The sequence below is a fragment of the Poecilia reticulata genome, chromosome 9 (genome assembly GCF_904066995.2).
Source record: "Poecilia reticulata chromosome 9, P_reticulata-male-v2, whole genome shotgun sequence".
Taxonomy (NCBI): domain Eukaryota; kingdom Metazoa; phylum Chordata; class Actinopteri; order Cyprinodontiformes; family Poeciliidae; genus Poecilia; species Poecilia reticulata.
The window spans coordinates 9,553,096-9,624,749 of record NC_088838.1 but is presented as its reverse complement, the minus strand read 5'-3'; the positions used below and the strand labels follow the sequence as shown (position 1 = coordinate 9,624,749).

Sequence of the window (71,654 nt, the reverse complement as noted above, 5' to 3'; positions counted from 1 at the left end):
CACACATATTGGTACCTGAAAGACGCACAGTAATACTTCAAAGCTATGAATTTATTACTGCGGTAAAGTAATCCTATAGTGAAAATGTTGAAACCCTCTCACCCCCCAAAAAAACAACCTTTGTTTGGCTGAAGATTAATCACTTAATTGTCAGAATCATTAATAAAATAATCAACTATTGACATTATGTTTAGTTGCAACACTAAAAAATACAGGAAGTACAAGAAAGACTGAGCTTTTTCCACAACAAACACTTCTGGTAAGTCTGTTGTAAAATGAACATGTGGAAAAACAAATTATGCCCAGTGTTAAGTCTGATGGTGGATCTGTGATGCTGTGAGACACTTTCCTTTGCAAAAGCCTCAGCAAAGTGCATGTTATCCTTAAGCCACATTAAAGTGCAAATATATTTGATTTAATTACTGGATTACAAAAACATATTCTCTAACGTGATTTGTTTTCTCAGGCCAGTTTAAAGGCTGTTCTTTTTCCCCCCCAGTATTTTTCCTTGTGAGATTATGCTAAACAAGCATCCAAATCTAACCCTCTGCATTTGGCTCTCTTGAATTAAAGTAATTTGCACTTCTTATACAAGAACTAGAAATCTAACAGGAATGTTCATGTCTAAGATTAACCTGTCAGCCTCCAGGCTCAGTTTCTGCACACGCTCTTCCAGAAGTTTCTCACTGCGCTGCAGCTGGTAGATCCCGATGTCTACGTCACCAAACGGAGACACACGATCCTGTCCCGGCTGGCAAAACTTCACAATCTGGAAAACAGAAGAAATCAGGTATGTCTTCATGTATCGTACAAAGCGCTTGTGTTGTATTCTAAAACTCATTAGTTGCCTTTGATTAGAGCTGCACAACATATGAAAAACAATGTTCTGTTACCGCATATTATGAAGAAGTGTTAGCTAATTATTGAATGCTACTCATTCAGATTGCTTATTTTTTATTATGTATCTGGTGTCACTTGTTGTAAAGAGCTCCTGAGGGTAAACAGTTCATTTTAAATCATTAAGAAACTGTAACTAATTGGTTTAGCAGAGTAACAATAAAACCTCTTTGTTCAGACAGAAACATTGACTATCTGTGTTCTGCTACTGACCTAAAACAGAAAGATAATAATCACATCACTGTGGTGGCTTTCTTGAACCATGTTTTCCTAACATCGTGCAGCCCCAACGGTGATTATATTCCGCTTTACCTTCTCTCCCTCGTGCAAGGAAACTATGACCTGCTTGTCCTTCTGCAGCTGCAGCAGAGCCATGCACAGGGTGCTTTCATCAGCGCAGATGTTGGAGGAGAAAGTGCACAGCTCTTGAAATGAGACGACGGAGCAGCTTGAAAAGTCACTGCTTCGGTAGACCTTTAGCAGTTCCGCGGCTTTCTCCTGAAAAAGAAGAAGAACGAAGTTGCATCACCACATCTTGCGCCGAAATTGGAAACCATCCAGTGCAGATGCATCTTAAAACAAATCCGACTGTGTAGTAGATGCAGTACCCTTATGAAAGTTTTCACAACCCTTTTTTTGAAAAAAAAAAAAAACAAACAAAAAAAACCTCAATTTTATTAGCGATTTATGCAAGAGATCAACACACGACAAAAATGTCATGCATTTGTATCTAGCACATTTACTCTGATAACCCAAATAAAATCCAATGGGAGATGGGGACTGACTACACATGCATGCCACACCTTTCAGAGTTCCACTTTCGGTTTGTGGTTGTAATGCATCAAATTAAGCAGAAGTTAAAGCGTTATGCAAAGGACTGCATCTTCTAGCTGAAATAAAACCTATGGAAACAACAAGGGCATGGCAAACCTTTACTAGCTCGATAACAACGAAAGACTCCTCCAGAGGAACTCTGTTGCTGCCCAGAAGCGTGGAGAAGGTCCACTTGAGTGGCTTCACCAGCAGCATCCCCACACTCCAGGAAACCCACCCACAGTCCACGCTGGCGGCGAACTCAGACTCTCTTTGGATCTTCCCACACCTGACCAAGAGGAACACACAGAGAGAGAGAGAGACAGAGAGAGAGAGAGAGAGACAGAGAGAGAGAGAGAGAGAGAGAGAGAGAGAGAGAGAGAGAGAGTTAACATGACTGACAATAATACTGACAAGCACCGACACGCCCACAGTTACCTGGCCATGGTCTGGATGACAGTCGAAAGGCCCAGCGGTGTTTTCTCTTTCCTTTGGAAGGTCTTATTGAGGTCCTGCAGGTTGACAATCACGGAGCCGCGCCGTCTGCAGCTCCGCATTATGAGAGCTGTCCAGAAGTCCATCTTACTGTCCCAGTCCGTGGTGTTCACATCCCGGTTCTCCTTGAACTCGGAGAACATAAAGTTCATCCGCTCGTCGTCGTTCCACTCAGGTGGCAGGCTCATTTCCGAAGTGGTAGACATTTTGTAAAGCCCACACTGAAAAGGTTCTGGTTCGTCACTGTAACTTGGTTGCGAGGATAGCTAGATTTAACACTGGCAACGGTGAACTCGAGAGGGAAGGCTAATATTAGTAGCTATTGCTAGATAGCATGTCGGTTCACACATCTTTTGACGAAGAAAATTACGGCTCCGGTGTATAAAATCAACTGTCAGAGTTTCACTTCGCCACGGTGTTGTAAACTCAAGCTAACGCGGAGCTAGCTTTTACATATCAACAAAAAATGATTGTGTGTGTTTATTATTCACACCAAGACGGGGAAGCGGCGGCTTTCCCTCTGCTCTTGACACCAGGCTACCGCCCACCCAGAGACGCGCTGTAGAGTAAAGAAAACGCACCCAGCATTTTGCTCAGGAACTTAACAGTTGCAACATTTATACGCATACAAGAGGAATAGTGACTGTAAACACAGAGGCCTGAAAACTGGAAGCATCGAGCTACCACCCCACCAAAAGAATAAGATGGAGCTACATATTATTATGTATTATTTCAGACTTAATAATATGAAAAGTTTATATTGTTTTTGTGACAGTTTACAATTTGAACAAGAGGTGTGTAGAAACTATAGTTATATTCACTTGAGAAACTGTTTGGAGAAGATGTTGCAAAGTCGTTTTCCTACACCATACGTTTAATTTTTTCTTACATAATGTTATTATGAGTTATCTCTACTATTTATTTCTGGATACTCTATCAACTGAGTAACTTCACCGAATGAAGAACAAACATCTTTTAGTCAAAAACGTACCAGACAGAGAGACACACCAGTTTATGTTTGAATAAAACATCTTGTTTGTACCCAAGATTCATTGTTCTAATATTGTTTTATGTCTTTTGTACCTATTGTGCCATTTGGAGGTCAAGAAGATACAGTGAAGATATTATTTTCAATTGGAAGTACTTTGCCCTGGTCTACAGAGGCGTTTTATAGTGAAAAAGAAAATTGGTGTTTCTGCTTGAATTTGTTATCCGGCCGGTAATTATCTTACTTATGTGTATTTATTTTGCACATTAATCTTTAAAATACCAGAAATTGCACATAATTGATATTTTTATCTACCTGATGAATTTTTTAAATATCAAAATTGATGTTCTGATCAATTACTCAATACTCAAATAACCTTAGTTTCTTGAACTGCTACTTTTTACTTTTACTTGAGTAATAATATGCTGAATCAGGGACCTTATAACTTGAGTACAGTTTCTGGGTATTTTCCCCATTCTACCACAACATGGCACTGTTTTCTTTTGATGCTATTCCATAACAAATATTCATTAATCAAATACAAATACTTTAGTAATTCAGAAATACTAAAGTAATACCAGAAGGCAATTGAATGTTCTTGTAACTCATACAATTTTCTTCAATGAATTGTACATATTAATGGCCATGGGCAGGATCGATCTCCTGTAGCATTCTGTATTAGAGCAGTCTGAAAGAGGCCTCTGACTGAAGGCACTGCCACGCAATTATTTGACCTTTTTTTCTAGAATTCAGTTGCATTATAAGCAACAGACCTAGGATTATTTATTTATTTAAATTATAATATTTTATCTTTCTAAAAGGCCCAAAAAGAATACCATTCCTATATACAAATTAAAATTAAAAACATAATTTAAATTCAAACATTGATCCCAAAGGGAAATTAAATGCGGTTGCAACTCATACTAATTCAAATTCTTCAGAGTTATATAGATAACTTCCTTCTTGCCCTGGATGATAACAGGAAAGATTTCGTGTGGCAGTTTGTGTTACAGTGAATTTGAAGAAGCTTCTGACTGAAAAGGGAGAAACAATCATTTCTACCATAACATGCAAAATACATTTTGAATTCTACATTATGTTACGATTATACCAAGAAACATTAAATGTATCTAACTTTTTTTTTTATTTGTGTTCTCATTATTGTATCTTACTAATCCTTGATCATGGCAGAACAAGTCCAGCTACAGTACAGACTGTCTCCTTACCCTCTGCACAAAATCTTAATCAGAACTGCTGCATTATGGGCTCCTCTCACTCTTTACGTGAAATTTTGGAACAGCAGCATTGAAGGCAGCAGTACAAACTATTAAAATGCCGAGTGGCTGCTAAGATTTTCCACTTTGCTGAAATTCTTACACCAATCTCATTTTATTGTGGACATTGCATTGGCATTACAATGAATGGTGACAACATGTTGATTTGATTTGAACAAGCATTTAGTCAAAAACAAATTTATGCTGATGATGTATATACATATGGGTATGAAACAAAGTGTTTTACGTGTTTTAGGGTTAGCTTGTTTTATACAGAGTGTCGTGCAAAAGGGTTTTTAGTTCACCATATAGAGTACAAAACATAGTTTTCCTCTCAGTTATTCAACTTCCAGTGTGATCTTTCAAACAATTCTGAAAATGTACATGCATGTTATTTAGATATTAGTTAAATACAACACAAAGAATAAAAACAATGATCTTGCCATCATTTCTTTAAATAGAACAGTGATTCAACAGTTGCACAACTCTAATGTTGACATAACTCAATTAGATTTTAAACAATAGTGCAAAAGATCATAAACAATCAGGCAATTAGTTGACTTACTCAAAACCTCTGAGGAAACAGCAGACTTTCAGTTACATGGCTTCGACATTTTTGCAGTCTTATTGGCACATTTTAAATTGAAGGTAGGTGAACACCTCCTGTTGCTTATTTGGCACTGAGATCCACCACCAGGTGCTGGTAGGCCAGGGTGTTGCCTTTGAAGCTGGCGGCCAGCAGAATATCCTTGTTGTCAACAGACACCAGGCTGAAGCCCCTCGGGGCCCTCATGTTGAGCTCCTGGAAGGGCTGGAAGCGCTGGGTGAGGTCGTCCCACAGGTACACTCTGGAGAAGGAGAAGTCACTGCCCAGGATGAGGTACTGGCGAGGCCCCACCGTGAAGGGATACACCGCCATCGACCCCCGAGAGGGCAGAGTCTGGATCTCCACAAAGCGCTGCCCCTCCCAGCGCAGGATCTTGGAGTCGCCAATGAAGCGCGTGAGGCAGAGGTAGAGGACTTTCCTCACCCAGAAGTGCTTGACCATCTGCACGTCCGCCAGCTCCGTGATTATGGAATGGAAAGCGAACTGCTTCTGGTTCCGGTTCCACTGGTAGACCACGGGCGGCTGAGAGGCGCTGGACAGGATGAGGTGAGGTTTCCCGCCAACGTCTATGAACTCCACGTGAGTGTCCCGGTGCCAGGGATGGAGGGACTGATGGGAGTAGAAGCCATTGCTGTTCCAGCGATAGATGCTGGTGGAGCCCGCCTTGGAGCTGTCTGCCACAACGAAGTACCACTCATCGTCCAGCAGGAAGGTGTCCACAAAGTTTGGTTTCCTCACCCGGTTGGTATCGATGTCTTGGATCTTTATAAAGCGCTGCGGTCCCTCTTCCCATCTGCGTTCACACAAAGGTTGTCAAGGTATTTCCCAAAATTCAGAGCTAATATTAGGTCTAATGGAAAAACAATGAGGCTGCACAGTGGTGCAATTGGTAGAGCCGTTGCCTTGCAGCAAGAAGGTTGTGGGTTCAATTCCCGGCCCTGGTCTTTCTGCATGGAGTTTGCATGTTCTCCCTGTGCATGCGTGGGTTTTCTCTGGGTACTCCGGTTTCCTCCCACAGTCCAAAAACATGACTGTCAGGTTGATTGGCCTCTCCAAATTGTCCCTAGGTGTGAGTGTGTGTGTGCATGGTTGTTTGTCCTGTTTGTCTCTGTGTTGCCCTGCGACAGACTGGTGACCTGTCCAGGGTGACCCCACCTCTCGCCCGGTACGTTAGCTGGAGATAGGCACCAGCAAACCTCTCGACCCCACTGAGGGACAAGGGTGTAAGAAAATGGATGGATGGATGGAAAAACAATTAATATCTGCTCCACTGTTTTTCCAAAGATATCAATATAACAGTTTTCACAAGAGGGCCTTTCTTCAAATTCTGCCTCAATCCATCCATTTACTATAGCTGCGTAATCCCTATGTGGTCATTGGACTGGGATCTATCCTCATCAGTCATTGGGTGAGAGGTGTGTATGCCAAGCTAACTCACACTAACACTGAGACAAAAGGGGGAAACAACAATACACACACTCACAAACCTTTAAATAGCTGACTTCTAGCAAAGAGTTTGAATTGAACTTGAACTTCTCGACAAATTTAATCACATTACAACCACAAACTTCAATTTATAGTACTGGAATTGAATGGAATAAACTTGTGCAAAGTAGATTAAAAAAAGTATACGTGATTTAACATTTTTTTAAAAAGGAAACCATTATATATTTGCCACTGAGCTGTTCCTTTCAGTTGCAGTCACTAGCTAAATATGAAGTTGAACTGCAGGCCTTACTTGTATATGTGAGATCCACCAAAAAGCTGAGCCACAACCATGTAAAGAGTGTTGTTTATCACAACAGGTTTGCAGTACACGGCTGAGCGAGCTGCAGGAGAAAGAGGGAAGCCGAAGGAATAAGGCTTTCATTATTTACAGAGTACAATGTATCGGTTTTTATTGTCACAACCAAAAACTTACAAGTGATGTTGTGAAACCTTCTGAAGATCATCTCCACATGATCCCATATGTACAGGGTACAGAATCCAGAGTCGGGCTGAGCAAAGGCCACAAACTGATCTCCACTGAACTCATAGGACTCCACTGACACAGAGTGGAAAGGGAAGGTTTCATACACAGCGAAGTCTGTTGGATGAGAAATCAGAGTGAGAACACCAATAAAACTACACCATGACCTTCAGCGAACTGATGCAGACAGATTGACTAAAAAAACAAAAAAACCTGCTGTGATGCAGTTGAAGTCTCGTGGAGTGAGATCTCGGATTCTGCGACCCTGAAACTCAAAGGGGCTGGCGCAGTAGATGGCCGGAACCGAAGTGTTGGTCTTCTCCATCCAGTCGACCAGCCACTTGATCTTACAGTCGCAGCGGAACGAGTTCCCACGCAGGTCTCTGAATCATAAAGATGAAAAAAAAAAACATATCTATATATCTTTTTAGATTTCAGACATAAATCATCTGAACAGCCCTTTTTTCAGTGATCGTCCTGACCTTCAACAGCTACTCATACACTCCAGCTGTAAAATGTTAAACTTCAGAGAAACTGAGCTACTGACCGTTCTGCTTAAAGAGTTCAGGATAACATGGCAAACTCACAAATCTGTGAGGATGTCCAGATGTTTGAAGAGATCTCTGGGCAGCTGCTGCAGGTTGTTGTTTGAGAGGGATCTGCAAAATGAGAGTTCTCCGTAATTTGGATCAACACTGATCATCTGTCGTGTTCAAATGCATAGGTATACATCAGAGATGCAAAGAAAATCAACTGGCAACAAGAAAATGAAAAGACTCTCAGCTAAGTGCTAACATGTTGCACAAACGACAACAGTCTTGGGTGTGGATGCTGTTACTGAAGGAGGAACGTCCTGAATTGGCTATTTTCACTATGAGCAAGGTGTGAAACATAAAGTTAGAGGAAGGGCAGAGAATTAAGAACATAGTATTTTCTATGAAGAGTCAAGGTATATCTGTGGTTTACTCTAAATGCAAGACAGAGCAAGACTTTCAGCAGACAACAAGAAGGCTGAGAATATTACATAAATTACCTCTTTTTATCTCTAAGAACCTTTCAGCCTGGATTTGGTTATGTTAGCAGTCTTTTGAAAATCTTAATATTAAGCAGAGGTTCTACATTTTCTGCTGGGAAAATACACTGATGTTTCTTAGTAATGTTAATCATGCTAACCTTCCTATTTGCTAAATGCTAACAAAAGATGCTAAAGATGGTTCAAATGTAAACTCTAAATCACTTAGTCTTTAAATTAGATGATTAAATCTTATTTCAAAGTAACTCCTTTCTGGTTGCTGACTCTCATGCAGGTCTCAGTGGAGAGTTTCACTCTCTCACTCTGCCCAGACAAATATCACTCTAAACGCGGAAAGTGGCTGTATGACACTGGAGCATTGTTTTTCACTGCCCTCCTTCTGAATAGTCATTCTAAACTCAGTCACAGTCTCTCTTTTGGTGTGCAGCTTTCCTCACCTATAGGAAATAAACATACATTGTACATACTATGCACATTGCCTTCGCTAAGTAATATAGTGTAATAATTTTCGCTTGATGGCTGTTTTGCACATGGAAAGTTTTAAGTTCTTTAACTTGAGATTGAGGTCAAAATGTTTTGTCATGTCTTAAATTTCTGATATCAACCTTGGCGGCGCTATCAGTCTTTTAACCCTGGTATGTGGAAATGGGGTCCAACCGACCCCACACACGTAAAACTTGTATCATTTGCCATAGTCCTCTACGTTTGCCTCAGTCCTCGCACGCACAAGGGTTAAACGTATCCATAAAGCATCAACTGTACCAAATGTACTGCTGTGACAGACAAAACTTTCTTAAATAGAGATAAATTACGAAACTTTGCAATATTCAAAGCTTTCAAAGAAACAATGATCAGAAATCGGTCACAAATATTTGGCCAGTGCATCTCTAAAGTAAATAGCTTAGGTTTAGACATTTCAAAGTAAAAGATTAGTCTCCACACCCTAAAATACTCACAGATGAGTGAGAGACTTGAGTCCTCTGAAGGTGTACTTGGACATGTCCTGGATGTCATTATTCTCAATGAATCTGTGATGGGAACAAATCAATCGCATTAAGATAACATTCTGTTGCAGAAAGTCACCCTTGTTGGCCAGGTGTTCAGTACAGCAAAAATCTGTCAGAAACAAGTAAAGGATTTCAGCTACATTGCTTCTGCTTTAAAAATCTGATTTAGAGTCAAATATTAATACTGAGTCTACTTTTGACAGATGAGAATCTCACTTCAAGTCTAAAATGACATACAAAGTCATTCAAGTTCTGCAAATGGATTGTCAGCATCACTCGATCCTGTCCTGTCCTTGCTTTGTCCATAAGGGCCAAACTCTCTGGAGGTGTCTGGAAATGACTCTATGACTTTATTAGCATCCTTAGCAGGCAGGACGTCGTGAGGATGAGGTCTGCAAGCTGGGCTGCAGTCAAGCCCACTCAGCCAGCAGCCTGCCCACTCCAAGCCATCAACTAACGACTTTCTAAAGCACATCAATTCACTGGATGGCATATTCAGCTTTTTTTTTTTCACACTGCAGAGGCTAAGTGCTAGCTGTCAGAGAAGGATTTATTTTTAATTTCACTTCTGGCTCTCTGCTTTTTAGCACTGCAGAGCTTCTCCGCTCAGATCTGACTGTGGATGTTAAATTTACCGTCCGTGGTAGAGATACAGCGATGAACTCTGCAGAAAATAAAAGCACTGCAGGACTCCACGGCAATAACACAAAATCGGTCTGTGCAACCTTATGTAACTTTCACAGTATAGATATGGTCTAAATATAGAGCAGAGTTGTTAACTAAAATACAACGCAAGAATGGCGTACACTGAAATTACTCTGCATTTTAGCTCAGGAACGCCTGGCCTTTGTTTGACCACTTCGGCCAGTAATAACGTTTGATCAAGATACCGCAATTTGCCAAGGTCAACCAGGAGAATTTACTGAATATATCCCTGGCGGTTTGCACATAAATGCCACTCTGGGCAAGCACCCAAGTAATTACAATACAGTAAATTAGCTGAGTGTTTGGAGCTGGATGAAATATAGTGTGGGTCCATAAAAAGTAAGTCTATCTATTCAGCAGCAAACATGGAGTACCAGCTTCAATGTTTGGAAGCAATTAAAAAAGGAAAATGCCAAGCCACCACAACTGACGGTGAAGTCATACCTCTGTAAACTGCCCCTATTTCTGATGCCACCCTGGGAAACCACCCATATAGTCAATATAAAATATATTAAGTATAAAGGAAATGTAATGTCGCTATTAATGCTTCATATTTGAAAGTCGACAGTGATAGTCGGACATTTGCTAACGATGAAAAACACTATGCAGTCAGTGACAAACTCACAAGTACTGCAGGTGAGACAGGCCAGCAAAAGCGTCGTCGGCAATCATGGTGAAGGTGTTGGAGTTCAAGAGCCTGTTGAAAGTAGAACATCCAATAAAATTTACTGCACTTTTTAAAAGTATTCGGAACCCTTGAGCTTTTTAACATTGTCACAATCTGACTGCAAAACATTTTATCTTATGTAACAGACCAACATAAAGTAGTGTACAAATTTATAACTGTGTACAAATATGAAGTGGAAAACAGATTAAGGTTAATCAAATTAGATGGGGAGTGACTGCAAACCAAGTTGATTCTCTGTTGTAGTACAAATGTTTGTAAAAATAATAATAATAATGTTACTTTTCCAAGTTCATTTGTAAAAAACAAATGAAGAAAAACTTTGAAAGAGCTGAAAATCATGCATCATTCTCTTCTTAACTATCCATCATGCTGGTCTATGATTTTAAATGATAATAGAATCCATTTAAGTTTGGACTTGTAAAACGACACAAAGTGGAAAAAGCATGACTAATTTTTGATGCATTCAGGATCTCCCACAAACACACAGATCTGCACGCCGCCGCATATAAACACACACTCCTGATTGCATCTGAGGAGACAAGCGCGCCTTTGTGTGGCGAAGCTGCTCTGAAGGGAGTCAGTCATTGGCAAAGACACTGATACTGAGCCACTTTACCCTTATTACTGCTATGTCACCACTGCTTTCAATAAGCATTCATCTGGAGTAGAGTGGCTCAAGTCGCCTCATTGTTGCTGCTCAACAACATCGTGTCTGTCTCGACGCATACCTGTGACACGAAGGCGCTTTTGAACAACAGGCCTGGTTAAACTGATTGTGTGGTGTCTGTTTGTGTGACGGTGTCGTGTTCTGCGGCTCACAGGAACTGCAGCAGGTGAAGGTGCGAGAAAGCGCCCTCTGGGATCGTCGTGAAGGCTGCGTTCACCATCGTCCTGTTCAGACAGAAAACCGTCATCAGATCCCATCCAGATGGGCTTTAGGTGAGCAATAATAAAACATCACAGCAGGAATATAATAGGGGGAAACATCTTCCTCTCACTGGCAGCCCAGTCATTTTCATTCCATCTAAGGCAGGAGTCTACATTTTTGCCCCCAGTCCCGTTAAATAACTTGACATAATGTAATGTTTGTTACTGGCTTTACAACTGGTGACTGTTTTTATGTTTTCATGATGTGAAGTACTTTGAACTGCATTGATGCTGGAATGTGCTGTACGAGCACATTCCAGCACTTGATTAAACTTGATTGATTGATTAAATAAAACTGATTTAGAGCCACTAATGTTACCTGATCTTAAAAACAGAAAAACTTGTGCCTCTTGGCAAATATTTAATATAGGAAATTAGTTGTCATTATTCCACAAAACACCATTAAGCTTATATTTTTAAGTTTTGAAATAAAGAAAAACATAATACTTTTGCTAAAAGAAACTGGATGCATTTATAGACTGTTGGTTGTCGTGGAAAATTATGAAAAAAAAAGAAGCAATTTCCTTCCAACCAGATGACAAGAAAAAATGTTCTAAAAATGCCTTTTAATGTTATTAGTAAGTATTAGTTACATTTAAAAAAAAAAAAGTTATTAGGAGCCATTGTCCAGGGTCCAATGAGCCACTCATAGGACTCCAGAGCCGCAGGTTACAGACCCCTGATCTACAGCCTCAACTTGGAAAACCTGCCAGTGTAAATTTCAAAGCAACTTTTCCAAAGTAGGACGCACTTTTCCCATCACCACTTTCTCCCCTGTTATTAAACCAGGACATCCTCGGCCTGCGCTGTTCCATCCAATCCACAGGTGTTTGAGGCTAAGATGCCCCACATCCCTATCAGCAAAACTGTGCGTCTTCATCATTTTTGCGTTTTAATTCGCTGAAAGCGTCTCTGTGCGCTCTCTGAGACTGGATCTCTCAGAGGAAATAAGTCTCCTGCAGGGAGCGTGGGAATCTATTGTTAGTATTCCTCTCTGGATCGTTCTCCCTCATCTATATTTGGAACATTAAAGGGAAAAAAAATCATCTTTTTTTTTTTTACTTTTTTTTTATGACAATTGTTATTATCACGGTTTTGCTGGCAAACACTCTACAGCGTGAGAGTCAGCTTTGTGCACTTTATGTGTCATCAAAACATAACCGAGACGTCCACGCATCATTACAAAACTGTGGGTGACATCAGTGATGTAGCCTTCTGTACCAGCCTACATGCTGCCGAGGCTGGTCGTTAAAGGATTGTGGACTCACAGAGAGATGATTCCAGGGGGGAAGCTCTTGGGGATGGCCTTGGTGTCCACGCAGAAGGCGCTGTCTTTGGTGCAGGAGCAGGTCGGAGGGCAGCGAGGCACCTTCGGGGCTTTCTTGGTGTACGATTCCCCCGGCAGGCAGAGGCACAGACACACCACCGACATGAACATCAGCCTCAGCCATCTCGAGCCGAGCTCCGGCAGCATCCCGGCGCTGGGAAAACGAGGCTGGGTGTGTGAGCTTCTTGAAGTCGGTGGAGAGGCGACACACACGCGCACACACACAGAGCCTTCCTAGCTGTCTGCCTGCCTGTCTGTGTGCAGTTCTGTGAAAACTGAGCGCAGAGAGACGGTGTGAGAGGGAGAGGAGGAGATGGAGGAGGAGGAGAGGAGGAGGAAGGGTACTTTTGTATCTCTTCGGTGGGTGTGGGTGCTCTGCAGCTTCCCCTGGTTTTGCTTCTGCATCACTGCCACAGTGCACTCTGACAGGGTGATGAGCCAGGCTGCTCTCTCTCCTCACCAGGACCTGAACGTAATCAATTATTCACTTTTACACATGCAGAAAGAGGGTGCAAACCTCAGAGATTCTGCACCTCTGTGCACATCTTGATTGAAACCTAAGGCTGCAGAGGAAATAAATGTGCGGCGTGTCATGTGCTCACTGTGTGGGAGTGTTGGCATTTTCTCAAATGTTGACTGTGGTCCATTTGAAGGGATCCATGCTCTTACTTTGATGATTAATTAAGGTACCTTTAACCTGTCATGGGCCCTAAGTTATGGAACGACTTGCCTTTGCAGGTCAGAGAGGCCCCTTCACTGTCCACTTTTAAAGCTCGTCTTAAAACCCATCTATTTTACTTAGCTTTCAACTCCAGCGGGATCTAGTTTTAAATTGTATGTTTGTTTGTTTTTAAACTGTAAGAGTTTAGTTTTTTTAGTTTTTATGTTTTTATTATTGTTGTGTTGTGTTTTACTGTACAGCACTTTGTACCAGCTGTGGTTGTTTTAAAGTGCTTTATAAATAAAGTTGGATTGGAATATAATTTTAATTTTTTATTTTTTTAATATAAATCTTGAAATTCTACAGTATTTTTATTTTATTATCAATAATTAATGTGTACATTTAAGTTGTATTTCTTTGGTCAAATTTGAAAAAGAGTCAGACCACTCTTTTTTTCCCATATCATTTTGAAAATAATGGCCTAAAAGGGATTTTATTTATTTTTGCCAAAAGTGATTTTATTTATTTTTTCCCCTTAAATTATCTTTTTGGCAAAAAAAAAAAGGAAAAAAAAGACACTGGTCATTATTTTAGGATGATATTTTGCTTCTTAGCAGCCAAATTTCAGGAGACCTGGAAGTGTCTTCATCTCTGCTGCCTGCACTGTTTTGACTTAAAAACAGTTGTTGTTTTTTTTACATATATTTTATTGTAATACATTTCTTTACTCTTTTTTTCTTGATTTTGTGGTTGTGGCATTATCTTTTCTAACTGATTCAGAAGAGTAGCGCTCGTTTACAACTACTCCAGTTCTGACCAGCATTCTTACATCAGGATGTTCCTTTAGCAATTCACTAGGGTACATTACTTCATATTAGTGAAGTATTGTATTTTGTTTTTACTACTTTATCAGTTGTGAGGTTTTAGCTACACTTTATTAATGTAGCTGTTAAAATGTTACGATGATAAAGGGCTAAACATGCAGCCTAGAGCTCGCATTTGTAGATTCAACACAATCTTCTGTTAGTAAAAGCAGAAGACATAAAAAAAAATGTTAAATGCTGTGAAAGAAAACATTTTCTCAAATGATTGTCTTTATCCTCATAAAAGAACAGCTGCGTTCCCTGAAGTGCTGTTTCTTCCTGGTCAGGCTTTCTTTCCTAGCCAAAACATGCACTGCATTGTGTAAATTTTCCTCGGTTTCCCTGTTCCTCCATTAGAATACAAGATCCAAGTTTTTCTTTTTCTTTTTGTTTACTTCCACAGAGCTCACCTGACATAATTTTTCCAGCACTATCACATTATAATGTGATACCTATCTTGTATAAATGTGATAATTATCTTGAATAAACGTGATAATTTCATGTCCAGGAGGTGGTGGTAGTGTGCTTTTTGTGCAGGCATTAAAAAGGGTAGGACAGTGGCTAACAGGAGTTTGCCAAGTTTTCCTTCATGCTTGGTCTAAAACATGGAGAGGTACTGATGCTGGTTTGCATTGTGGTTGAAACTATTAATAGTATGCACACTCTGAGCTTGATCCTAAACAGAATGGGACTCCACAGAAGGAAACGTCAGTCCGATCCTCTAGATAGATGTTGTGGCTTTCCATAATCGGAAGCCAACTTCAACTTCATTTCAGACATTCAGTTAGGAACACCGCCACGTCTAGAGTAGCACCCCGGGTGGTCTTCTTCTGCTGCTGTTGCCCATCTGTTTCAAGAGGTGATGTCTTGACACAATTTTCTCCACTCGTTGGTTGTCATATAACAGGCTGTTGTTTGAGCTTTTGTATTTTGTTGATCCAGTCAACCCATTCTCATCTGACCTCTGACATGGACAGGGCATTTCTTTTATCCACACAGCTGCTGCAAACTGGGTATTTTTTCTCTTTTTTTCAAACAGATCCTTGTTCAGTTGTTCAGCAGTTTCTGAAATACTCAGATTAGGCCCCTTTCTTTGCCATTTTGAGCCTCAATTAGATTTTAAGCAGTTCATCTCCACCTGGCATTGAATTGCTGCCATATGACTGGATAATTCTTTATTTGTGTGAACAAGCATTTGATCAGGTGTACCTAATAAAGTTGTGTCCTCTGTAGGAGAATTGAAACACTTTTTGGGGTCCACCGCTGGTCTGGTTGTCCCAAGAAGAGGCAGTTTGTCTCTGACTTGGGCCGGCTCTGGTGATGTCATTAGAGCTGAGTGTTTTGTCCTTATACTTCCAGTTGATAAGAGGAACGGAACTGGGTTTGACGTCAGACGCAAAATTACAGCATCCTGGTTAAGAAGTCGGAGTTTCAACATGGTGCGACCCATAAGTAAACGTAAATTTAAGCTGTACTTTCCGTAAGCAAACACTACTTTTATTTTATGTTTTCAGTTTAGAGTTGCAGGCGCTACATGTAACATTTGGGTTTAGACGCACTTTTTCATAAATGTCTTGTAGAATAAATGTTTCGACCACATTTCACTACTGTTGATGCGAGTAGCGGCCATATTGAAATCCGAAGTCCACCTTGTGTCTGGGTTAGAGTTGCTCATAGTTTCCCAGCGGAAAATCCGACTTCGAAGGTCGCGTCAGTTGATTTTCACGACCGAGAAGTCCGAATTTCCCAGTTCCAAGAACAACCGGACGCAGCATTTGACGCAGCACGCGAGTGTCAAGCATGAAAAGTCTTGGCGACAGAAGACAGGTGCATAAAGCATTCTGAATGCCGACACCAGAGGGCGCTGTTGCCTCTAAAATGAAGTCGGCGAGGGAATCGACTGAATTGTACAAGGAGCAAGTGAGCGGTGCCAGGCATTACCAGTGTTCCCGCACAACGACTCTGTTGTGAGCAGCAGAGGAACCCTGCAACGTGCTGTCTCTGCTGCTCTCATAGGAACAACATGTGTCCTGAAACATCTGATCCAAACCAACTGGGCTTTGTTTACTAAAACCCAACAGAGACAGAATACTTATCATTCAAGCCAACTTGCTAGACAGTTTTGTCCTTCCTCAAACAAGCTTTTCCTCTCACATCAACACCTTTACATATTTAAATGAGAATACGCTTATTGTGTTGTGGGTGGTATCCCTGTGTGTCTCATTCATGCATCAGTTTCCTGTTTTCATTGTCTTTTAATGGTTCATTTTCTCTTTGTCCTCCAGTGCGGCGTGCTCGTACATGTACCCAGCTTCTTTTGTACTCGCTGTATTGGTGGATTTCTGTGACTTGTGCTCAGTGAGAAGCAGTTAATGCCTGAGATTACTCGTTGCAAAGCTCCACCCAAGCAAACCTCCGGTGGGAACCAGTATAATTGCATGGCACAGAGAGAGGAGCATGAAGCAGCAGCTGGAAAGCACAGCGTTGCCCTGTGTGAAGCAGAAGGAATCTGAAATGCTGCTGAGATTAGACCACGAAATCTTGACTGTGCAGGCATGTTTCCTAAATAACAGTCTTTAGCGTTAAATACCGTTTTGAGTTGACTTTGCGTTGTGAAATAAATAGTTTATGGCATTGGATATGAATGATTTCATTGTCTCAGAAAGCTCCTTCGTGTGCAGATTTTTTCTTGTTGTTTTTCCCCCCCCTAATTGCTAGATATGGAATCTGTTCAAATTATTAAGTGGGGTTCTGATGAGAGGTTACGAGTAGGCATTATGTTGTACATAGCAGATAACTTTTCACATTAATGAAACAAAGCAAACTTATAAAGGTAAGAACTAGCTGATTTAGGAAAAACAACACAACTCCAACATTTAAAACATTAAAGCAGGCTGGACAAGAGTATTCATCAGAGAGGCAGCCATGAATCCTATGGTGTCTCTGGAGGAGCTGCACAGATCCAAACATAGTGGTGGCAGCATCATACTTTTCTTCCCCATACACAAGGAAACTGGTCCGAGTCACTGAGACTCACAAAGTAATCTTATGAGAAAACACGTAAGAGGTTTCAAAGATCACCTCATGGTCAAAAGTTGAGACCTAAATCAAACTGAGAATCTGCAGTCAGACATTTCTGTTCACAAACCCTTTCAAGCCAATCTTACCGAGTTAGAACGTTTTTTGCGAAAACAAGAATTGTCAAAATATTCAGTTTATAGATGGGCAAATCTGGTGAAGACTCCCTGTCTGCTGGTTCATCCTGTTGTCGTCCCTCTGTGTTCCCGCTCTCTCGTTTCTGTTGGATCACCACCACTGCTTGAATTTTTGTTTCTGATTTTGGACGTTTAAAACCTTTTGCATCAGGTCTGCCTCCGGTCTCTCTCTAACATTAACCTGTCAGAATGAATAAGACGAATTATTATTTATGTGAAGCTGTTATCAAGGAACATAAAAACGTATATATTTATGTCCACCTTTTACTTCTGCAGCAGCTCCATCGGTAACTCGTGACCTTTTTGCTGCTGTCTGTTTGAAGGTCTGTGACTTTGCAGAAGGTCTTGCAGCTTTTTTTTTTTTTTAAGCAGTGATTGACATGATTTAGTAAATGTACCAGTGTGCATAAATGAGTACACGCCGCCAGATTTGGCAGAAAACCTTTAGTTTACTTTCAGAATCAATATTTTCTAAAGAGCATTAAACTGTAAAACACTTCCACAAGTGTTGGTCATTGATTGCAAATAAGATTTATTCATCTCCAGACACAAAAAAGGCATTTTCCTTATAAATTAATTCAAGCCCATGTTGCAGAAATGATGATAACAGAGTTAAAATCGTAGGAACAAAAGAGTAACAAATTTATCCTTATTTTATACACACATTCATTATCCACCTTAATGTAGTGTCAATGGTAGTACTTTAAAAAGTTATTTGTCTCTGGTTGGAAAGGGAATTATGAAAAACTCAACTTTAACCATCTGTTCACCAGATTTACTCCACTTTGAACTTTTTGCAATCAGCACAGACACAAATGTTAACATAAACCCACATTAACATTTCGCTAAATATCTCCTTAGCAAGTTTCCCTTTCGCCGTATGCTTTTCATTCCCATCAGCAAGCTTCTGATGAATAATTGTCTTCTTGGCAGCCTGGGTGGTTTATTTGAACTAGTTGATTTCTTTGTGTAGATCCAACTTTTAAGCAATGTCTAGAAATGTTTATGAAGATATTTGTTCTGGGAAGATGATTTTTGAATTCCAACGTCAACCTGTTTTATCCACTTCCATCACCAGTCCTACTCCAAAGTTTCAGCCATCTAGCGCTTCAGATGAAGCTCAAGTTGGAAGAATTTGGAGGTCATCTTCCTTCTTCACTGATAGTGAAATAAGCTTAAAACATGAAGGCGTCAGTTTTGAGGTTATATTTGGGTCTTCTTCCAGACCTTGACAAACACATCCGATAACTTGTACGTATTTACATTTGTATGGATTGGTGATCTTGGCATTTGTAGTTATTTAGAAATGGTCCAAAAGGTCTTCATCGGCTAGTGTAATTCTACAAGTTTTCTTAAATTGTCACCGAGTTGCCTAATTTTTAAATAGATAAAGGGAAAATATCATATCGAATCAACATTTTTCAGCTTTACATCATGTTGTAATGTTATTCCCTCATCAAAAACATACCTGGAATGTTGTCTTGATTATTTTACGCATGTTTGAGAAATGTCTTAGTCTCCCCTGGCAACCATTCAGCTGTGCATTACGCCTCAGTGAGCCTAGCACCGCCTTCGAGAGCTGCAGCGTCCAAACAGAGAAGTCCTTCCCTGTGACTCCACCAATCAGCCTCTTCAGACTAGCCAGAATCAATTAGCAAACACCTGGTGGAACTGCACATGCTGAGCTCACTGTACGAGCTACTTCTCAGAGCAACGCTGGTAGAAGCGTTGTTAACGGGTTAATAGAGGAGCAACGTTGCAATGACTTCCTGGAGGCAAAGTTTCAGAAAGACCAGGAGCTTATAAAGAGGTGTTAAATTACAAAGTAAATGTTTTTAAAGTCATATTTGAAATAAATATAATTTTTATAACAACTGAAGGTAACATAGTTTCTTGATTGTGCTATAAAATGGCACCATGTACCTGGAAAACACATAACACTGCTCCATTAAATGTACCTTTTTCCATAGCATTCCTTGGAAAAGATAAATAAAGTGGAAGGTTCTGCCACGTTACTGTACAAAGTACTTTGCGTAGATGTGTAAAACTTGGGCCAAAATTAACCGCCAAATATTACACGATTTCCTGTCTGCCTCTCGTCGTGCCCATATCCTCTGCAGTTTCAAAAAGACTGCATTCACCCTACAGATTCCTACCTCCTCGCAGAGCACTCCGCCCTAATTGGGAGTCATTTCTGTTTGGATGCCTTTAAACTTTATATAACTGCAACTCCCTTCAGTTTCAAACCCACATCCCATTCGGATTAGAAGCCAAGCGGCCTCAAAAGTCTTCTTTGTCAGTCTGTTTTCATTTGTGTTTGGTTTTCATGGTTTAGCCCTCAGGCTGCACAGGATCCAGGAAAATAGAATCGGAAGGAAAAAAATGTTTTACCTCTGCTCTTTTCAGGGAATTTCCCCAAAGATTCTTGGCATTGATTTTAAAGACATGTACATACAAGTTATGGCACATCTGTACTCTAGATGCAGCGCAGCTGAAAACAGTAATGTCTTACATCTGTATCCTCACTGAAGTATCGAAGGTAAAATAAATAACAAAAAATAAAGCTCAGATTCTCAGGTGATCCTGAGGCTGTAAATCCAAAACTTAATTTTCATGCATCTCCGGGAGCACAAATCGAGAAAGAACTTCATAAATCAGTTGGCCGAATCTGAGCACACGTTGACGTCAGACCTGGTGAGTCAAGAGCATCAAATGCACTCACATGTGACGGTGAATTCAATAAAGGTAAGTGTTTGTCCCAACACGTCTATCATCTCTGATAAGTCTAACGTTAGTGTACCACCGTGTGGCAAGTAAGCTTAGCAGTCACTTTGATCTGGATGTGCGTAGAATCTGTAAGGTCAGGTCAGGCAGCAGGGTAGCTTTCAGTTTTTTTATGCTTAAGGAAACTCTAGTTCCTTGCCACGCTCTTTAAGTGCGGCTCAGTCAGAAGAAGGCATGCCAGCCAACCCCATCCCAAGGCTCAATTCAATTACAGAGAGTACAAAGATATATGGCTCAGGGACAAATGATATGATTAGAGTCCTGAGCACAACGACATTGCTGTTTTAGATGCATGCCCTCTCTCGGATGGGCACTCACAGCACCGGGGCTGAAAGCTGAAACAGCCAACCCAGGAAAGGGCTCCCTGAGCTGCGCTGCACGGCTCTCAGGGGGCTATGAACAGTTAACTGAGCAATTGATCACAATCAGCATGTCATACTGTCACTGTCTTTTTGCAAAGACAACCCGAGAAGGAAAGTCGAGAGACGGTCGCTGTTGATAAAGAATTGGACATTTATAAGCAAAGGCGATGATGGAAAGTCCTCCAAGGTAACAAGTCATGTTGTCGCTGTCTTATGGTTTTTGGTCTGCACAATGCTGAGGAGCAACTGTACACCAGCTATACACCCCCAACCCCCACACCACCACCAACAAGGTGAGCTGCCATAAAAAGACAAGCGATACGCCTCCTGGGACGGGGATGAGTCGAAGGAATGCGTGCGCAGGTATCCCACTGCCTGTAGGGACTGTGGAGAAAGACCTAGCACGCCAGTTGATCCTCCATGATAAAGGCCCTGACAGGCCCAGATTACATGTCTCAGCCTGGAGGAGGTGTCCGTGTCTCATTCCTCTGCTGAAGAAAGTCGATCTGGTGGGAAAGGGGCGGGGCCATGCCCACGGGCGTCAGTTTTTGTGTGAATGCCAACACACACCTCGCAATGCAGACAGCACTGCCGCGGCTAACCCCTTATCACCCCTCCGCCGGCTCCCCAGCAAACAAACGCCCTCATCCGTCTCATTTAGCCAACCACGCCCGCCCTTTCAGACACTGTAAATAATCTTTAGGAAAATCAAGACACTTCTACCAAATATTGCAGAGACTTGCGCACCTGAAGCATCACATACAGAGGAAGCCAGATAATTTCTCAACTTTATCGTAAATATAGTAAAGTACAATATAGCATATACCATTATTTTACTATACAAAATAATGGTATAGTATGGTATAGTAAAGTTTAGTATATCATTGTAAATTATAGTAAAATAGTGATTGCATTCGTATATTTCGTATATGGTAGCATAGTACAGTATTGTACAAGAGAGTAGCTTAGTACAATCTATTATGGTAACAGATTGTCTAGTATAGAATAGCAAGATATTTTACGTCACAGCACAACTTCACATTATATTGTGTGTATAGTCAATATCACATCATAGTACAGTACAGCACAACATAACATAGTATAGCATAGTACAGTATAGTGCAGTATAGCATAGTATAGTATAGTATAGTATGGTATAGCATGGCATAGTATAGTATAGTTAGTATAGTATAGTGTAGTATGGTGTAGTATAGTATGATATAGTACAGCGCAGTATAGCATAGAACAGTGTGGCACAGTATTGTATAGTGCAGCACAGTATAGCATAGTATAGTGTAGCATGGTGCAGTATAGTATAGTACAGTATAGAGTAGCATGGTGCAGTATAGTATAGTACAGTATAGAGTAGCACGGTATAGTAATATGGTATAGTGTAATATGGTATGGTATAGTATAGCACAGTATACTCTAGTGCAGTATACTGTGCCAGGGGCCAGGGCGCAACTGCATACTTTTTGAAGTGTATGTGAAGACATCATCTCCCCCACGGCCCCTCTCCTGGCCCAGGTGCAGCTCTCCCTTAATAACCCACTTATAAGATAGAGTAATTCTATTATGGACTTTCTCCAGCAGAATTTCAACTGGCCAATCAAAAAACAGTTGGAGAAGTTGTAAACGACGACATCTGTTTGCCTGCAGTTTTAGCAATGGCAACGGAGGAAGTGTAAAGTGTGAAGCGTAGTGCTGTGTAGTGCAGTATTGCTAAATATAGTATAGTATGGTATAGTGGAGTACAGAATAGCACAACACAAAATGTTTTACCCACAATATAGTATAGTATGGTGTAGTATAGTGTTGTGTAGTATAGTATTGTCTCCATTCATTAATTCTTCCCTATGACTTTAATTTCTATTTTTAAGTAAAGTGTTGATGGCGTTGTTCCCCTGCAGTCCTTTCAAAGCTGCTTCACCGATCTTCTGGTGACAAACTCTGAAACATTAACCCAGACGTGAGAGGCTTTTATTTGCGTTGAGGTTGCCCCAGGTTGCCTTATGACCTCACGGGCCACACTTTTTCTCCTGGAGCGATCTTTGTTGGCCATCCACTCCTGGGGAGGCTAGCAACCCTTTTGAATTTCCTCTTTTCATACATAATTCTGAGTGTGTGTTCTAGTGCAAAGTCATATTTATGTGGAAACCGACATATTCTAGAGGGCTGACATCCTGCCAAGTGCCAGTGACATCATTCAGTATTTATGAAAACACTTAAAAGTGCAACAAAAACCAGTCATAAATTGCGAGTCTTTATTGTTGCAACGCACATGAGCAGTAGTTTTAACTGCTCCCTGAAAACGGGAACGCGAGATCTTGCTTAGATTTACCTCTATGCTATGTAGTAACATCAGCATCAATTGTCTTCATGGATACCGGGATTAAAGCAAAATGTCAGATTGCGATTAATGCAGGGTGTAGCTTCAACAGACTGCAGTTTGGGCAATCAGCTACTTCTGGAAGAGCGTGCTTGTTTATGTTTTTAGTGGTGGGAAGCAAAGGCAGCAGTGAGTGACAGGGCATGCCCCATGGCTCACCCCTTCTGTCATGTCTGTCCCATGGAGCAACTCGGGCACCAGGGACCTGTCATACCGACAGCCGTCCCACAAACGGGGTCCAGAGGGCCTCTGTGGATACAAAAAAAATCCAAAAACTAAAACTCATCAACAACCAAAGAGCGCAGCTGACACCGGGACGCCAACCGTCTCTGCAGGCCTGTCAAAGCCGCTTCGAGAGGCCGGGAGGCGGGGGGGGGGGGTTCCGGAACCAGCACTTTGGCATTTGTGGGGAAAACACTTTCAAAATCTTTGAAAGTATTAGATAAAGTTGCAGCCACATTCAGAGCCAGAACAGCTATGCTTCCTCCCAACTATAGTTAACTAGGGTGGAGAGAGCAAACAGAAAATTAAAATTCCGTCTCTGTTCTGAAATTACCGATCTGTGGCGTGCTGGAGCTAAGACTGTCTGCTGTGGTTAGCCACACACTTAATGTCTAAACAGCTTGAGCTCTTTTTTTCCCCTGTGCTTGGCACAGGGGGAAAACGCCAGAGCAGGAGACGCTTCTCCTTCACCTTGAGGATGGAACCTGGCCAGAATGATGTGCATGAATCTAAGAACTGCTCCACTTCAAACTCTTTCTCCCTTTCTCCTGCATATGGCAAATTATCACTTTAAGTTGAGAGTGTGGCGCTGCATAACATTTGCTGTTCTAAACTTCCTGGGAAATTAAGTAAGCAGAAAAAAAAACCCAGTGCAATCGCTTCTACAAGCTTCAACCTCTCAGGAGCCTTTCTCCTGTATGCATGAAGCCGAGTAGAAATGAATTATGGATGATACGTCGCCTCATAGAGAGGAGACGGAGATGAAGAGCGTGTCATCTGCCGCTGCTGGCAGAGAACACGAGGCGAACATTAATCAGGCTTCTCTGTTCACCTGCTGATGAACACCTTTGTCCGAGTTGGCTGGTGACTAGTTACGTTTACTCGATTACATTTGCTTGAGTAACGTTTTTTTTTTTTTTTTTGTACTTTTAGGAGTAATTTTACTATGAAGTATCGCTACTCTTACTTGAGTACAATTTCACATGTTGTATCCAAATATTCACCCGACAAAGACACACACCTGCAATTTTTTTGTTTTATAAGTTATATAGTGAAAGAAACAGATTTTCTTCTTCCTGATTTTGCTATTTTTTTGGTACTTATGTGAATTATTGTCATTTTTGTCCTTAAAATACCAAAATTACCACTTAGCTTAGCTATATTTTATTCTGTCTGATTATGTCATTTCTAAATATTTAATGGTTTCTCAATACTTGAGTAGACTTTGTACCAAATACTTTACTCTTACTTAAGTAATTTCTTGGATGGCTACTTCTTACTTTTAGTTTAGTAAAAATATGTTGAAGTAGTGCTACTCTAACTCGAATACAATTTTGGGGTTCTTTACCCACCTCTGATCTTTGTTAACAAGACAAAATAATCACCCAACTAGCCCTAAAAAAAGCACATCCACTGAATCTTTTTAAGTTTGTTTGAAAAACTTTAAATTTTTCCTTTGAAATTTTTTCTCTTTTTCAATGAGTCAAGATTATCTCTACAGCACATTTAAGCAACTAAGCAGTTCGAAGTGAACTGGTACAAAAACGGATACAGTGGGAGGAGAAAATATTTGATCCTTTCCTGATTCTCTAAGTTTGCTCACTTACAAACAGAAACAACCACTCTTCTTCAGTGTGGAGAGACAGAAAGTCAGTGACAAATTCTGAAAGACATGCCAGCTTAGTAAAATATTCGGTTGCATGTAATTGCGAGGAATAAATAAATATAAACTTAGAAATAACTATTACCAGACATATTTGCTTGTTTGCGTTCATACACTTACAAACTTGAGTGAAATCCCATCCTCGATAAGCAGAGCTTATAATATCAGCTCACTTGTTGCAGCATCTCTTTGGAGAAGGCTTTTCACAATGTTTAGGAGGGCTTACATGATGTTTTTACTTCCAGAGATTAATTTTGATATTGGCTGGAAAGCCTGGCTGCTACAGTTCATCCCAAATGAACCAGACTTTACACCTGACATAGCAATTACAAAAGTACCGTTCTCCTGCCAAACCCAGACTAGTTCATCTATGGTAACTACCAGACAGAGAGGCAGGCAGGCACGGTAGATCAATTCAGGCATCATAATGGGTCAAGGGTCAACAACCTTTTCAGTTCAAAGAGAGATTAGATATTTCTATTTTCAGAAATTTTACAAGAGAATAAATCGTCAAACTTTCACAAAGGACAAAAAAACCAAATTTGGTTATGGAGACATAGGTTAGGGATCCCTGGTCCAAGATCTAACCCAAGATTTAACCCAGTCAATAATCCTGGGCAAGAATAAAAAATTTATGTTCAATTTGTAGAGGGGTGAAAACCGAGTTCTTAGTAACTAAAAACAATAAGTAAGAAAATAGGCACCCCAACATAATTTTTATTTTGTATCTCTCATTGTAATATGTTCTTTAGTGCAATTTTAGTTAGTCCTATGCAATTCCACACACAGCCGCTAGGGGCGCTGCCGCGTTGGTGGCGTAGAGAAAATTGAGCACACAAGAAGAATGGACTCTTTGCACCTCAGCTTCCGCGTTCGGGGAAAAGCGGCTCGATTGTTTCCAATCCAATAAAAATAAAATTTTACACTAGGTGCTTGCAGGGCTTTGCCAACGTTTGTACATTGATCCGAAGCCCCAACAAGTAAGCTGGAGAAAGGTTTTAAGATGTACGCCTCGTTATACATTCACTGAATGTGAGTTTTACTTAAACTTTGTGGCTAACATTAACCTAATGCTAGTAGGCAATATTCTCGGACATTGTTCTTGTAAAAATGTGCTATTGAAGTATCTAAACATTCTAACGGACAATGTTTTTATCTCATTTTCAAATATATTATGTGTGTTTATTGCCGTTAGTGTCAGAGACTAACGGGAGAGGTTACTGTTCGGGCTTTTAGCTTCTGAAGCATTTCGGAGCACAACAAGCCTCATAGCTTAACAGTAGCGCATGTCTGGTGTCAAAGTTCTGGTTCAGCTGACTGTTCAGGTTCAAAGTTGTTTCTTTTAGTAAAATATGAATGTGTTGCTTAAGGTCTTCGTGTTATTTTGTTTTATTACCTATGCATGTTTCTTATGAAGAGCTCAGATAGGACTGTTTACAGCAGTATGTACAGGCGGATCAGTTGCTCGGCTGTCTGGCTCTGGTCTGCTCACTCGTTCCCATACACTGGCTCTTTCAGGCTGAATACAGAAGTGATTCCATGGAAATAACTCGGGGACGGCTCCTTTATTTACCATCCATATCCCCGGTATTTTTAGGCTGATCCGGAGTGAAGTGAAGGCTGCAAACTTTGTGTTGTGCAGCGTTAGCTTTACCTGGTAGTGACAAATATTTACAAGCCACCATCTTCTTAATTCAGGATCGCTTGGGAATTAATTAAAACTTAAAATCCCTTTATATTAGGAAGACAACAATGTTCATAGTATTGCTTTTTTTTGCATCTGAAATACGACTCAGTCTTTTCTAGCAGTCATGGTAACTCAAAGTGGAAACAAGTGAGCCGCATTAGCTGCTGGAGATGTGACGTCAACACTGTACCTGCAAAGAGCCCATAAATCTTCAGTTGAATGAGAAGGAAGCTCAACATGTGTGTCTCGTCTTTCTCATACCACAGGTCAGTAAAAATATGGTTTTATACATATATTAGTTTTCTTGGAAGAATTGAAAAGGTTCTTGAATCGAATCTCAACTAATGTGTTGCGAAGTTCGCTTTGTAATTGTTGTGTACGAAAACGGGACTTGTTCTGAAGGCTAATTGGAGCTAATGCTAGCGGCCTGTGTGTGAGAGCTAGCTGAGGAGCTAGCTTAAGGACAGCAGAGTTCATTTGAACTTGTATTTTGCACTTTATAAGAGAGTTCTCACTCAAAAGACATTGTTCTGGTTTCTTTTATTTTTATGTGATTCATTTTATGGGTTTGTTGCAAAAACCATATCTTTATGTGAAGCTGAGTACCGAGATACAGTATTAACCCTTGTATGTCGTTTTTTGTTTTACACACGTAAAACCTGTATCATTTTCCATAGACCTCTACATTTGCCTCAGTCCTCGCACGCATTAAAGAAGCATTGCGCCTTTTTCAGTTTATATCAAGAGAATAGTTGTTTATGCAAGATGTAAAATATTATTGTTCTATTGCAACAATGGCTATTGTTAAAAGCTAAAATGCGTAAATGTTAATATATATTTTATATATTTTTTATTTTTGATAGTTAAATACAAAAGGTCTCAGAAAAGAGGACAAGGTATTCAAGTTAAAGCACTAACTACAAAATTAATATGTTTAGAGACGTAAAATCTATTTGTGAATTAATTTTGTCATTTGATAGAATTCATAATGCTAAATAGAGCATGTTAAAAGAATGATTGTTTGGTTTAAAGGTATATTACAGTCATTTCCGATGTAATGAAGTTAATGGTTCTCTACTGAAGTATGCGATACCTGAAGTATGTTGTATATGAAGTGTGTTTATAACACAGAGGAAGAATAAATCTTCTGGTTGAATGTGAAGGAAGCTCAACGTGTGTGTCTCGTCTTTCTCATACCACAGCATTACACGCTGAGGGAAGATCATCTTACACATTACCCTCAGCCATCCAAGGTTGCACGGTAACAAATTGACTGCTCCCGAGTGACTGAGGTTGAGCCATTAACTAAAGGAACCTGAATTCAAAAACAAGTCACACTTTTGGTATACTTGTTAAAAAAAGGAGAATCTATGTATCCTTTTTCCTAAACTCAACAATTATCCACTACTTTGTGTAGGTCAATCAACCGATTAAATTCATTTGGTGATAAAGTAATACAATATGCAAAAGTCCAAGTGTAAGAGTACCTTAGCATTAACACTGTTTACCTATATTTGAAAGCAGAAATTAGGTTTCTGCAACAATTTTTAGTAGAAATGTGCCAATCAGGATTTTTCCTGCCGATTCCGATTCCAATCACCCATGAGGGCCGATCACCGATACCGATCACATAATTATTCTTTTTTTAATCATAAGCACTACTGGTTATATTTTGTGGAAAAAGGAACCATGAATTCACCTTAATTTAGACAAAACTTGTTTTTAATAACTTTTTCCAAGAAAAAAACAAAACGGGCATTGTGCAAATTGTACTGCTATCAGTAATACTATCTTTAACAGACTGAAAACATATGAAGGCTCTGAAGAGGCTAAATAATGCAAAGAGTCAAAAATAAAACCTCTCAACATTGCCAAAGAAATTCAAGTATAAAACTTAACATTCAAAGGCAAATACAAGTGCCATTACAATAAAGACCCACCTTAAGCCACCTGAGTTACTGAATGAAAACTTCCTGATAGCATGGCGGCTAGCTGATTACTGCTAGTTCTGATTGGCTGTTTCTGACTGAGCGGAGTAATTATGCAGAACAGGGAGGAGGCAGAGAGATCGATTATTTTTTCAGAAATTATTTGTCTCATGTTAGGACAGCGAAAGTTTTTATACGTGTGTAAAATTTATTTTTTTAAGTTGTATGCTGCAGCTTTAAACAGGTTCGGTGTGAGAGTCACTACCAGGTGGAGCAGAAGCGGCGCTCCGTCTGTGAAATATTACTACATGTAGTGCGTAGCAGCGGTTCAACAACGAGACCAGAACCAGCATCTTACATTGCAGCTTGAAGACTTAAATAATTTTCCAGGTTATTTGTTTAGCTTTCTTACCATCACGCTAATCCGTGTGTTTGTAGCTGCGCGCTGCTTTACCTGCTATCTGATCGCTCCATATGTCTTTTTTACTGCAGTGAGCCTCGATGTAGTCAAACTCCGTCAAGTATGGCATTGTTTTTATCCCATATTAGATTTGTTGTGTTGATGCATTTTGACGTGCTTCAATTTTCTTCCGCAACACGCAAACTTCCCCATTCACTCAGTGCGTTATAGTTACACATCGCTTAGGATTTGTTGCTGCGTGCTTGCGCAGTGTGAAGGAAAGAGGAGACCAGGTGCACAGGCAGGCTGCGAAATGAGATGCAGGTGATCGGTTTGTGTGATCGGCAACAAGAGACCGTGATCGGCGATCACCGATCATACACTTTTTCACGGAAATCGGCCGATTATGATCAGTGGCCGATCGATTGGCACACCTCTTATTTTTAGTTTCTTGTACTTGAAATAAACAGGCTCCCTTCGCCGAGCTTAGCATAAAACCATTTCTTGCTTGAAGCAAACTAATGGATAGAAGTGATAATCTCGCCTCCTGCTAGAAGTAATTGATTGTCTGCAGCCTGTTTACGTCTTTCATGGAGTGTTTCCTATTTCTCTTTCTGGACATTTTAAGTTTCACTCTTATTTGTTTTTCTAATAATACGTTTTCAAGCTTTTAGATTATGAGATAGGCTGTCAGCAATGTAAGTTGTAAATAGAATTAAGGAGCTGTAAATAAAATGTAATGATATTAGAGTTATGGCAGCAAACCAGCACAACGCAAAGAACTTTGCACAGTTTTTCAACCAAACTAACCGACCGAGTTCAAATGCTGTTGGATGTAGTTCATGTTAGCTAAAGGATTACAAACTAATAACAATACAGCACCTTTAGCTTGTACTTAGAGTAGTTTCACAGCACCGTACCCTTTTCTTTTACTTGAGTAATATTATTATTGCTTCGACTCTTTTTTTTTATTTTGCCCCCACCAAAACAAGCCGATGCACTGAATATGGGACTGCAAATTGGTCAAACCCTTCTGGGTTAAACCGGTGGATTTGCTGAGTAACTGGTTGGATGTAGCGGTCCCATTGACACTTGCCCTACTATGCCCGTTAGGAGATAGAACCCAAATAAAAATGTGTAGGTCGGTAAAATGGAGGGGCCAATGGTTCCCTGGCCCCCCCCTGTTCTGGCAGATCATTTCCAGTTCAGACTTGTGGGAATAATGTATTTAGTGCCCACAGATTCTATTTTTCCTTGCCTCCATCCTGGTGAAACAACCCCAGATTACAGGAAAAAAAAAACTTTCTCAGTGAACTTCTTTGGAAAGTGAATGAAAAATCTGTGGACGGACCAATTCTGCATCTTGTCAGAGAAACATCTTTGGAAGACCACCATGAGGTTTTGATCTTACTTTTCAGAGAAACAGGAGAATTAAATGTGGATGTTCTCTCAGAGGTGTCAGAAGACCTGAGTGAACGGATTTTCCAAAGCCTCGCCAGAGACGCTTTCCACTTTGCTTCTGGACTGCATTTAATTGGACTTCTTGATTACCCAGGAGGACATAAAGTTATTGTGGAAAAATTCAAACATCATCTGGAGAATCCTATTCCTTCAAAGAAAATGTTTACATCTACAAAATGAAAGATCAGAAAGACCTTTTTTCCTAGTGAGAACTTGTACTCAGATGAAAACTGCCCGAGTGAGGATTATACACAGGCAGGCATGAACCCTGAACGATTTTTGAGGGACGCGAAAGAGATGGGTTTCAAACGTGGAACCGAAGAGGAAAGAAGAAATATGGTGGAAAAAATTCTTTGGCGATTGATGTATAAGTCTAGTCATAGACCTAGATATGCCGCTTACAAAATGAAGCACACCATATCTGTCCAGAAAAAGCTTGCTCCTAAACTCTGGGAAGAAGTAAAGGACGGAGATTTTGTCTTTTTTGACAAGATGGAAAGAAATCTCTGCGGAGATATCTTTCAACTTCTCTCAGGCAATGATGATTTAGTTAGAGAAATGCTGTTTACGATGATAAAAACCCAATAGTTATTTACGAGATTATACAGTGTTTCAAAAGAACCCTGGCACATCCTAGGAAAATTAATCTTCCACAAGACCATCTCAGAAAGGCATGGAAGTACATTCAACATGCCTTTCTGTTGTAGAGATAATTCAGATGATGCTCAGACTCAAGAACCCTCTAAGAGAGGAACAAACGTTGAGTTTTGTCCAGTCTTAGTTTGGCCTCAGATTTTGGGCCACTAGGAGGAGGCCGGTCGTCCTCCAGTTCCAGCAAATTCAAAAAGACCATATCTTAATATTTTTGTCATGCTTTTAGCACCAAGATTTGTCTTCATTGGGAATATTTTTGTGTTCCCACAAATGGCGCATTGGGCATCCTCTCTGCTGGAGAGCATCCCTTCAACACGAAACATCCTGCTTCTGTTGACATCAGGCTTTATCTCAACAGCAGGCGTCACCTCAATAGCAGGCTTTATCGCAGGTTCTTCATTCTTGTCTAGGTCTTTGAAGTCTATTGATTCGATGTCTTCCAAAACTAGATCACCTTCGTTCACATATGGATAGTATTTGTTTATGTCCTGGTCGTCAAAGTCTACTGGGTCTTGGCTGAACTGAAACAAAACTGAAGTTATCTTTGGACCTAAAGAGGAGCGATCTAGAGTCATTGAACAGCTTCAGTTATTACAACTGAAAACCAGCAATCAGGCCCGAAACCTGGGAGTAGTGATGGACTCTAACCTGAACCTTCAGAGCCACATTAAGACAGTCACAAAATCGGCCTTCTATCACCTGAAAAACATCTCCAGGATTAGAGGACTGATGTCTCAGCGCGATCTAGAGAAACTCATCCATGCGTTTATCTTTAGCCGCATTGATTACTGCAACAGCGTCTTCACAGGTCTGACTAATAAATCAAACAGCTGCAGTTGATCCAGAATGCTGCTGCTCGCGTTCTCACTAAAACCAGGAAGATAGAGCACATAACACCAGTTTTAAAGTCCTCACACTGGCTCCCTGTAGCTCAGAGAATAGACTTTAAAATATTGCTGTTAGTTTATAAATCACTAAACGGGTTAGCACCACAATACATTAAAGATCTGTTGTTATACCAACCTTAATGTTTATATCTTTATTTTTTTTTATCAATTTTTTTTTTTTTACCGTTTACATGCAATGTTACATGACTGTTTCTGTTTTTAATGTTGTATAGCACTTTGAAATGCCTTGCTGCTGAAATGTGCTATACAAATAAAATTTGAGTGAGGACCGTGCTGCAAGTCAGGACCGTCCTCCAACTGAGGACCTGCCTCCGAGTCAAGACCTGCCTCCAAGTGAGGACCGTCTTTGAGTCAGGATCTGCCTCTGAATGACGACTGTGCTCCGAGTCAGGACCGTCCTCCAAGTTAAGACCGTCCTCCGAGTCAGAACCTGCTTCCGCATCAGGACATACCTCAGAGTCAGGACTGGCCTCAAGACTGGGGGGAGGAGGGGGGGAAGCAGGACTTTATAATTGTCTTTATTCATGTTAACTGATAAACAAGCCTCCGGTCACTAGGTGGCAGCAGTGTTCAAACTAATCAACAGCCTGCCTGTTCAAGCCAGTAGAATAGCCACAGCACAGTTGTAAACGGAGCAGAAGAAAAAACAAAAAAAACGAAGCGAAGGATACAAGCGCGGATGTTTTGAAATATATCTATCTAGAGGAGAAGTTTGACAGTGAAAAGAAAAACAGCAACAGGTCAGTGGCCAGGATAAGAGATTCTTATTTTCAAATACAAGAATACAGTCAGAATACTACGAGAACCCAGTTAAATAGTAATTTAAATATTGGCAGAGTAAAGACGCAATATTACCGGAAGAAAAGTCGTTAAATTAAAAAGCTTCGATAGAGTGATATGCAACTTGACCCGCTCAGCAAGTCTGGTTCTTTCTGTTAAATAAAAAGTTTTGTAAGCAATCGTTTCAAAGACCTGGGGCTGAAAATTTGCTTCTGATGTGCTAAAATATTTAGTGTTTAGTCATTAGTTAAACCAGTACCAACTATAACCTTACAAAATCAGTATCCCGCAATTTAGCGCACTATGGTGAAAAGCCATCATAAAATTAGTCTTTATTTTCATCCAACTTTTCTCGTATTTGAAACACAAATCAAAAACTCAGAGCCTGGCACTTATACTAGGGTCATAAGCAAGTAACTGTAGCACGCAGAAAAAGGCCAGAAAATAGACAAAACCCGTCTTTTTATTGTTAATGCAAAAATGTTATACACTTTTCATTTCTTCTCATCTGACAAGCTGAACTATTAGCAATATTGCTGCAAATTTTTCCACAATAAATGTTAAGAACTATATACCTTGTGGAAACTAAACTGAAGAAGCCAACAAGTAATCAATGAGTAATAAATTCTAAAAAGTTTTACTATATTAAGTCTAAAAATGCAAATCCCAGTGAATCATTTGCATTTTCCAAACTGAGTAGTTTTGATTAAATGTTAGTGATTCACTCATAAACTGATTTTGTAAATTATTTTGAGGCTTACAATAATAAAACAGCGGTTTTGATAATAAGGTCATAAAATGTTGGAGCCAGTGGTTTGTACGATAAATTATTAAATATGAACAGATTCGCAATAGTATTTGAATTCTGGGGAGGGAAGGACACTGAGCAGGGGGGAAAAAATTATGATCCCTAGGGGGGCATGACAGAAAATAATTGAGAAACACTGCTAGGTGTTTAATAAGGCAAGACAAAAGGGTCAGTCAACTTCTGCGGGTAAAACTGGCCAGAAGCTGAGAAACGGCTCTAATGCAGCAAATATGTACAACAGAACAGCAATCAAATGGTCGTAGCACAGGGATGTTTACTGGAGTCCCTGTGAGTTAAGTGTGTTTTGAATTCCTGTGCTGATTAGCCATAAACACAAGACATCTGGGGGGGTAAAGGGGGGGAGTGAAAAGAGGAGCAATCCTAAAAACGATGTCGATATAAACTTCTGTTTTACCATCTGAAAGGAAACTCGTGATACAAGATGAGCTGGTATACGTCTGCGAGAGTTTGGCTAATATTTGGGTAGCCGGAATGCCAGTATTCCCAAATGAATTCCCTCATTTACAAAGAGCGTTTCTCCCCCGACGCCGCCATTGGGAGCTTCTCAATTAGACGCCGAGCCGATCCTCAGACCGACTCCATAAATCAAACTCTCGGCCGGCTTAAAAAGTTTTAACTGTTGCCACACTGGAGCGACAGACAACGAAAACTCAGACAACCAAACTCTTCTTGTGCCATCTGTCAAAAGTGATAACACCCTTCACCTAATGGCACCTCGGCACCATTAGCAGGCTGTAAAGCGAGGTCTTCTATTCTTAAGCAGGTCTCTCCATCGTCACCCCAACCACAGCACACAGATCGTCCTTTATTACCGCCCGTCTCCAGGAGATGATGTTATTTATCCTATAAACAAAGAGATCATTTCTGTACTTCAATCTTAGGGCTGTATATGAAAATTCATGTATATGAGAGAAAGATATCGTACCCTAATTTTGATCGTGTCACAGCTGCAAACATCAACGTATTTTTGGGAGATTTAATGTCAAATCAGTTGCTTTCATAATTACAAATAAAAATGTGAAAAGTTTTTTTTTTTTTACTTGCAGCATCTAAATAAAATCCATTGCAAGCTAATCTCTAAACACAGAAGTAAAGCATGTAGATGAGCAGGATGAAGATTAAAAATGGTGTTCATGTGCCAGAATGGCCTAATCAAAGTCCAAACTCCAAATCCAATTTCAAATCCATGGAAGGTCTTCAGAATTTATTTTCAGATTATCTGGCAAAGAACAAGCAAAAAAGTAAAAACTCCTGATGTGCAAATCTAGCAGCGACACACCAAGTAAATACAAGTATTTACTTGATTCTGTTCATTTGCACCTATTTTTTTTTTCACTTTACAATGATGCACGTCGGTCTGTCACTTAATATCCTAAAAAAATACATTCCAGTTTGCAATTCAGATTTGATGATGACCACTTCTGTCAAATATCAAAGAGTAGTTACCTGATTTGAGCACACAGTATTCTAGTTTTATTCACACACCTCAAAACCTTTAATGCTTGCTGGTATTAAAGTAGCCTCAATGTGTTAGCCATTAAAAAAATAAAACCACAGAAAGTATTTGAAGTAAAACTAAATGTACTTGAAGGGTAAGTGCAATGACCCAAGGAGTGGGGGAAAAAAAAAAAAAAAAAAGTGTGAGGGGGGTTGGATGTTTGCCTGTTGCATGGAGACGGCAATCCAGGTGATGCATCAGCCAATGGCAGGCAGCCAGAGTCGGGCATCAAGGTTGGCGCAGCTGATGGATTGGGAGAGAAGCACCAGCGCTTGCCAAGCCGCCGAACGCGGTTATAAATCACACGTTTACTGCAGAGTTGCGAGTTGCTGCGCTCTACAGCATTTCTTCTGATGTCAGCAGCACATCATCATATCTAATCAGACCCCAGCAACTCACGTTAAAATAAATTAATAAAAAGAAAAAAAATTGAAGTGGCAAACATTCTCATCCATAAACATAATTGACATCCAAAACATAAAAGAAAATGTGGATATTTATAGGCCAGTTTATAGAGTGGAGTTCATACTCTGAAAGCTCAGCTTGTTTAACAATAATATTTTATTTAATGTAATCCTTTTTAACGGTGACGCACGTGTTTCGCGACTCCCCCCCCCCCATTTCGTCTGCCGGCAGCGGATGTAACCCGCTGTTAGAGCGTTTACATTACAGTAATACAGTTCGTCACATGAAAGTCAGGCACAGTGGAAGTGCATGATGTTGACGAAGGCAGATTGCTCTGGATTTTTACCAACCAGGAATATTTACAGATGCGACTGTTGAGGATAAACATAATTGCGAGCAAGAAAAAGGAAAAAGAAAAGACTTCCAGAAATCTTTCTTCACAAGCATCGGGTTAGTTTGTATTGCAAGGTTGAGCTATGACACACATTTTTATTTTACATTGATATGATTTCCATTTTGATTCAGGAGAATCATTAAGAAAAAAAAGAGAAGCAAAAACTGGTCACATAATCTTCAGAAATTATTTAAAATAAGCTCACTCCTGCCCCCGACTATATTAGAAAACAGACCAAACAATATCATCCTTGTACAAAAAGACAATAAATCAATTATGGTAATAAAAATAAGAGTACATTGTAAATATATATTCATATTTTAAAATTTCTAACTGTATTTACAAGAGGAGAGTGAATGAGGGGTGTTGCAATTTTTCTGGATTTGGTCCAAAAAGCAGAATTCTGACCTTTAAAAGAAAGAAGAAGAAAAAAAACCAAAAGTTGAAAAAACCCCAACTCTTGATCAGTCCATCCCATTCTCCTGACCGAACAGTGGAATGCCCAAAGTGAAGAGAAAAGTTGAGTCTGTTTGTTTTCTGCGAGAAATCGACATTCAACATCACCAGCTGCAATCTGCAGTCCCATTGGTCCGAGCTCCTCTCTCGCAGAGGATTTAAAGTCACTTTATTATTACTTTTATTATTTTAGCTTCATCTCTGGGAATGTGTGCGGGGTGGAGGGCGAAGTCCAACCCCATGAGGCAGGGAGCTGAGGAACTGTCAGTGTCTGTGAGTGAGTGCGAGGTGTCAACGTTTCTTAATGGCTGCCCCGTTGGAATGGGGAGGGAATTTGGGTAGGCAGGGCTCCTCTGCTCCGGCGTCGTGAGAGAAAACAGAGTCCTCGCCGGAGGAGCAGGTGGAGCTCCGCGTCTCCGGGTAGCTGGGTGAATATTGGTCCAGAGGCACGGAGAGCTCCAGGTAAACCTGGGAGGAGCAACAAGACGGTGAAACATTGAGCAACTTCTCTTCCAACTAGAGATGCAAGTTATCGACTGATAACTGCGTTGATCTAAAGTTTGGTTGGTTGTAAATACCTTTATACAGTCACACTGATTACAAATGTCAATTAAAAATTATACACAAGTACACCTTCACCTCAGGGAAAACGTGATTTTACATTTTTAACTCTTTGGTGCAGGAAACGGGTTGAAATTCGATCCATTAACTGCGTTTATGCAACGACTTTCGGTGGAAATTGGACTGCACATGAAAACGAACCTTTCTTAACCTTTCAGACTAACAGACAACAAAAACTGCGTCTGATGTTATCCCGTGAAAGTAACTCAAAAATAGTCCAAATAATTTGGATGCATTTTTGTACTTTATTTCCTTGTTACAAAAGGTTTCTGTCGTGTTCGTGTTTTAGAGTAGGTATGGAAAGCCCATGTTTTGTTTTGGCATTTTGCACCCAAGTTTGTGATACGTCTTATCCACCGACAGATTTAAACCTTCAGATAACTCACAAACGAGATATTAATAAAGAATTACAACATGGTAAAAACCTCTCAAAAACATCCAATTGTACGAGAAAGACTTCCAGGATTCAAAATGCTACATGAACTAAAACAAATTATTGCGAGGGAATGCAACAGAAAAGATTTTCCTCAAGTTCTCTAAGGGACTCCGTAGTCATCATGTCCTCGTTTTCATAGCACATCAGTAATCTTTTTATTGAGAAGTTGCTATGACAATAACTTTAATGAGCTTGTTGAGTTCAGTTCAGAACCTCAAACTGCATTTTCCATCCCACACACCAGACTTATTGGGCTTTTTCCCTTTCCCGTTCTGGCACGGCCCACCATCTTTGTTTGTGTATTAACTGGCTCTGCTTAAGGATGACCAGTGGCGCCCTCTGCTGGTTAGTGGTTAAGCTAACACTAAAAGAATATCTAACCAAATTTTGTTAATCAATTGGAGCCCATTTTAATCCAATAAACTCTTAACACTAAGTCGTAAATCGATTAATTGCGTCTCTAGAATCTGGTGCTTGCAGGGCAGGTCCAGACTCACCTGGTCGGATGTCATGGCCAGACTTCGATCTAGATCCTCCACCAGCTGTTTGAATGTGGGTCTCTGAGAAGGCACTGCGTGCCAGCAGTCCCTCATCATCATGTACCTGCATAGATCACAAGATCCAACAATCAAGCTCCCCGAACATCAACCTCAGTTTTATTCTCCGAGATCAAATCTCACTTCGAAGGAATGTTAAACTGGTCAGAGGGGAGCTCATAAAGCAGACGTTCGGTCTCCGAAGGTAGATGATATAACAACAAAACTGCACGGTATGTTCCAGCTGGAGCTCGCACCGTGCTAAGCATTTTATTTCATCGGCCATCACACAAACATTAAGTGGGAACATTATAATGTTGCCAAGCACCTGGAATGTTTTTCTGCAATAAACCAACATGGGTAATATAAATATTAATGCCAACTGCTTGGACAGAGAACAAGGTGTGAGGCTGAGCTAAGAGTCATACTGTTGGCGCTTGTTTACTAGCCTTTTATTAATAGTAATAATAATAATGACATTTTATTTTTGGAATGACCAGTCGTTTTGAAGCATAAACACTGCTACATACCTGGTACCTTACAGAATTTGAAAGGTGTAAATACTTTAAGTTTTAGTCAGGTTACAACCAAAATCTTCCATGTATTTCAGCTTGGAGTTTTGACAAATATAGATCTTAAAAGAGAGGCATGCATTTATTTTATTTTTGATTTTTTTTATTTTAAAGCTGCCAATAAGGGGGCACAGCAAACGTGGGGAAAAAAAGGTGCTCTAGTCAGACTACATTAAAAATTAGACTAATTTGGAGGAAAAAAAAATCATCATAATTTTTAACAAACCAGCTCTATGGTGAAACATGATGGTGGCAGAACGATGCTTTGGGGATTTTATTATTCATTTTTTTCGTCTTTTAGTCATCAGGGACAGAAGTAGCTGTTCAGAGTAGATAAGATGAATGAAGCTAAATACCAAATTCTGGAAGCAGAAAATGAATTAAGACGAAGGTGAAGACTCACCTAAACATGCAGGCCAGAGCTAAGATGGAGTGATGTTTGTTAAAACATATTAATGTGTTAGCCTGGGCTTAAAGTCCAGACAGCAATACCACTGAGAACTTGTGGAAGGACCTGAAAACATTAGTCAAGAAGCATGCATCACTTTTGCTTCTACCTCCAAGTTATGCACCACTTGTTTTTCTTGGTTCATCAGAATCCTAATATAGTGTATTGAAGATTGTGGTTAGAAATATAAAAAACTTTAATGGTTTGGATGCCTTTAGGCAGCGTCTGAAAGCGTCTGGTTATGTCATCCCGATATGTTGCTTTCAGAGAGTGTGGAAAGGAAAGATCATCACTGTTTAAACTGTAAAACCCAACAGAACAGTGCAGCGTTGCTTCCTTACAGCTCATGAGTGCACGTCGAAGGCTTGTCCATTCGGTGACCTTCCTTCAGCAGCTTGAACAACTCCTCCACTGGCACACCAGGGTACGGAGAGCCTCCCAGGGTGAAGATCTCCCACAGTAGAACCCCAAACGACCAGCTGAAGAGAGAAACCAGAGAGAGGCGTGTTTTTCTCTGTATAGAGGTTCATACAAGGCGGAATCAGAGAAGTGATACTCACACATCACTTTGGTGTGTGTATATCCGGTCAAACAGAGCCTCAGGAGCCATCCACTTCACCGGTAAACGACCCTGCGGAGAAGGCGTGGATGTTGCTATGCCGTCTCAGAATGAAATGAAAATAATTACTTTCTTTTATATTAAAACTTCGGCAGAACTCACATTGGTGGTCTTCTTATAGTAATCGATGTGGTGGATATCTCTTGCGAGGCCGAAGTCGGCAATTTTCATCACATTGTCCTCAGTCACCAACACATTGCGAGCTGCCAGATCTCTGTGGATGCACTAAAAGCATAAAAACGGATCTCATTAACACTCAAGTCACAGGATAAATGTTGGATGTGGAAAGATTTGACGGTTAGAACATCACCATCTAAAGCAAGCTGTTACTGGTTACCTTTTTGGAGGCCAAATACTCCATGCCTCGAGCCACTTGGTACGCACAGGACACCAGGTCTTTGATGGACATGGTCTCCACTGGAACCTGGTCTGGGTTGTAACAGTACTCCATCCCTGGGGGGCGCCGTGCTCGTAAGTACTCCCTAAGGTTGCCCTTGGACGCATATTCAACTATAACATATAATGGACCTGGAAATGGAAACAATGCTTGTTGGTATTTGTTTGATATATACATATAAATAAGTAAAAATAGGAATTAGCCAGTTACTGGTATCGGTGAACAACAAGGTTTTAAAACTTTTTATTTTATCGTAGTCTGATAAGATACTTCATTATAGCGTTTCTGCGGTTTGAAATTCATTTAATGAGGCAGCAAAACCTGCCAGAGGGACCAGAGTTTTTCTGGGTGGCTGTTTGGAGTTCAGAGTAATCCAGTGGTTCTCACATCCCACCTGATGCTGAACAATAACCGTTAGCTGGCTGAGAGAGCGCTGTTGCACTTTTTCTTACAAAAATGTGATCAACAGCTTTGATAATTACAGCAAGAAATTATGGATTAGTCCCAAAATCTGGCTACAGTGATGAACTCAGACCTGGACCTTCAAAGACACACAAAGATAACTACAAAATCAGCCTTTTGTCAGCTGAAAAAGGATAATATTCTGCTCAACAAGAACTTGGAAAATTCTCAGTCGAGTTTCAAACTCCAGCCAAAACTACAACTGAAAAAAAAAGGGCCAAGTGCTGACTGCAGAATGTGGAAGCACAAACATGTTCAATCAATTACTTTAATATATCGGAGCTAAATGCGAGTAGAACATAACCTGCAGCTGTTGCCAAAAGTCATGAATAAAATTGCGTCGGTATGGATTAGCAAACTGCAATTTACTGAAGGCTTTTAATTTGAAATGTGAGCAATGTCAGTTTTGGGGTCATTGGAGTTCAGGTTTTTTCTTTAGGCACAAATAATTGTAGAGAAATGACAGCAGCCACAGTTGAATCAAGCTGCGAGCTCGGAAGCTGGTGTCAGAATCATTTATACATGCTTTTCTACACACTCCCCAATGAGAGGCTTACAGCAGCACCCTTGTCTGGGGGGGGGGCAACCGTGTGTGTGTGTGTGTGTGCCGAGCGGGGCAGGTCAGTATCAACCCCCTGCTCGTCTTGTCTCCTACCATCCTGTGTGCAGGCTCCCAGCAGATTAATGATGTTCTTGTGCTTGCCGATGATCTTCATCATCTCCATCTCTGAAATCAGGTCTGACAGGTCTTTCTCTGTAGCATCAGCTGCACAAGGAGAAAAAAAAAATAGAAAAGAAGTCATGTTAGACTAATCAGTCCTCATTCTGCTGGTGAAGAGGCAAAAGAAAGACTTCCCAGTTGTGACCTTGCTAGATATAAACACCTTCGCTGCAGCTGTTTAGTAACAGAGTGCTGTTTGCAGAAGGCTCCTTGGGGAGCACTTAAAGCACAGGACAATAAATGCTACTTTACCTCCATCTTCACTCCTCTGTGGTGTTTAATGAACACCATTTTATATGAGATGGCAAGGGTTCTCATAAATTTTTACCCTGTTCTCCCATTTGCTCCATGGCAGGGATTCAGTGGTAGATCCTTCTCATCCAAGTTTTTTTTTTTTTTTTTACGTCCCTAAAGTCCGGAGATCGCCCCTTTCTGCCCATTTTTTTTACACCCTAAAAACTTCCCTTTCTGCAAGATATACATTACCCAACTCATTTTTGTAAATCACAAAAATTACCAGAGAGCTCAGATTAACTCTTTAACTAAATTACTTACATTTCAACATTTTCACCGCAACCTTGGTCACACGGTTCGGCTTCTCCTTGTCCAGACCCAGAACCTCCCCCATCATCACCTGACCGAAGCAGCCTTCGCCCAGCGGCTTCCCGAGAACAAGTCTGCAAAGAGGAGAGAGGATCGTCGTGGAATTTCAAATGAAGCAACAGCATTCAGCTGCTAAGTGGGTAAAGAGTATTTATATAGTGCTTTTACAGGTGAAAACCACAAAGTGCTTCACAGAAGCTACAAAAATAAAAAGTTAACAAGCACTTTTGAAAATAAATTGCCTCAAGAAATAAACATGAAAGAGGCAACAAACCACACATAAAACAATGCAAGTCAAATAAGATGTTTGTAATTGAAAGCCTATAAAAACAAATTCTATTCAATTTAACAATACTATATCCCAAATGGAAATTAAATGAGGTAAATCAAAGCATCTGCCATCTCTGGTAGTAGTAGGTCTTTCATTGAATCTGTAGAAGCCTCTGACTGAAGACACTGTTGCTGTATTTCAGCTGACATGCTAACAGCAGAGATGATGTTACACAGTAACTTTCCCTGGATGACGCCATCAGCACAGCTAATCCACCTTGTTTGCTCTTGCCACGACTCTTTAAATCCCTGTCTGGCTGTTTAGCTAGGAAGCAGGACAAAGTTGTGGATATGATATTTGTTACTACTGATAGATAGATGGTTTGAACTTCCTCCTTCTCTCTGCTATTTAGTCCTGCTCTGCAACAAAGTCTCTTTTCCGACTCCTCTGGGAGTTTGGGTTGTGGTTCAGGTATTATTTGAGCTTTTGAGATGCTAATCAGCTGCTCCCAGTTGGAAAATGAATACCTTGTTGCCACAGCTACATATCATAACTGTCAGAAACTAAGCTACAAAGAAAAATTTTCCAAACATGCAATGTCTCACAAATAAGAACAAAAAGCTAATCCAACATGCTGCCATCTTGAGAGATGCAATTCCAGAACTGCTCATTTCTAGAAATTTGTTATAGATGCTGTTTAAGAGAAAAAGTACCAAAAGTGGAGGAAGGATAACAGAATCAGGCTAAGCTTGTTACCTCTGGTCTAAACAAGAGTCTTTGGCTCTGACCAGATGACCTCAGAAAACAAAAGACTTAAGAGGCTACAACTGATGTAAAATTTTTCTCTGTCTTGTGTTTGCTGAGAGTTGTTGTAGCCTGACTGGAGACAGCAAATCTCCTTATTCAAACATGTACAAATCCCGTCAGAACTCCCCAGGCATGAAAGCACGGATGACGACATCCAGCTCAGTTGGCAAGACGACGGATTCAGCGATAGTTAGAACGTGTGCAGCAGGTAGCGTCGACGACTACGCCGAGCACCAACAAGACAGGCAGGAGCTACCACAAATTCAGAGCCGAACGAAGACCTACTTGTCTCTGGGGATCTCCCAGCGGGGATCCTGTGGTAGCTCATATTCAGACACTCCTGTCAGCATCGGAGTGCCACTGGAGGAGAGGCGGGAGGGACGAACCAACATCACTCCAGAGTGGATGGAGGAGCTTGAGTCCACAGACACCTAAAGGGAAAGAAGGGGGACATTACTCCTCTCAAAGTGGAACACACACAGATATGAGGCGTTTATGAAGCCAGTAGTAACGCCCTGGTGCAATTACTGTAAAAAATAAATAAAAAAATCTCAGCAGTCTTCCTGTACGTACCTGATGTAAGACCTACAGCGCATATAAAGACTCAATGCATTTGGAAATGTTAGCTAAACATAATGAAAAGCTTTGAGTTTATAAGACAGAGTGAGCCACCGCCAGAAGGAAAGATGAAGTAGTATAAATATGGCAAACCCCCTATCTACTTTCTGTTACCTGTCTGCGCAGAGGGATGCTTTTGGCCAGCTTGTGGACAGCCAGCTGACTGTTGAAGTCGCTCTTCTTTGAGGAGGCCCGAATCTTGAGGATGATCACGATGGTGATCATGATGGCGATCAGAAAGAAGCCCACACAGTAGATCACCACCTCCAAGTAGGTGTTGCTGGACGGGGGGTATGGTGTGACAGCTAGATGAGCAGCGGCGTGACAGAGGAGCGGGGAGAAGCAGGGTAAGCTGTCATGAATCAGCTAAAAATCAGGACAGAAGGAGCTCACAGCAAGGAATGGCCAATGCTGTTACACTTTTGTACAAAAATGATAATAAATCAGCGATGTCGTACAAAGCTTAAAAGTCAGACTCTTTGAACTGTATGGGACAGAAATTCAGCACATTTCACTCTTTCCAATCAAACTGAAGTCATGTACTTCAGACGTGCGTCCCAACAACGCTGATTAAAATAGAAAGCGATTGTTTTGATCTTGCAAAAACATTCACACCTCCAAACCTTTCACACATTTTGTCAAGCCATAAACTTAAACACAAACCAGAACATATTTGTGAAGTGGAAGGAAAAGGATGCAAGCTTCTCAAAAATGTTTTACAGATAAAACTCTGTAAAGTGTGGCATGGTAAATGTATATCCTTAGCTTGACGCGGCCACTTACAATATCCATCGTTGTAATGGCTTTTTTAAAAATTATTATTTTTTGGTTATTTCATTCAGTTGCAGTTTGAAACAAACATGTCATGTGTCGATATAAACAAAATGAGTAGATGGAGAATACAAAAAAACCCCCACCAGGATGATGATTTAGTTTGTTTTCCCAAAACAAATCAAGCCAAAGTTGGCTCTTATCTGACCAAAGTAAACTTCTCCATATTTTTACATGGCTTGTGACAAAGCGCAAAAAAAATCTTTGAAACAACATAAAAAGATAAATATCTGATATGTGAAGTGTTAAGCTAAAAACAGTTGGAAAATAGTTTTATAAATTAACCTTGATGCTGATGTTTAAGCTGGATAAAAATTGGGAAAAAATTACATACATGAGGGCTGGATTAACTAATTAATTTAGGAGTATCAAAATAAAAAGGAGTTGAATACAAATCCACAACACACCTTTTAATGTAAAAGAAGAAACGAAAGCATTATTTCCGTCCACCTCCCAACCACGCTGTACTTTGTATTGGTTTAATCACACAACGTAACTGCATAGAAACGTACATATAAAGTTCAATTGCTTCTTGGTTCACTGAGGCCATTTGTCCATGAAAGCTTACAGTTCCAAGGGTCTGACTTTTAAATGCATTAATTACATTATAAACAATTATGTTTACTTCATAGTCCACGTCTCATCTTACATATAACTCAACAAGCATTGTGAGGTTTGTGCTCGGCTTCAATTAAAATGACATCCCAATTGATTCTCATGCTTCAATCTTAAACAAGTTGTGTGTTGGTTCTGGTAACTCGCTGCTCATCACACAATACGTTACAAATAAATTACAGAAAAATTGTATTTAGATTAAAAAAATAAACCCTTCAAATTCAGATCTTGTTTTTTTCCTCCCACTTGATAAAAGCACCAACATTTATTCATACCAGTAGAAAGGGTGTAATAGGTTGCACTTTTCATCAAACAAAAAACAAACAAACAAATAAACAACAGTAATAATTTCGTTTGAGAAGCAGTCGCAAATTTGGAGCGGTTGCGAAAACAGTTTTTGTTCGTGTTTTGTTCTGCTGATAAACTCTTAAAAATTAAATAAGATTTAGTAAAATAATACATTTCATTCACTGTTATTTCAGTCTGTCACAGTCATTAGAAATGACTGTGACCTAATGACTGTGACCTAAGTCATTCTAAGGAATGACTTAGAATTCTAAGTCATTCCTAGGCAAACCTAAGAAAAACTTGGGCCTTCTTTTTGGTTGTTTTTTTTAGGGATTTGCTTTTGCAGCCAAGCGCATGTTACCGAGTCGAGATTTGGATGACATTGTAGCCGCAGTAAAAGCCAAACCTAAAGCATTGGGAGGCAGGATTTTCATAATTAAAGTAACCCTGAGTCATTTATACAAAACCTGTCCATCTGACGCTTGTGAAAAGACACTAAGAGGAATCGTCTCACCAAACATAGCCTAGAAATTTCCTCGGCTATGGAAATTTCAAACACATTCAGTTGGCATGTAAAAAAAAAAAGTTGGATTTATGTTCTGATCAGCAGCCTTTTAAAGTTTTTTTTCTCAAATAACTGAAGAAATTATTGAAGGTTCAATGTCTTCCCATTCACTCTTTCTGAAGAAGGGATTTCTGAAAATCTGTAAATGATTATTTAGTGCTGATGTCTGATACATGGTTATAATAGTTATTTAGTCATGTTTTGTAGAAGCTTTTTGTTTATCCAAGCCCGTTTTAATTGGTTTTAGAGTTTGCTAATTTTTATTAGTTAAGTTTTTGTTAGTTGTAGTAGTTTTAGTTTTGTCATACTTAGTTATTGTATTGTATTTTTGCATAAATCAATTTGGTAATGAATACTCAACATAAGACACTATTTACAAAAAGGTAACCGGTTATTGCAGAAAAAACTGACTGGTGTTTTCTCCCAACTTTTGCTGTCGACATTTTACAGACTAGCGCAAGTGCTGCCAATAGGATTATACAAGAAAAAGCACAAAATCTCCAAGACATTAACTCAAAGAGTTGCTGAATGATTAAGTACAATTAAATTCTGACTGGCACACAAGTTACAAAAGGAAGATCCAAAGCTCTGATGATAAGCAATTAAAAATTGAAGGTTAAACCAGGGTGTGGCCTGTGGTTTTCACCCTGCTGTTAGTTTACCGTCTGGTTGTAGTTAGTCAGTTTTAAAGACAACCGAATTGTAGATTACGTTAATAAAAGTAGGTTAAAACAATGTGTTCTTTTTTTTCCCCTAGATTACAGCATCTGGGAACAGAAGTTTGGTCCAATAAATAAAATAAATCACATCTCAAGCCATAAACTACACATGGAGCAGCCTAAAGGACAGGAAGGGCAAAGATTGAAGGGCAAAGAAGCCAATGAGCGCCAGAAGCGCTGAATTCAATTATTCTGGATCCTCACTGTCCAACATGTGGCAGACTCAAAACGGCAAAGCAACAAAATAAGAATATCACAGCATAAAATCAGCAAACCATAAAACAAGCTTACAACAGAAGGACAATTTACAATAGCCTTTAATTTAAACGCCTAAGTAAGATGGAACGGTCTTACTTGAGTTGAAGTCAGTCAAATCAACCGCAATGTCCAGAACTCCCAAAATTGAAAAAGGAAAAAACCTTGTTCTCTTCAAGCATTAAGCGTAAAGCTGGTGTCCCAGCTGCAAGTTCTCAGCAGAATCTCTAGTACTTTAAGTTGGAAAACCGGTAAAGTACTCTTCTTGTCGAGGAAAGGAGAGGTTCCTACGGCAGGTCTCCTAAGGTAGACGTCTGAAGAGACATTGATGTCTCTACGGGAATGCAGAAACATGGGTTATGCAGACCGCTTTCTAGAAGTTCTCCAGTGAACACTGAAGATTTGAAACAAATCTTCTTCCTGGCCAGCAGGTTAGAAGAAAAAGGTTCAGAACTCTTGTGCCTCCATTGGGTCAGTGTCCGAGGGGTAATGGCGACGCGTTAAATAACCGTTCTGCTTTACGTAGATTCTGCGTCCTCAGGAAAATTACATCTTACTATATATGCGTTCGTATAGTCCGCTGGGAGAATTGTAATCCATTACTATACTAACCGCAGTTATTCCTGGAGAACTAGGATGACAAACCTGGAAAAACGTGACACCAAATCCCTAAACTGAATTATGAATTTTGTGAAGCGTCCCGACTCCAATAGTCATAACTACAAAAACACAATGTTTCTTCTTTATTTCCAATTTAACATTAAAAAAACTATAGATGCGCAAAGAAGTTAAAGCGTGACAATCTTCAATCTTCAGCTTGATCAGTCCTGACCGCTTTCTGAAAACTCAAAAATTTGATGTTTTCCAGTCAGTAAACACTCTATAGCTAGACGCCACAGACTCTTTAGTTTTTATTGGGGCTGAAAGGATTAATCGTATAAAAGGACACAATCAGAGAAGCAAAAAAAGTACAAAAATTTATACATTTTGCATTTAAAACAGGAAAAAAACCTTTGTCTGTAAATATTTTCTACCCAGAACTCAAGTGTTTTTGAGTTTTGTAAAATAAATAGAAATACTACTCTGTTAATCCAAAATATAAACAGATTAATATAGATGTTAAGTCAAGCAGAAGGGCTGAACTTTTCCCATTTTGATGGTAGAAGGATTTTTTAAGATCCAGATGCTACAAATTATCAAGTATACACTAGATTAATGTTACTGCATTTTGGTAATGTTCATCTTCTTACTTAAAGGAATTTGTTTATTTGCACCTTTTAATGCAATTGTAAAAAAAATGCTCAAGTGGCCAAATAAAAAAATCTGCAGGATGTGCCATTTTTTAAATTCAGTTAATCAATAGAATAGTCAATAACTAAAATAATCATTCGTTGTTGTGGTCCTAGTTTTCATCTAAGATGTTTAATTTTGGAAATGTTGGAAGTTTTTTGTTTTATCTAAGAGGTAAGGCCAGGAATACATTTTCAAGGAAACACACAGTCTATCTTGGTAGTGACGGGTTTGTTAACTATGCTAATTGTGAATACAAATGTCTTAAAATTGTTTAAAATATTAAATAATTCTGTTTTCATTTTGAATCGGAAAAACCTTTATTTACAGCAACTGCTCTCACATGCTAACAGCAGAAAGAACGCTGTCCTTTAATCTTTTCATCTCAGTTCTAACAGAGGTGTTGTCTTCTGTAAATGGCAGATTACTGCTACTTTTGCAACGTAATGACCCCATGTTGAGATGTGCAACTCAAACAAAATATACTGACTGAAGTGCAACCATTACACCCCTAACCAACACCAGCAACACAAATGAGTTACACCTGTGAGAAGGCTGACTGACAAGCAGCTTGATAATTGGAGGAGGGCCCATTCCAGCATCCTGAGGAATGAGACGCATCCTTTGCAGCGAGCCAATTATCAAAGCCAGCCACTGTGCTCACAGCAGGAAATGACATCAGCAATACATGTCATTTGAAGCGCTTGTCAAGGAAAATCAGCCTGATACAAATTTAAATGCAAACACCCGTTAAGTAGCAGAAAGAAAGAGAGTTCAAAGTGAAATCTGACCACAGCTGCCAAACAACCCCTTCTATAAACTATTAAATGTAATTCTAGGTGACATCTCACCCTTTAACAGTATTGCTACTTTCTCAACAGCTCTTGGGCTGTTTGGCATTTGCCGATTTCCCCCAAACAGAAGAGACAGCAGAGCATGCCTCTCGTGCTCTGCTCCATCTTAAGAGTTAAGATGGAGCTGGAGTCATGCTGAGCTCAAAGGGAGGCTCCGGCTTCCCATCACATTTGTCACTGGAATCGTCGTCAGACAAGACTCGATTCAGGCAAACATGGAGGAGGACAGCCAGGCTTGAGATGGAAAAATTTTAAAATGATAAAATAAAGTGTAAGAAAGAGAGAGACAGAACCACTGATACCTTCCAAGACTGTCAACCATGCGGAGTTATGAGAGAACCCGATAGAATTGCCCGCCAAGCACGTATACTCCCCAGCGTCATCAAAAGAGACATTTCTCAGTTGAAGGACTTCCATTTCCTTGTCCGTGGTGTTAACGCCAGCAGTCTAGAAAATAAAGGAAGTAGACCCAGCAAGGCCCAAGAGGGGAAAAGGGACCATGAGTTTAGGATTCTGAAGGAAAAACAATAAAAATAGAGGAGAGGAACGTACTCCTCCTCAACACAAGACCATCTACCAGAAAGGCGACACACCCAGAGACCCAACAGGGGGCTCTGTCAGGAAGAGCCCTCCAGTATCTGTTAGTGGTAAAAGGTTGTTAGGCTGAGTCTGCACTGCTGAACCTCGCTTTGGGCCACACCATCACCACTTAAAATACCTTCGTCTCATCTCTGCATGCAAGAGATGGGCATGGAAGACTCCGCAGCAGAACAGGGCGCACTTACTAGACAAGGCAGACAATTGGGAGGTATGGAAACAGATAAGCAAAGGGTCACAATTAGAGGGAAAAAAACATGCACAGACAGAAAGTTGGAGAGAGAGAGAGAGAGAGAGAGAGAGAAAGTTTGTGAGCCGTGTAAAGAGGACTTTGAAGGGCAAGGGAGCAGGAGTAATAGAAGAAGGCAGGAGAGGCCCTTATTAGGAGGGCACCGCACAGGCATGAGACAGAAATGAGAGTGGGTCCGACATCAACCTGGGACTAAACACTTTCAACTGTTCTGCTGGGAATTTTCCATAGCGTCATTTACAGTCAGGATCACTGAGGGGAGAGGGAGGGCGGGCAGAACGGATGGAGGGAGGAGAGAAACAGCTGAGCTTGTCTCAGGTTCTAAGTTTTTCCAGGTGGTCCTAGAGACGCCTCCCGTGTGTTGTCCCTGCGCTGCTGCGTGGTGGTTACCTGAGGGGTCATATTTGATGACAGTCAGCCATGCCGACTGATTGGCCTCTCCTATATAATTGGACACTTTACATATATACTCTCCGCCCTCCTCCTCAGTCACATTGTAGAGGGTGAGCATCTGAGCGTCCGAGCTATTGACCCCCGAATGCTAGAAACAAAAACATGTCAGGTGCAGCACAAGAAAACAAACACTGTAAACAACACTGACCGCTGGATAGCACAACGAGAATCATTCAGACACAAGCTACTCAAACAAATATTTATTTCATAGGCAGTTGTGGGCTGATGGAAAAATTGTCCACAGGGTTCCTACACATTGGTCAAAGTTCAATACTTTCACTCCAAAAACACAATCTTACCACGTACCTTTGGTTTTAGTAATTAGTTTCGTCTCATTTCAAGGTTACTAAAAGATATTTGAATGAGAAACTAGATCAAAAATACTTGGTAAGGTTTTGTAGTTTTGCAGTGTTTCCAGACAATTCATTTCCTTTAAGCCTATTTTGACATTTTAGAAAAACAAACTTTACTACAGGACTCTTTCACAACAAAGTCATGGTCCATATCTCTACAGCGGAAGGGCGTAGCTGGAGGGAAAGATGGACAGACACAGATGGACAAAAGAATGGGCAGATTAATACATTTGGAGCAAATGGATGGATAGCTCTACAAACGGATGGAAAAACAGATTAACAGACAGATGGAAAAAATAATGGATTGACTAATGACTTTTAGATAGTGGGGGACCAAATGAAGTCTGGAAGTGCTAATATTTTTTGATAATTTGTTTTTTCTTTCTCCAAGCTCATCTGTACTTTAAAAATAGTCCGATTTCATGCTTTCAGAAACAGCATAGGAACCCTGTGTTCATCATACAAAACTACAAAATATTTTTGTGGAAGAAAGAAAAGCCTGCTTGGCTCCTACCTTCAGGATACGAACGTAGGGCAAACCATCAGGTCCAACGCGGCTTCCATTGACCTCGATGTGTTTCAGCCACTGAATGTGAGGCTGGGGGTCGCTGAACACTTTGCACTCGAACTCCACATCGGTGCCCACCACTGCGGTGCGATTGGCTGGCAAGCCGGCCTGCAGGATCGGCCTGTGGGGGGAGCGCTCTGCGACACAGCAGAGGGGCAAAGAAATCTTAGTATGAAGGTAGGTACCTTCAATGAGGAATCTCTAATGAGACTTGAAAACATTCAAAGATGTTCCCTACACAATCTGACTGAGTCCGAGTTATTTATATATAGACCTAATATGAAGTAATTCAAGTTGTGGATTTAGTGAAAAGTGGTTCAGAGAAGTACTAACAACTTTAAGCAAATGTATACCACATAGTTATATTTTACTAAGTGTTACTCCATCGAATAAAATCTGAATAAAATGTCTTTAATGTGACAAAACAAAAACATCAAGGAGTATGAAACAGTTTTTTTTTATTACATGCATTTAAAATTCCCAGACTGCTTACAAAGATTGCATCTAAAATGAAGCTCTCTTGTGGCTCCACTTCAATAAAACATTTCTAATTTAAACAGGCAAGTAAAGAAACTGGACGGATGTCAACTGTGCAGGCCTCTGTGACAGAGATGTACTCTGGTACTTAGTAACCTCTTGTGACTGTACTTTCTCCATACCGAACCAATCCAAGAGCTCATCAGGCTCAAAGCTTCTACTTAAGCTGGAAGGGGAGATTTGGGGGGGGAGCCCAGGGGACAGCAACAACGGAGGAAGTGGGACTGATTTATAAGGCGAGTGGTGTAAGAGCGAGTCAGAGAGCAGGCCCGTAAGGAGTAATCACTTCTCCGCTCTACCCGCATCAATCACTCAACAAGTAAACACGACTGCAGTTCATCAAAACTGCGACTGTGTCCCTGTGCTGTCGGGAGCACGTTTGATTGGCTAATCGATTTATACGACCAGAGCAACAGGAGCGGTAAATCAAAGATTAAGATATTACCGACTACATCCAGCTGATACGTATGATTGATGCTGCCATACTGGTTTTCCACCACACAGGTATAGTTTCCTTTATCAGAGGGTACGACCGACTCCATGATGATGGTCCACACATGGTCCCGTAGCTGAAAGAAAGGGAAAGGAAATATTCAACTGATTACCATTTAAAAATACTCTAAAATAACAAATAAGACTCTAAGACTCAAGACAGTAGCAAATGTTTAAAAATATTCAGATTCATGTCCTACCAAACAAAAAAGAAACAAGAAACAGGAAAAGGTGCACTGTACGTTTTTATATGAGTGTGCCCCAACCTGTCTTATTAGCACCAACTGATGTCTGGCTCCTTTTTCCAGGACATGTTATAATTTTTCTTCCATAAATCTGCCAAGACCGGTAGTGTGTGATTAGCCAGCAAACCTCTAAGGCAATGGCAACATCAAACATCCATATACACAGACTGAGCCATACAGTCTCCCTCATTTAGCTAAGAAATGCGATGAAGGAGTCCAGCTGCCTGCTGCCAGATGTGTTGTGCTTGGCTTCATATACATGTGGTCTAAATTATTCCATCACTCCTGCACGTCTCCATGTAGACGATATGAACAATAGGAGCGATGCCATAAAAGTGAGAGAGGGGGACGGATGGCAGACGTCCTTTGGTTGCTTATGCAGACCTTTGCACCGTAACCCAAAGAGCAGAAAAACAACAACAAAAAAAGGAGGTGAAGGAGCCAGGTGGTTTAGTCCGCTGGCCGGCTCGTTCAAGAGTTTAGGGGAGGCATCTAAGAGGAAACTCCTGAATATGTCCCAGCTGGAAATGGAGATTTCTGGGGAAGCAGGGAAGCACGGCCCCAGACTAGATTAGGCCTCACAATGACAGGAGATGGTGATGATTACTCCTTACACTGTGAACACGTATTCTACACCTGTGCATGAACAACTACTTTATGTAGTTCTTTCCTAAAGGATATTACAACAAAGTGGTTTTGTTTTCCATTATCATAATGTTAGTTGAGCAAATGTCTTCTTTTATAGCAGTTTTCACTTTTAATGTGTCATCTGTTAACACAAAACAGCCACTGATGTCAGCAGATTGTGGTCGTAAATAGATTTAAAAATAAAATCAGCCCATGTTTGTTTTTCCTAAAATTAAATAGTGGCTTGTTTTTTTCTTCCTTTGTGTCTGAGCTGAATTAACTACAGTTTATGTAGCAGTATCTTAACTTCTTTTTTTACCCATCATATGTGCAGCATTAGCACGAGCTTGAAGATGTTAAACGATGTGAAAAGATTAAAAAAAATAACTGTAGGCAGATTTATAGAGTTTGATTGGTGAAGCAGAATTTGTCCTCTGAACAATATTTTACCTTCATAAGTGAAACATGTGCTACATATAACAAAACGTGACTCAGTTTCTTCCATTCACTTCATGAAGTCAGTGTATGACTCACTTAAAAAGAAGTCTCTTCTTTTTAAGAAGACATTTATTCATACAAATGTGCCTGTGTGCATCAGAGTAATGATGCTAATCTTAAAAAGAGAATTTTTGTCATAAATTTAATATCCCCTTCGGTAACGTCCAAGGAAGATGAGGGAAAGACATCTCCATTTGTTTTCTTCTTTATGCAGAAGCACAAACATTAATACAACTATTCCGAAAAAACAAGCTCAAAAGCAACAAAAACTGTGGTTAAATAAAACTAAATATAAGCAAATAAAAGCTCAATCCTGTTCTGAAATGTTGAATAAGTAACAGGAATGTCTATAAAAAGGCGATGATGATGTTGTTGTTTGCATTAAGTAGTAAAGCAGTGAGGTACAGATCACGCCCACAAATCAAACCTGCTGCACCCGCTAAGTAAATCCAGAGACCGGCATGAATTGTTTTATTAAGCCTAACAATGTTAAGTTTGTCAAAAGTTACTGCTGTATTTGAATACAGGCAGGCTATAAACGAAGAGACCGGTAGAAACGCTAATCACAGAGTATAAATACACAAGGTGCGGTGGTAAATTTACAACTGCATGGATGTAATTACAGAGAGGACGATCACTGACACCTGGAATGAGGACAGCCAGTGCTATTCTTCACACAGACGGATGGCTAGGATTGCCCACCTGGAGGTATAACTATGCCACAGCATTCCTTTTTTGGGGCATTGGGTTTCAGCTTGCATTGTTTCTCAGTTCAACGGTGAAACTTGTCACTGCTGTTCACTCTCGGAAAGCGTTTCTTACTCCAGGGAGGGGGGTTGTGACCAAATGTGGAGATGAGATTACAGACACATCCTCACTTTTGGTGACACTTGGTTCAACGGAACAAAGCTCGAGAGTCCGCAGGAAGCGCTCAAGAAAATTTTGAAAAGTTATTAACCTTGAAGCCTCCGATGCGATGGTCCCTTTTGAACTCCTTCCCGTTCTTGTACCATTTCAGAGTGGGAGATGGGTTGCCGCTGGCCTGGCATCGAAACTTCACCGTCTTGCTTGCAGGCACGGCGTGAAGCTTTTTCTCCATTTTCTCTGGATGAGCCCATTGTGGCGCCATTGCTAATTAACACAAAAAGAAAAATTTTTTCAATTTGCGCAGCAGTGAAAAAAAAAAAATCCCAAAGAGAAAATGTTCAAGTTAGGGGAAAATCAATGTGAATGCACACAAAAACAGGCCTGTAACTAAGACTCAGGATTCTTTCCAGATGAGATATTTTACACCCTACAATTGTAGGTAGGAAGGTAGCAGTTTGAGTCTCAAGAAGCACTGGGTATTTCTGACTAGTGGGGTATTCTGTGGATTTGATTTTCCCCAATACGTCTACATTAGTGATGGCACTTCCAGCTCTCAAGAGCCGCACGCTTTAGATGAACACACCTTTTAACTTGCAGGAATAAATGTGATTCTATACAATCAAAACTTTCATGTTCAAACTGCCACTGGATGAAATGCAATTTTCTCCATCAAAGATTTTCTATTGAAATCTGGTTGATATCTCAGCGCCATCGTACTTTATTCTGACAAGGAATTTTTGGATCATTTACCATTAGATTTCCGACAACTCCACCACTCATACCAACCCACAAAAAAATTAAATTAAATAAAAAACCTGAAAGGAAACAGCCAGTAGAATAAAACTGTGATGTTTAAATTGCATTGGGATATGAGAGAAAGAGAAAAGTAGAGGGAGAGAACCGACTCAGGGTCGGCATTCTTCCCATACTTGGCAGCTGTTAGATTCTTAGTGGGTTGAGTGGACGGTAGCAACGAGATGAGGCCAGAGTGTCTTTATTGCACTAGGGACAAATTGAGGGACATCTGAGGTTAACCACGATTAATCGCCACAGGCATATTAATCACATAAAAGCTGTCATTGAGGCAGCAAAGATCCTCTGATTCAGAGTGAAATCATTCACCCGGATGTGCTCCGCTCAGATGACATGCCTGTAACCGTTACTCAGAAGCTCATTTTGGGTGAGTCAGTAATCCACCAGTGGGTTTGGTGAATATATACAGCCACTTACGCATCAGCTTCTCACTGGTCAACAGTTTATTTTCCTCCGATGAAGACTCTTCCTCCTCATCATCATCTTCAGATGAGGCCGAAGCATCAACTAGAGAAGAGAGGGAATTAATTACGGCAATGTTACATACAGAATACATAACGCAGCTTTGCCAGATGTAAAATAAAGTCACAGACGACATCTAAATGTAGAACATTTTCCCCATTTTCTGCAGAAATCAAAACTAGTTAATCTATCAACAACTTGCAGCACATTTTTTTCTTCGTTTTTTTCCCCTATGTGAACACAAAAAACTTCCGTTTTTGCATTTTTTACCTGAGACATTAAAGTAGACGCTGTGGTTGCCAAAGGTGGTGCACGCGTACAAGCCGGAGTCGGTGGGCTCCACCGCCTCGATCTCCAGCTGGCCGTTGCGAATGCGCGTGTGTTCTCCGTCCACGACGACGACATGGTCCTTGGTCCAGTTGACGGTGTGGGGCGAGTCCTTGGGAGAGCAGCTCAGATCCAGGCGCTTCCCGGGATACAGGGTGAACAGCTCTGCCTCCACAGAGACTGCACAGGAAGCACAACATGATTACCGGCTGCACTGATCAAGATCACCTTAATCACCTGCAGAAGACGTTCAAAGCACGGTGTGTGTTCAACTTTGAAATAATATGGACTCCCAGCCATGCCTCTGTGCATACAAACAACAAGACTCATTAAATGTGTGTGATGGAGAAACCTATTTTGCAGAAAAACAACACTTTATCTCAACTGTAAACCAAGATGGGTTTCAAACAAAATACTTTCTTTGTGTCTATTTACCACTTCTTTATAACCTGTCCACATAATTAAATTGCATCTCAAGTTCGTCAAGGCTCCATATCAGACGGAAAAAAAAGGATCTCCTTGGGAAAGAGAGGAGAAATTCAATTATGGGAATGAAAGGAGGAGAGATGTCACGAAGAGAGACACCTGAGCCCCAGTTGTTCTAAATGACTAAGCAGACCGCTAGAAGGAGGGATAAACCAATTATACTGACACATTGTCCATCACGGTGCTGTTGTTTGTCTTGTAACACAAAAGGTAAAAAGAGCATCACTGACCTACTCGCTGACAATTCTTGCTTTAGGATTGCACTCCTTTACTTAAATACTCTGGATAAAACCACTCCTAGACATTATTTATCAAATTGAACAATTTGGCAAAAAAAGTAAAACAAAAAAAGAAAAAAAATCAACTAGCAACAATTTGTAGGTTGAATCTCACTTCCCTCCCATTTCACTCAGCTCTGTCCCCCTAAGGCGGCACTAAAGTGCAGCCTCTTTTTTCCCCCATTACCAACACGGCCCCTTTACCATCATCCCAAAAATTGAATTAGATAATCAAATACCATAGTCGTAAACAATCCCCCAGCATGAGATTACACTGAACAGTTTCCAAAGTACATTGTGTGATTCTTCTTGAACATGTTTCCCCCTGATCAAAACCAGAGAGCACATGTATACAGAGAGAGAGAAAAAAAAACATGAGGAAAACATCCGCAAGCCAGACTAATCCCTCCCACCATGACAACAAAGGACTTCAAACAATACAGAGGAAGAGGGAACGGGGAGAGCAGGCCACTGAGCATGTGCACAGGAGCGAGTAAGAGCGGGGCCTGCAGTGGCAGGTTCTAGTGCCAGTTGCTATGGTGACCCCACTTGGGCCTAGTAAAGGTATTTCCTGGATCACATATGTCTGACAGGCCCTTAATCCCAGCAGGAAAAGGGGGCCAGGGGGTAGGATCAACTTTCTCCTCAAAACCAGAACCAGCGCAGGGAAGGAGGAAGAGGCAGACTTTAGGCCGCTCTGTTAGGCAGTTAAAGGGAGAAAGATCACAAATTACATCACACATTTGCAAGTTTAAAAAAAAGGCACCGTCCACTCAAGACGAACCAAAATAACTACATGAATGAAACTTATTCAGGCACTGATAGAGATCTGCTGAGGGGAAAAAACATCACAATCTCAGCTAAGCAGACAAATTCTTGTTTCAATAACTGGCTTACATTAAAATATTTATAGTTAAGTCCAATATTAACCACACAATTATCAGATTTAGGTACAACTTCATCTTTTGATTTGACCAACATTTTTCCTCTGATTGGGAATAATAATAATGTTTTGGATTAGGATGATGGCAGAGAGGCTTTCCAGATAAAGAACGTAAGCGAATTTAAGAATTTTCCAATCAGTCCCATCAGCACCAACAAAGATATTTAGGAAAGATAATTTTCTAGATTTGTTTGCACTTCTAGTCAAGAAACAAACGGAATTTTAAGAAGTTTTTTTTTAAGAGGAGTTGTTTTTTGTGCATCCAAGCAGATTGGAAAAATCAATAAAAAATTAGGATCATTAAGAAAAAAAGAAATTTGATGGAGAGGTTCACTTTGAGAGCGCGCAACTTTGCTTTCTGTGCTAGTAAACACAACAAGTGGAGCTGTTTTTAATACGTTTTTCCACATCCGTCTCGTTTGGTCTGTTTCCATGACGCTACAAATGAAACCTGGAAAAGGTAATGCCTGAAAGAAAAGGGTAAACATTGGCAATGAAAACCCAACGCTCACAGCACTCAAATCTGAATCCTTGCAAACAATGTTGGTGAAAAGGAAGATTGTTTCTTTAAAAAATGTTTTTGTGTTTTAAATGCTGATTTACAACACAAAAACAATGAGTTTCAAGTCACATATTAAACTATTCTAATTTACACAAACTGTAGGAAACGTGTTTTCATATTTTACCAGTCTAGAACATTCTCCAATATAGACTCGCTGAAAATTTATGTAGAGCATTCTTTGTGCACTTCTTTTTGTAAACACTTAATTTGATGCCAAAATTAATAATAAAAAATAAATAAATAAAAGCGGTTCAAGTCTCAAGCAAATTTTATTTCAGATTACTTGAGTGGAGGGTGAAATAAAAGGTTTTTATTAGGTTTCCTAGAGGGATCCCAGGATTGCTTGCACAATTTAAATGGTTTGATATAACATAAGTGACCTGGGCATAACCATAAACCCAAAGACTGTGACAGCTGTCAGATATATTTTGTCTGTATTCAATGGAGACACCACTGATAAGACGATGTCAATTTCCCAGCTGTTAATCTTGACTCCAGGTGTCATAAAACACCCATAAACCCATAAAATTGGCTTCTTCCTTTATTAGAGGAGGATCATTTTGCGTTAAGAGACTTTCATCTTAAAGCAAGAGCAAACTGTGACAACGCATTCAAATTCAAGCAAAAAGTTGATGTAAAAAAAAAATCACATCGTAAGAGCGAAGTTTTTAAACTTCATGTTTCATCTCAGCTAATCTGGCTGCAACTCTGATTGGATTAAAAACGGATTAAAGACCGGTTTCAGAAACAATCCACCTGGAATGCTCAGACATGGAGGCAGTCAACCATCTATTAAGAGTGACGGACATCGTTTGTAATCAAAGTAATCACAAAAACTGTGAGAGGGATTTTTGAGCGCAGAGTGTGTTGCGATTGGGCAGAGGAGCTGAAGGATCAACTAACTCAGCTGAACTTTCGCTGGCCACAACATAGGAAGCAATATGCTGGTTGAATGACCTCTGGGATTTCCTGTCCTCATCGGAGTGATGGCAGATTTTAGAAACGTCAAGCTAGTTGGCACACTGTTACTGTATATAGAAAAGCAACGTTATTGCTTTATTATCATTATCGTTTTTGCTAATATGACTACCTTAGGGTGAAGACAGCGACTGATGTGCAGGGAAGAACTGATTCGACAAAAGCCAGCACCAACAGGAAGCAAAAAACCGAAACAACGCGCGATAGCAATCAGCAGAAAATTCAGACGGAGAGAAAGAGAGATGGAGGGAGAGAGAGAGAGAGTTGTTGGTGAAAGCACTTCAGTGGAGGACCTTTTCACTCTTAAATGAGCGACAGACAATCAGCATGGATTAGCACTTGGGACAGCTACAAGGGTTACCGTGTCATTCAAATGAGCTCGACTACATTTAGCTTCGACATGATGTCTTCAGACGCAGCAAAACCAAAAGCACAGATTTCTACAGCCAGATATAATCACTGTAACATTCAACGCTGAAAAAGAAAAGCAAAGCCGTCAGTGAGCATCAAGATATTTTATCTTTTCAAAAACCGTAAAATATCTATGGAATAAGTGTGGCACAAGAGATGACAATTTCAACAGTTTTATGCTCATTTCATTTTAAATGTAGTCGCAGTTTTTTTTAAGAAGTTAAGCAACAATACATAAATTGATATATAAAGTACTTGAAAAGTACATTTTAGTACTCAAGATTTTGTGGCAGATTTTAAATCCCCCTTTATATAAGAGGGAGCCCATGCAATGTGTGTGATATAGCAGTTTTAAAACTAGGTTTCATTTAATTAGGGGTACACAATTAAATGAAACAAATAAAATTATATGTCAGCCTGGCATGATAACACATTTTGCTGGATAATAAATTGTCCCAGAAGTTATTGTGATAAATAATAATATTGTTGTTTTGAGACCCTTTTGAAGTGATGTAATGGCTTATTAATGCAAGAACACGTTCTCAAAGATCAATAAATTGTAAATTCTAATTAACATTTAACACTGGAAATGGAAGATATGTTAAATATCCAAAATAAATAAACAAAAGAAACAATAAATGAAATTAATTATAAAGTCTCTGTAAACAAAATTGTCCTTTTAAAGAAAAGGTTTAGTTGGGACCAAAGCATCAGACTGAAGATTTTTGTCACCCAGTTTTTGGTAGAAAGAGAGAAAAGAGAGAAACAATAAATTGTGCAAATGGAAATTATTGAGCTTGTTTACGTTTATCGTGTGATTAATTGGTTTGTTGCTTATTGCCACAAGTAAAATTTTTTGCATTATGTGCATCACAATAATTGTCTGGACGCCAATGAATCTTAGCCAATTATTTAAGTACCAAGCATTCAGTTTCTCCATGCCTGGAGTATATTTTTGTCACATTGGTTGTTTATTGCAGCATCAATTCAGTTCCCAAACAGCCGATGTCAGCTAGGAGCTATAAATAAATTGTTTTTGTTTATTGTTATTTATACACTTTTTTTTTTTCACTGGATAGAGATCTCTAGACTACAACTGGAAAGATTAAATGTAATGCAGAATATATCTGGACAAAAACAATAATTTATCATTTGCATAAGAATCAGTAAAGATATGGGGGAAAAAGGGTCACATTATCAACCTAAGAGTGGCGTTTTTTTTGTTTTTTTTTCAGATGGATAGAAGAGAATTGAGATGAGGATTTCAGAAACACACAGCAGGAAAATTTAGGAAGGCTGGACCTGTGTGAATGGCTGTAACTCCTCCTCCCACAAGAACATGAATGAACTTAATTTGTTTAACTAAATTTGAATTTGCTCTTTTCTTATGGGAACATCACACAACAAACCAAAAAAGCAAAACAATGCAACTTGCATAAAATAAGAGCATTTCCACAAAAACATTTAGTCTCTCTGACAAAGACAAAAGTAAAGCAACCAAATGCCGTGGTTGCGATTGTTCGACAACAGCTGAAGCCATCCGTCACCCAGCAGGGAGGCGGAGGGGACCAGGAGGGAGTGAAGGATTCCCAAGCAAAATGTAAAGAGGGGGAAGTGGGGGAGAAAAAAAAAAAAAAAAGCATAGACGTACAGATAGTACCTGGCCATTTGGCAAGCGAGAACTGGGTGGAGTCTTAAAGCGTCAGACTCCTTTCCTTTCCCCTCCCCAAGTCGAGTGAAAATTTATGGCTCACCTCACAAGACAAACGCTCCACTCAGAAAAACTAACCTTGAGGATAAGGGAAGGTTTAAAGTAGCACCCTTTCTTTAAAAACACTAATTTATAGTTCCAGAGCAGTAAACTCCTCTTAGTGACAACAAATACCTTTTCATTACAAAAGGAGGAGAGAAGCAGCGGCTGCTAGGCCGTGGAGCTGCCCTCGGGCTACACATGGGAGTCATTTACTCCTCCCTGTCCCACTGCTGCCTTCGACGCAGCCACACTGAGTTTATTTTAAGGGGAGAGAGACCCTCTTGCCTAACGACTTCAATTATAACGCTGAACTTTATCATATTCTTTTGTTGGTTTCCACTTCCGAGTGCAGAGCATAAACAGCCCATCTACCCACGAGTCCTGGCGGCTATTACACTGCTGGACCGAGACCAAGGAACACATTTTTAAGGATTTGATTACATCGCCTCTTTCCTCTTTTCAAAGTTCAACTCGTGGAACCGATGAGGCAAAATTCTTTACTGTAATTTTTTTTAAAAAAGGAAGATAAGACAAAACTCTGCTAGCTAGTTTTGTTGTGAAGTAATTGCTAATAAGCTCAGAGAAAACAGCGCTGTTCTCATTTAACGCAAAGTCACAAGAAGGAGAAAAAAAACAACAACAAAAAAAAAAAACAACTGGGGTGGTCAGCGAACAGAGACGCTACAAAGACCGGACTTCTGCAAAGGCGTGTTGGGATTACATTCCTTTCCCAACAACAAAGCTGTGCTTATCAATGGACAGCCTCCTTAAGGCCACAGTAAAGATTAGTCGGTCTCAGTTAAACTAGGGCACGGAAAGGAAGCACTGTACAAAACTAAATAAATAAATTAAGCAAACGTACCTTCATCTGTGTTAGCAGGCCGGCAATGGGTCCTTAAGACTTGGGTGAAGAAAGTCAGAAGCAGAAGTGCACTTGGTCTCATCAGCATCCTGCTGACGGAGCTACAACCGGCGGCTTTGACACGACTGGAACTCCATTCAGATGCCTGGGACATCAGCTGCACGTCATTCACAGCACAACACTATAAAAATAAAAATAAAAAAACGAAAGAAAATGAGTTAAAAACAATATCTGGAGAAACAGTAAAACAAGGATGGAGGATTATCAAAGCAAAAAGGCATTTATTTTTATCATGCTGCAGGAATCTCAACTTGAAATGCAACTCTTTCCAGGTCCACAGCTGAAATATCCCAGTAATATGAACTCTATGTTAGACATAAACCAGTTACTGGGATCCAGACCAAGGATGTAAAAAGTTATGGCTACAAAACTGAAGATTTTCCATTATATCTCTATAAAAAAAAAAAAAAAAAGACAAAGTCCTTTTTATGAGGTGCCAATGAAAGTGAAGGAATGTCCCGTTTTCTTTGGCTGCACTGAGCTTACTGTGATGCCACACAGCCTGTGGTTCACCTACTGCTGCACACTGCTATTCAGATGGCTCAAAATTCAAACAAAAAAACCCAGAAAAAACAAAGCAACCAAATCCAAGCTAGCAAAGGAAAAATTGAACCTTTCAAAAAATTTCCTGTCACCAAAAACTCCAGCCATCACTCTTGAAGTTAGCGCTATTTTACAAACATAGTTGAAACTCTAAACAACTGCGGATATCTTGTTTATTGTTACTGTGAAAAAGTGCATGTGATGATAGTTGGAAGCTAGCGGTGCACCAATTTATTGGCCAATTTATTCCTAAATCTTTGGGAGATCGGTGATCGGCTGATACTTGCATGTGAAGTCGATCTTATCCACTTCAGCAAATGTACACAAATCAGCCCCTGTCCTCTTCTGCTCTCCCGTGAGAGAGGTTTGACTGACAGGCCGGCCCACCAGGCCTCTAAAGCCATCAATCCGTGCTGTTTTTAGGTTTAAAAATGGGATTGATTGCATTTCTGTGTACCACCTACCAGTACAGTTTCACTATTAAATGTAGCTGCTGTATTGAGGTCACCATTCCGTAACGTTTTTTGTCTTTTAGAGCAGAACTTGCTTTTTGTAAAGTTAAGACGGCATCCAAACAGATTTCTAGCTGAAACAAAACATCTTTTTTCTACCTTATGTTTGTCTGAACTCTAGTCTGCTTTGCTCTTTCTTACAGGAAGCGAATGCGTTAAGCAGCCAACTTTCAGCATGTTTGTGCACAAAAGAAGGAAAAATAACAAAACCTGGAAAAAAATTAGAAAAATGACAGAATTTGAACTCTACTAATCAATATATTGGATAACTTCAACATAAGTAGGAACTGTTGTCCATCTATTTTAAATACACAATGGTAATAATTTCTTATTCGCTCACATGGTTGTCATACCAGCCCATCCACACTCTATCATTGTCAAAACAGCAAATATTCTTGTCACTCAAGGATTTCTTTACCCCCCTCAAAAAAAGATAACATTCTGCTTGTCTGCACTTTTCAATGAAGGTACAAAATACAGATAAGAAACTGCAACAGGCTCAGATAGCTTTGGAAAGATAAGAACATGGTTAAGTTTTGAACTTAAAGGCAGCAATTCTACCTCGTTTCCCATTTTGTTTTCAGCTGAACGGCTTACAGGGACTCCTGGTCCCCTCAGGAACACGCTCACATGGGTGACCCCATCATGCCACATCTGCTTGGATCATTACTTCAGCAGCATCTGTCCACACAGCTTAACACTTCGCCCAAACCGACACGCATAAACCCCTCGTTCCCCCGCCCCCTTAAAACCGCTTACAAGAAATACTAATAATTAAAAAAAAACAAAAAGGGAAACATCCAGCCTGTAAAGTAAACAGAAAATCGTCATTTCCACAGTGACATTTGGTCCTATGACATTTTGAAGAAACTCAAGCTTGAGATCATCCAGAAAATGTAATAACTTCGTCACAAAATCAGGGTTACAAACAAACAACAAAAAAACACCCATCTTGATTGACGTTTGCACACACAAAGTCTCAGCCCAGAGGCAGCTGTGGTTTCCTTTTGGAGGTAATCGCTTTTATGAATGTTCCTCTCTGAAACACTCATTGTGTTCCCCTCAAAACCAATTCAATTTCACTTTCCAAGAATGGCCCAGTGTTGGAGCAGCTGAGCTTGGGTCAAGGAGGGGGGTCCGAAGGGGATAAAGAAGCTTGGTCATCGCTGCTCTGTAAGCTGCGAGTCAATGTTTGGTAACGCTCCAAGACAAGCGTCTCTGCTGCCACACAGGAGGAAACTGCAGCGGAGCAGCTTCACCGGCCTTCACCGGCTCTCCATATTTAAAGTAGGATCTTTAAAGGGGTGACAGAAAACTTAGTCATGTTCCCCTCCGGTGGGAGCACGAGCTAAACGTGGAAACCTGCTACCGTTTCCTGGAAAATACTCATCTTGACCTAAGAGGCCTGTATGGTTTTGGACCTTAACACTGAAAGTGTAGAATGCCTTTTCTGTAGAAGTTCATATGGGTCCCTGCCTGATGATTATCTGATCATTAACTCTCCAAATGGGAATTAGAGGTGAATATTGCAGCATAAAAATGTGGGTTTCAGCTCATAAGTGCATAAAAGAGAATGAAATATTATAAGCTTTAAGGAAAACGGAGGATTAGGTGCAGATGCAAGTTTAAAATGGAGTTGTTTTTTTTCTGCATTCAGTATTTGTTTGTACTAGAAGAGTTAATGCTCCAATAAATGCCCAGCTGTACTGGGTAAACTATTCACACATAACTAAAAATCTATAAATGGATCACGCTTCTCTTTTGAAAGTTTTACTCCAGTGATTTTAAATTACAAAAAACATTTCTGCATGTTCACCAGTAGCAGTTTTACATTTAGGTTTAATGTCCTATCAACAACTTTCGACAGCATAACTGATTCGACACATCAGATTTAGTAAACAATTTAAATGTATTGTAATGGATATGAATTCATATAAATACTAATATTTGAAATTTGACATGATGAGGACTCTTGATCTTTTAACAAATATGAGCCAAGAATTGCCTATATGGATATTTGCATCAACTATGTGATCGTTTCTAATTTGAAAAGGAAATATCTTCGTTCAACAAGTTGAATTTCATGTGATTTGTTGTTTGTAGAAACCATACTGCCATTTATTGCAGATAAGCGCCACTAAAAGGAGTCTGAGACAGGAATGTGGCATGTAGTGACCTGCTCTTTCTTAGCAGCATCCTTTACTTTCTGCCAAAATTTCCTGGAAACTAATTTTTTTTTAAATTCAACTTTGACTTTTTTAAATAAACAAATTCCACTTTTTCTAGATACAAGTTTAAATCTGTAAAAACTCAAAGAGGTCTGCTGTTCGGTGCCGTCAACGTGCATTAGTGCTAAAAACAAGACATGGGGCTTCAACACAAAGTTTTACAAACCTACAAAACTCACATTTGACCGAGAATCCTTTCAGTGGATCACTAAGCGTTTTGGTAAGATCCCGCTTTGTCGCCCACCGTCTGAAGCGATCAAAGTATTTCGCTGGACGTCGGCCAGAAATAAAAAGGGGTTATACTAAACTGATTAGGACATGCATGACACATTTAGCTGCTCTCATTATACAAAGACAAAGGTTACAGGCCTAACCCATCACACAGCCCGCACCATAATTACCATTCACCGCCACCCATGCATAAAATTCCTCAGCTCCCCGATTCGGTACCCCCTGCCTCCCCACCCTTTTCCACTTCAGCCTGGGCTTGCAGCTAGCAGCAACAGGCCGGCCTGCAGCCCAGTGGACCCAAGAGCATCAGACCATTCCACCCGAGGCTACTGTTTTTACAAAAACAAGACACCTTCCTGCTTCTTCTTTTTTTTTTACCTTGCAGCCACACAATCTGTAACAGGGGTCCAACACCAGCACCATATCAGGTGTCATGTGATTAGACTGAAATGTAAAGACAATAGGTACAAGGCATCCGACACTCTACCATTTGGTTTGCCACTCAAACTTCTTTTCTTTTGTTTTTTCGACCATACAAGACGGACACCATATGCTTAAAAAAGGGGTAAACAAATCAAGTCTTAAAAAGGCTGGAACATATTTCTGACAAATACACCTATCAGAAAGAGAACTGCACTCATACACGGTTTATGTTGAACATAATTTATAAATGTTAAAACTATTCCTCAATTCTTTTTATATGCTTAAAAAAAACCACCACCCCCCCTTCTATTGATGAACCTCCAGTAGACATGCAGATTCTTCTCCAAACCACACATCTTCTCTCCCTCTCCTTTTATAACACCACATTTAGAGCTCTACATAACATCAAGCCCAGCCTTCATTACAGATGTTACACTGACCAACAAGAGTCATCCACTGACATTTTAAACCAGGCAGCCTGGTGTGATGCATTCTCAAGCAGAAAAGTACCATTACTGTTTGAGGATACGAGAATCAAACTGGTTTTCTGTTGTATATATATATATATATATATATATATATATATATATAAATGCCTCAGTCTTTAGATTTAGCAGGACTGATGCAAAACTTTTCTTTGAAAAAGTTACAATTTGATTTACAACCATGGGAGAGAGGGATCTAGTGTGGCTGCAATCAAATCCACTGATAAGGTGCATCTTACAAGCATAATAAGCGTCTTGAAGCAAGACATACTTTGCAAACAAAAGCATTATTATCTCAAGGACAGTCGCTCTTTCTCCAACCCTCTGTTTTTTAGCAAATAAGTCTCTTTAATAGCATTAACTTAGGCCCGCGACAAAACAATGGCTAACCCCTTAAACAGGTAAACAAACAGTAAAATGAAGCCGAATCAAAGAGAGAGGGAATAAAACTAGCAGCTCACCTTGGTGGCGGGCAGCTGTGAAACAGCCAGAGTTGGTCAGAGGAACAGAGAAGAGTCCTGAGCTGAGATTGGATGCAGGAAAACTTCCAGGGAGAAAAAAAAACAAAAACTACCAAAAAACTCAGTATCCAGCTTTTAAAGTTGGGTCCGTTAACGAAGCTCTGCCGCGTCGAGCTTTAGCTAACAGGTTTGCGCATATCTCAGACAAACTTCTGCGATGGACGAAAAGAATGTAGCCCCAACTCAGGGAGAAAAAAAAATGGTTTAAAAAACAAGGTTTCTTTTTTGGTTGTTGATGTTTGTGATTTCAATCATTTAAGTTCGGCTTGTTATTCCGTTTAGCACATTTTACTCTGTCTTACCTAAGCTAATCAGGTCCGAAGAAACTAAGCGAGGGCAGTTTTTTGTAGTCCCTTTATCCTAACACGTCTCGCACGCGATGAAATCTACGCTCCTCACTTGTAGAGACTGCGTCCTAAACTTCTCCAACTCACGCCAACGAGACACCCGGGAAGAAAAGTCCGCCCCGTGTTGAGCTGTTCAGAAGGCAAAGTAGCTCTAAAATTATTCCTGAAAAATATTATTTGACCATTCCTGGCAGATAAATGCTATTCCACAACGAGAGAGTCCCGGGCAGCTGCAAACCTCCCCCTCTTAAATCTGAGAGTATACATATTCTCCACACCACGGAGGCAGCGCACGTGCATTACACACACTACTTCCGCTTCTCTGCTTTCAAAGTAAAAGTCGACGGCAAGGACTTAAGGAGGGCCAAAGGCACCGTTCCGCCAGTAAATAAATCCTTAAATAAACATCAAAATAAACAATACAATTGTGAATACAAATATAAAGCAAATAAAAAATCAACAAACATTCTCTGTTTGTATTTATATTATTAAAAACTGATTACATAACTAATAATATCGCTCTCATTTGTTACTATTTTTAAAACAAAAAAAATAATTATTTTAGTATGTATTTAATTATTTCATGATTATGTAACAAGGTGAACCCATCAGAATCAGTCTCAATGTTGCTGATGGTTTAAAAAAGTTATCGAAAGGTCATAGTGAGAAACTTTATTTTATAATAAAGTTATGAAATAAACTTTTATTAATTAAAAAAATGTTGAATTGAGAATTATCACACACGTTTATTTAATGGCGAATGGCACTGATCAATCCAGATCAACCAAACCCATTTCTATTCTCCTTTATTTGTTAGATTTTCTTTTATTCGCCTTTTAAAACTTAAGCCGCTCAAAAGTTGATTGAGCTTTTTAGTTTGTTGCGTTTTTGTAATCTTTGGTCACTTTAATTTTCTGCTAGTTGCTTTTTAAATCACCAAAACTTGCGGGATTTGATTTTTTTTTGCCATTTCCGGCATGCTTCGTGCTAAAACTTTCTATCTTGATGGAGGTCTCCCACGTCTTGCAGAGACCTGGCTCCCCCTGCCATCCAGCACGGCGCCTCTCCTGCAGAGCTCAAACAAACTCTCCACACCGCGCTCTTTGGGTTGTACTACGGTCTGGATAAAACAGATACATAATAAAATAGCATAAGAGCAACAATGAAACACAGTCCTGGTTACAATAATCTGAGCATAAAAGAACAGCCAGTGTGATACATTCTCATCAAAATGTACCGCAAAAGTAACTTATGTTTCTTTAACTTTTGGAGCGTTCATAAAATTTCCACCACAAAATTTTTTTGTGGTGGAAAACACAAAATTATTATTATAATAAAAATAATAATAATGTTTATTATTATTATTATTATTATTATTATTATTATTATTATTGTTATTATTATTATTATTATTACTGAAATCATATCTGATAGATCAGCATAAAGTAGAATACTGTAGTTAAGTGTGAAGAAAAGGATATATGTTTACAAAAAAATATATAAAATCAAAGATAAATCTGAAAAGTATGGCGTGCACATGTATTTAGCCACCTTGACTTTATGTTTTGTAGAAGCACATCACATCTGGTTATAATTTCAGGTTATAAGTGTTTTGGGATGTGTCTACCAGCTGTGCAATCAAACTGAAAATTTTCCCCATTATTGTTTGCAAAATAGCAAAACCTCAGTCAGATTGGATGAACACCATATTTGAAGTGTGGTCACAGGTTCTCAGATTCTCGACTCATTTTAACAGTGGTGAATACGGTGTGATCCAGTATTTCCAGCTGTAGCTCTTGCCGTATGTTTGGGGGTTCTTGTCATGCTGGAAGGTAAAACTCAACCCCATCTCTCATGAGTTTGGGGACTTCAAACGAGATTGACCTGAATTTAGCTCCTTGACCAATTTCCCTGTCCCTAATAGAGAAAAGCATCCCCACAACACAATTTAACCCCCTGCACGCCTCATGTTTAGGCTGACATGCATTGCTAGTTTTCCACCAACGTTAACTGTTTTGCTTTTTTTTTTTTTTTGTCTCATTTGACCCAACCTCCTTCATCTGTCTCTCCTACTTGGCTTGTGAGAAACTGCAAACAGGACTTACTCTGACTGTCTTTCGGCATTCGGATGTTTTTTTGTCTGTTTGTTTTGCCACTCATCTATAAAAGCGAGATTTGTAGAGTAAAAGTTGTCCCTTCAACACATTCTCCCACCTGAGCGGTGTATCTCTGCTGGAGGTTTTATAATGAAGGGGTATGAAATGAATGCAAAAGGACACCACACTTTAAATGTGTATTTCTTTTAAAAATAATTTTAGCTTCATACTTTAAAGTTTCTGTTTCGTTGAAATTTAAATCAGTATGAATACCTTTTGCCAGGGAAAATTAGGTAAAATTATTTTTTTTTCTTTTTGCATTAGTGTTTATAGTATATCTGAGACAAGAAAGCAATAATCTAACTATTTTTGAAAACACTTTACAAGGTAAACAAAGTCAAGGCATATCTAGTTATATAGATCCAAATGCACTTAAAATCAGTCCATTCCATTTGTCTAATCTTACTTGTCAGATTCAGATTCAAAACTGCAAAAACACAAAAGAATTTTTGGCCTAGTTTGTAGCTCAAATATCTTGAGACAAAACTAACTTACACGTAACTTTTAAGCAAGCTATGCAAGCTTGTTTTAAGTCAATAATTCTTTAACAATGATGAAAAAGTACTAGTTACACTGGTGCATTATTTCACTTGTAACATGGGAACAAACTTCCAGGTTAGTCTTGTCTTATTTCAAGTGTATTGAGATATTTTCACAAGAAACCAGGCAAATATACTTAAGACTTTGAATTTTTGCTGTGAAATACATACATTCAAATACAATCTGATTAGAAACCATTGCAGTCAACATTGGTTGATTATATAATGACAAATGTTAGTAAGTTCTCTATGCAAGTCTTTTCAGAAAGCAAACTTTAAAAGGTAAAATTTAAAATGGACTAAATTGCCAAAGCCAAACCCAGCAAAGGTTCATCAGTGGCTATGTTTGCTGACTGAATGTCTGGGTAATAATCTGAGTGTGTTTTTCTATGTAGGGCTTTAGCAAACAAACATGGATATTAATTCTCTCCCAGAAACATAAGCATACTCGTCAGCGTCCGTTCCAAAGGAGGCTGAAGAGCAACAACAACAGCAAAACAGCTTTAATGCTCAGACATAAAAAAAATTTGGCAGATTTTCAAAGAGCGTCAGAGTTTCAAAAGTGTTGCCAGCTCAGCACAAATGCAGAGTTCACTCTGACCGATCAAACATGTCGTTCGTTTCTGAGGACCTCATGTGGGCTTTGATTTTCTGTCAGGGTTTGACAAATGACTGACAGCTGAGGCCCGGCTTTGTAGTGTGATTAAAGAATGGCATAACACACTGCTTTGTGCCTCAACATGTGTTAGCCTCTCATCCTCCATGCGGCGGTTAGCTTGTTCAGGAGGTTGTGGAGGCCGGCAAAGTGGAGGCCGGCAAAGTTGAACGTACTTTATTAGTTGCTCGTTTGTAGAGTTTCAAGAAGCCACTCGATTCCACCTTCCGACTTCTGTTAAAAGCTAACACTGTTTTATTGCTGGTATATTGGTTCGAATTAAAGCCTCGCCTTGGGCTCCTATCAGTCAGGAGGATGACGTTATGGAACTACCTTTTAGTATGTTGTCATGCCTGCAAAATAAATGTTGGGTAATGACTGGAAATTCCAACGAGAGATAGCCAGAGCAGCAATTTTATTTGAGTTTTTTTTAATCTTCAACAATAACTGCAGGGCCCGTTAAAAGTTACAATAAACAATCAATATCAGTAAGAATGTCATTCATTTTAGGCTTTGGATCCACAAGTTTGAATTTATTGTGGATTTTCTCTCACTTATGTAAGTTTGCTAAAGATGCAGTATGTAATTTAAATTTTTAAAAATGGTTTATACAGTTAAAAAAAATGGATGAACTTTTTTTTTAATTGTATAAATGTACTATACTGTTGCAACAGTATAGTATGAGACAGATCATATGTGAAAAAATCCAACTCCTCTCCTTCTCCTCTGTGTTTGCCATCATGGCTCCCGATCAGAAACAACCAATCACAGCCCA

At 39.9% G+C, this 71,654-nt stretch overlaps 3 protein-coding genes across 8 annotated transcripts in view; all 3 read right to left on the bottom strand.

Annotated features, from left to right (window-relative positions):
• The window catches only part of chmp7 (charged multivesicular body protein 7), a 4,860-nt gene extending 2,159 nt beyond the window's left edge, over nucleotides 1-2,701 (bottom strand). The window contains exons 1-4 of one of the 2 annotated variants that reach the window (XM_008417503.3): nucleotides 2,149-2,701; nucleotides 1,828-1,999; nucleotides 1,210-1,395; nucleotides 636-769 (exon numbers count right to left, since the gene is read on the bottom strand). In XM_008417503.3, the coding sequence (XP_008415725.2) occupies nucleotides 636-769; nucleotides 1,210-1,395; nucleotides 1,828-1,999; nucleotides 2,149-2,411 (755 nt within the window). In that variant the 5' untranslated portion in view covers nucleotides 2,412-2,701. The remainder of the gene's footprint in view (nucleotides 1-635; nucleotides 770-1,209; nucleotides 1,396-1,827; nucleotides 2,000-2,148) is intronic. The other variant, XM_008417504.3, reaches the window with a different exon arrangement.
• A 1,862-nt stretch (nucleotides 2,702-4,563) lies between these two features.
• lgi3 (leucine-rich repeat LGI family, member 3) lies at nucleotides 4,564-13,200 on the bottom strand. Its single transcript, XM_008417505.3, has 9 exons — nucleotides 12,672-13,200; nucleotides 11,296-11,367; nucleotides 10,414-10,485; nucleotides 9,033-9,104; nucleotides 7,631-7,702; nucleotides 7,257-7,426; nucleotides 6,996-7,160; nucleotides 6,813-6,903; nucleotides 4,564-5,867 (listed from the first exon to the last, which is right to left on the bottom strand). The coding sequence occupies exons 1-9, from the start codon at nucleotides 12,875-12,877 to the stop codon at nucleotides 5,138-5,140; spliced, it is 1,650 nt and encodes a 549-aa protein (XP_008415727.1). The 5' UTR covers nucleotides 12,878-13,200; the 3' UTR covers nucleotides 4,564-5,137.
• A 21,507-nt stretch (nucleotides 13,201-34,707) lies between these two features.
• fgfr1a (fibroblast growth factor receptor 1a) lies at nucleotides 34,708-67,815 on the bottom strand. 5 transcript variants are annotated; one of them, XM_008417507.3, is made up of 18 exons: nucleotides 67,485-67,815; nucleotides 62,180-62,360; nucleotides 55,850-56,086; nucleotides 55,535-55,624; nucleotides 54,396-54,568; nucleotides 52,021-52,144; nucleotides 50,985-51,175; nucleotides 50,055-50,205; nucleotides 43,509-43,705; nucleotides 43,068-43,213; nucleotides 41,657-41,778; nucleotides 41,036-41,146; nucleotides 39,859-40,049; nucleotides 39,624-39,746; nucleotides 39,463-39,533; nucleotides 39,244-39,381; nucleotides 37,844-37,949; nucleotides 34,708-36,757 (listed from the first exon to the last, which is right to left on the bottom strand). In XM_008417507.3, the coding sequence occupies exons 2-18, from the start codon at nucleotides 62,331-62,333 to the stop codon at nucleotides 36,581-36,583; spliced, it is 2,502 nt and encodes an 833-aa protein (XP_008415729.1). In that variant the 5' UTR covers nucleotides 62,334-62,360; nucleotides 67,485-67,815; the 3' UTR covers nucleotides 34,708-36,580. The 5 variants fall into 5 exon arrangements, with proteins under 5 accessions (XP_008415729.1, XP_008415728.1, XP_008415731.1 ...); XM_008417506.3 differs by having other exon boundaries at nucleotides 67,123-67,814; XM_008417509.3 differs by having other exon boundaries at nucleotides 43,515-43,705; nucleotides 67,123-67,814.
• Nucleotides 67,816-71,654: the final 3,839 nt, after the last annotated feature.

Excerpts from the sequence above, each read along its gene's own strand:
- lgi3 (XM_008417505.3), bottom strand. The coding sequence starts at position 12,877 with ATGCTGCCGGAGCTCGGCTCGAGATGGCTGAGGCTGATGTTCATGTCG. Across the intron at positions 7,427-7,630 it reads CTGGACATCCTCACAGATTT|AGACCTGCGTGGGAACTCGT; the intron begins GTGAGTTTGCCA and ends TTTATGATTCAG. Across the intron at positions 6,904-6,995 it reads AAGGTTTCACAACATCACTT|CTCGCTCAGCCGTGTACTGC; the intron begins GTAAGTTTTTGG and ends TTTCTCCTGCAG.
- fgfr1a (XM_008417507.3), bottom strand. The coding sequence starts at position 62,333 with ATGTCCCAGGCATCTGAATGGAGTTCCAGTCGTGTCAAAGCCGCCGGT. Across the intron at positions 41,147-41,656 it reads TGCGGTGAAAATGTTGAAAT|CTGATGCTACAGAGAAAGAC; the intron begins GTAAGTAATTTA and ends CTCCTTGTGCAG. Across the intron at positions 39,382-39,462 it reads TACACACACCAAAGTGATGT|CTGGTCGTTTGGGGTTCTAC; the intron begins GTGAGTATCACT and ends TTCTCTCTTCAG.